A 72,089-nucleotide genomic window follows, 5' to 3' on the forward strand; every position below is an offset into this window, starting at 1 on the left:
TTGTATTCCCCCCTGAAAACATTAAAAACACGGAAAATGTAGGGGTATGAACTCACTGTTTGGCGTAGGATTCGAGCATATAATCGGTGTGGATGCTGAGTGTCAACTGGTGTTTCGTGCGCAAGTGGATCCTATTAACATACGGTAACACATATGTATGTTAGAATTTGGGTGTTTCATGACTAAACATGTCGGGAAACCACCCTAAAGACTTGGAAATGCTTGTTAGGACCCTATATGATCAAACGAGGGAGGTGTACGGCCAAAAGAGTGTGTGTGCGACCAGGGTGTGCGGTCAGCATGTGTGTGCGGTTGCACACAGGAGTGTGCGGCCGTACAGAGGGCATGTGCGGTCGTACAAGGGAGTGTGCGGCCGTACATAGGGGTGTGCGGTCGTACACTCTTCATTCATGCTCAAAATGTCGATTTTCGGGTGTTTTAAATCCAATACCAAGTCCAACTAGCAAAATGGAGGCCAAACTCTCACTTTGGAGAGTTTTTAAGGTGTGTACGGCCACATTATGAAGGTGTGCGGCCGTACACCTTCATATGATGAAGAACATGATGAAACTTGGATGATTAAGGGCTTAGATTAATGGGTCCTTCATGTATGTTAAGCTAGGTGATGGAGAACTCACGTTTTTGAGGCCTTGAGAGGATTTGCGGTTGAAGAATCTTGAGAGAAAGGTGATGTGTGCTGCCAAGGTGTTAAAAGAATGAAAGGAAAGGGGTCTACCCTTTATATAGGGTGGGTGTGCTGCCCAAGAGTGAGTGTGCTGCCAAAGGAGTGGGTGTGCGGCCTCACACCCATGTGTACGGCCGTACACTCCTCCAAGAGGTGTGTATGGCCCGATTTTTTCACTATGTAACACTCCGACTCATTCCTAATCTCATCCTTGGTCAAATTCAAGCTTAGAACACTTAAATGAAACCTTAAATAGCACCAGAAATCGACAAAACAAGTTGATTATTGATTGAATTGACTAAGTGTACAAGATAGATGTTCCGGGTTGTCACATATTCCAACCCGATGGTTGATTGGACCCATACTATGTTGGCATTCCACACCCGATGGTTGATGTAACACCCGGCCTCAGGTACGCATTTAAATTCAAGCTAAATTTCATATTTTTACTCTTGGACTCGGCGAGTTGGAAGCCCAACTCGTCGAGTAGGATCGACTCCGGGTCGGGGAATTAAGTGATCCTACTCGACGAGTCGGAGGACCGACTCGGCGAGTAGGAGCTGTTGAGTGAAACCCTAATATTTAGGGTTTGCACCCTATTTAAGCAACATTATGGGCCTCTATTCCAGCCTCCATCACCTCCAGAGCATAAATCCCGAAACCCTAATCCTCCATAAGTGAACTTGAGCTTTCTTGGTTATTTTGAGTGTCATTTGGTGTGTCTTGAAGCTAGTGGAAGAAGTGGAAGATAGAAGACTCAAGGGAGAAGGAGTAGATCCAGGAACTACACCCCATTTGCCATCTTTTCTGGTAATCAAGCTTCCAACTTGATCTTCTTTCTCTTAGATCTATTTGCCCCCATATTAAGAAGGTTTTGGCTCAAAAACCTTGGTCCTTGGTGTTGGGACGTCCCAAGTGGTTCATAAAGGTGCAACATTATGACCATAAGAACCCCCGTGCATCTTGTAGACCTCATTTTTGGGTCTTTTGAGCTTAAGGACCCATGCATGGACGTAAAGTTCATGACTTTACGTGTTATATCGACATTAGGAGCCCAGATCTACCTTTTGGATGAGTTTTGCACAACAGAAATCGAGTTATGGACTTGGACATAAGTCGACGCGACGAGTCTCTCATGGGACTCGGTGAATCAGGGGTTTGGTCTCCCCAACCTTTTCTGATTCGAAGGGATCTAGATGAGTCTGAAGGGGGGGGGGGAGACTCAACAAAGTAGATGTAGTTATGGACCTGGAAACCATGGGACTCAGCGAGTGTATGAACACACTCGGTGAGTCCAATGCAATCTCCCAACCTATGAAGACGGACTCGACGATTTGTTCATACAACTCGGCGAGTCACTGACTTGTCACACTCATATGATGAAGATGGAGTCGACGAGTTCAAGGACGAACTCGGCGAGCCATATGAAGATAGTTATGATGTTATGTTTGAAGGGGAACTCGTCGAGTTCTTGCTAGACTCAACGAGTAGAGTCGGGGTTGGGAACAGAAGGAAGAATAGGGACTCGACGAGTTGATGAACCAACTCGGCGAGTCAGGTCAACTAGGTGTTGACGTTGACCAGGATGTTGACTTTAGCCAGGGGTAAAATGGTCATTTTACCCCAAGAGTAGTTATCAGTTTTTTACTAAGTACCTTTATGGGAATTTATAGTCGGAGAGGTGCAGGAGAGGGATCAGGCTCAGGCTCTAGATCCGGGCAGTTAGATGAGCAGACCAGGGAGTTCATCTCCTCGGAGGTCACACGCAGCATACTAGATCAGACTCCTGTGATTTTTGGATCGGTCAAGGAGGGTATCTTAGAGCTTCTGGATGAGAAGCTGAGCGCGGTCCGTACTGAGATAGCGGTCATGATGGGATCGCGCACATTGACTTTCAGGGAGTTCAGAGCTTGTGGAGCTCCCGACTACCATGGGGCTCGGGACCCCATTACGAGTACCAGATGGTTGGTAGATGTCGCCAACGCGTTCCGTACCAGCAAATGTCCCGAGGGGGACAAGGTCATATTAGCATCCTGTCTTCTGAAGGACAGGGCACGCGATTGGTGGGAGGAGGTCGGGAGAGCCATTGGAGATGACACTGTGGTGGATGCTATGACCTATAGTGATTTCACGACCAGGTTCAGAGCCGAGTTCGCACTTGTTATTGAGGTGCAACAGCTTGCTAGGGAGTTTCAGGACCTCCAGCAGACGACGGAGACTGTGGCGGAGATTACCGCCAAGTTTAGGGAGAGGGCCCTTCTTGTTCCGCAGTATGTGGCGAACGAGGAGATGAAAAAGGCCCGATATCATGAGATGTTGCGGAGTGATATCTGCCTGTTTGTGAGCCAATCCAGCTGTAAGACGCTGGAGGATATGATAGCGAGGGCTCGAGAGAGAGAGAGTTGGATTTAGAGATGGAGAGGAAGAGGAAGCCAGAGAGGGTTCAGTCAGGAGGTTCGGGCAAGAAGCCCAAGGTATCAGATCACAGATCTCGGAGCTAGCAGAGCCACGGTCGTTGTGGCAAATGCGGCAGGATGCACGAGGGGGCGTGCAAGGTTGGGAGTTCGGGCTGTTACAAGTGCGGCCGAACGGGTCACATGAGCCGAGATTGTACAGCTACTACCACCACCACACCGGCATCAAACCTGATTTGCTTTCAGTGCAATCAGAGGGGACACAAGCGATCCCAGTGCCCGAGCTTAGCAACAGCAGGGAAGGTGGCAGCACCTTCTCCTGCCACCTTGAGGATTACAGATGGTCGTCAGGGTCGGGCTGAGGCACCTACAACGCGGAGCAGGGCTTTTCAGCTTACTGCAGAGGAGGCACGAGCAGCTCCTGACGTGGTGATGGGTATGTATTTTCCTCTTATCTCTGTTTTTGATATTGTTTGTTTCTCATATTTATGCATTTGTGTTTAGGGTCGTTCTTAGTGAACGACATTTCAGCTATGGTATCGTTTGATTCGGGGGCCACCCGATCATTTGTGTCGCTCGCTCTTAGAAAGCGATTTAGCAGAGCTCTGGGGGAGCTGGATTGCCCACTCGACATTGAGATAGTTGATAACAGGACCGTCAGGGTCACGAGAGTTCATAGAGGATGTACACTGCGGTTATTTGATGAGCGGTTCTTAATGGATTTGGTTCCTATTCCCCTGCGAGGGAATAAGGTTATAGTAGGCATGGATTGGTTGAGCCCCAATGGGGTGGTGATAGATTGTGAGCAGCAGCTAGTGAGGGTTCGTACTCCTAGTGGGGGAGAGCTAGTGATTCAGGGTGAGAGACCGCAACGCGGACCGATTCTTTGTTCAGCAGCGAGAGCGAGACGTTACTTTCAGCAGGGTTGCGCAGGATATGTTGCTTACGTCATGGGTGCCTGGGATAAGTGTAAGATGACAGTCGATGATGTACCAGTGGTACGAGAGTATCCGGACGTATTCCCGGAGGATTTGCCTGGGATACCTCCGAAGATACAGGTTGAGTTCTGGATTGACCTGGTCCCTGGTGCGGCTCCGATAGCCAAGGCACCATATCGATTGGCTCCTCCCGAGATGCAGGAGTTGTCTACGCAGCTGCAAGAGCTACTAGACAAGAGTTTTATCAGGCTGAGCAGTTCATCATGGGGAGCCCCGATCCTGTTCGTGAAAAAGAAGGACGGGTCGCACCATATGTGCATAGACTACCGGGAGGTGAACAAGGTAACGGTGAAGAACCGTTACCCACTCCCGAGGATAAATGATTTGTTCGACCAGCTTCAGGGAGCATCTTGGTTTTCCAAGATTGATCTACGGTCCGGATATCACCAGATGCGGGTCAGAGATGATGATGTGCAGAAGACCGCTTTTAGGACCCGCTATGGTCATTATGAGTTTGTGGTGATGCCGTTTGGGCTCACCAATGCTCCAGCCGCATTCATGGACCTCATGAACCGCGTGTGCAGGCTGATGATGGATCGGTATGTGATAATATTCATTGACGACATCTTGGTTTTTTCCAAGAGTCAGGAGCAGCATGAGGAGCACCTGAGAGAGGTGCTAGAGACCTTGAGGAGGGAGAGACTTTTCGTAAAGTTCTCCAAGTGCGAGTTCTGGTTGCGCGAGACGCAGTTTCTGGGACACCTTGTCAACCAGAAGGGTATATTAGTCGATCCGGCCGACCGTGATGCAGTGGGAGGTCCCGAAGTCTCCATCCGAGATTCGGAGCTTCCTGGGTTTAGCAGGGTATTACAGGAGATTCATCCAAGATTTCTCCAAGATAGCAGTTCCGCTGACCCGACTAACCAAGAAGTCGGTGGTGTTTCGCTGGGGTCCTGAGCAACAGACAGCCTTTGAGACGCTCAGGCAGCGACTGTGCGAGGCGCTGATTCTTACCCTGCCGGAGGGAGTAGATGACTTTGTAGTTTACTGTGACGCTTCGATCACAGGTATGGGAGCAGTGTTGATGCAGCGGGGGCATGTGATAGCTTATGCCTCGAGATAGTTGAAGCCTCATGGGGCTAACTACCCGACTCATGATTTGGAGCTGGGGGCGATGGTGTTCGCCCTCAAGATTTGGCGGCGTTACCTCTACGGGGTCCGGTGTACTATCTACACGGATCACAAGAGTTTGAGGTACCTCATGGATCAGCCGAATCTGAACATGAGGCAGCGTCGGTGGTTAGATGTGGTAAAGGATTACGACTGTGAGATCATTTATCACCTGGGCAAGGACAACGTAGTGGCCGACGCCCTGAGCCGCAAGGCGGTGGCGGCTCTGATCCGAGACATCTGTTTGAGGATGACAGTGATGACTCCACTGCTGGAGCAGATTAGAGAGGCGCAGGTTGAGGGCCTGAAGGAGGAGCGCCAGAAGTGCGAGAGGATTGTGGGCCGAGTAGCTTCGTTTGATTACAATAGCCAAGGATTGTTGACCCTGCATGGGAGGGTCTGGGTACCGTACTGGGGCGGAGTACGGCATGTGTTGATGGATGAGGTCCACAAGCCTCGGTTCTCCATCCATCCAGGGGCGACGATTACTGGTGGCCCTGCATGAAGCGGGACATAGCTTGGTATGTGGAGAGATGCCTAACCTGCAGAAAGGTTAAGGCAGAGCACCAGAGGCCCCACGACAAGATGCAGCCGTTAGACATTCCCGTGTGGAAATGGGAGGATATCACTATGGACTTCATTACTAAGCTTCCCAGGACCGCACGTGGGGTCGATTCGATATGGGTCATCGTGGATCGGTTGACCAAGAGTGCTCATTTCATACCGATCCAGGAGAGCATATCGGCCGAGAAGCTGGCCGAGATTTATGTGCGAGAGGTAGTGGCACGTCATGGAGTGCCTGTCTCGGTGGTGTCAGACCGAGATGTCCGGTTTACTTCCAGGTTTTGGAAGCAGTTTCACGACGAGATGGGTACTCGTCTCCACTTCAGTACCACTTTCCACCCTCATAAGGACGGACAGAGCGAGAGGACGATTTAGACTCTCGAGGACATGCTTCGGGCATGTGTGCTAGACTTCGGTGGCAGTTGGGATACGTATCTTCCGATAGCGGAATTTTCGTATAACAACAGCTATCACTCCAGTATAGATCGGCCTCCCTTCGAGATGCTTTACGGGAGGAAGTGTAGGACCCCAATCTGTTGGGGTGAGGTCGGTCAGAGAGTCATGTGGAGTACGAAGGTAGTACTCAAGACCACGGAGCGGATTCAGCAAGTCCAGAGCAGGCTTCAGACTGCTCAGAGTCGGCAGAAGAGTTACGCTGACAAGCGGCCTTCGGACTTGGAGTTTCAGGTGGGCGATATGGTCCTCCTGAAAGTGTCACCCTGGAAGGGTGTTATCAGGTTTCGGAAGCGGGGCAAGCTAGGCCCCATGTTCATTGGTCCATTTAGGGTTTTGGCCCGGGTGGGTCGGGTTGCCTATCGGTTAGATCTTCCAGCAGAGCTCAGCCAGATCCACAACACGTTCCATGTTTCTCAGTTGCGGAAGTGCTTAGTGGATGATTCAGCAGTGGTACCCCTGGAGGACATTCAGGTTGACGATAGCCTGAACTACATCGAGAGACTCGTGACGATTTTAGACCGCAAGACGAAGGAGCTAAGGAACAAGAGGGTAGAGTTAGTGAAGGTGCAGTGGCAGTACCGGAAGGGTTCAGAGTGGACATGGGAGACCGAGGAGGAAATGAGGGAGCACTACCCAGAGTTGTTTTCAGAGACAACAGACTTCGAGGACGAAGTCTAAGACAAGTGGGGGAGATTTGTAACACCCAGCCTCAGGTACACATTTAAATTCAAGCTGAATTTCATATTTTTACTCTTGGACTTGGCGAGTTGAAAGCCCAACTCGTCGAGTAGGATCGACTCCGGGTCGGGGAATTAAGTGACCTACTCGACGAGTCGGAGGACCGACTCAGCGAGTAGGCGCTGTTGAGTGAAACCCTAATATTTAGGGTTTGCACCCTATTTAAGCAACATTATGGGCCTCTATTCCAGCCTCCATCACCTCCAGAGCATAAATCCCGAAACCCTAATCCTCCATAAGTGAACTTGAGCTTTCTTGGTTATTTTGAGTGTCATTTGGTGTGTCTTGAAGCTAGTGGAAGAAGTGGAAGATAGAAGACTCAAGGGAGAAGGAGTAGATCCAGGAACTACACCCCATTTGCCATCTTTTTTGGTAATCAAGCTTCCAACTTGATCTTCTTTCTCTTAGATCTATTTGCCCCCATATTAAGAAGGTTTTGGCTCAAAAACCTTGGTCCTTGGTGTTGGGACGTCCCAAGTGGTTCATATCTCAGATCTAGGTCCTAGGAGGGGTTACATGGCATAAAGGTGCAACATTATGACCATAAGAACCCCCGTGCATCTTGTAGACCTCCTTTTTGGGTCTTTTGAGCTTAAGGACCCATGCATAGACGTAAAGTTCATGACTTTACGTGTTATATCGGCATTAGGAGCCCAGATCTACCTTTTGGATGAGTTTTGCACAACAGAAATAAAGTTATGGACTTGGACATAAGTCGACGCGACGAGTCTCTCATGGGACTCGGCGAGTCAGGGGTTTGGTCTCCCCAATCTTTTCTGATTCGAAGGGATCAAGATGAGTCCGGGGGGGACTCAACAAAATAGATGTAGTTATGGACCTGGAAACCATGGGACTCGGCGAGTGTATGAACACACTCGGCGAGTCCAAGGCAATCTCCCAACCTATGAAGACGGACTCGACGAGTCACAGACTTGTCACACTCATATGATGAAGATGGACTCGACGAGTTCAAGGACAAACTCGGCGAGCCATATGAAGATAGTCATGATGTTACGTTTGAAGGGGAACTCGTCGAGTTCTTGCTAGACTCGACGAGTAGAGTCGGGGTTGGGAACAGAAGGAAGAATAAGGACTCGACGAGTTGATGAACCAACTCGGCGAGTCAGGTCAACTAGGTGTTGACGTTGACCAGGATGTTGACTTTAGCCAGGGGTAAAATGGTCATTTTACCCTAAGAGTAATTATCAGTTTTTGACTAAGTACCTTTATGGGAATTTATAGCCGGAGAGTCGCCGGAGCAGCAGATAGAGATTCCTCACCCAATTTTTCACCAGTCAGTCATACGAGGTGAGTTTTTCCTCCAGTAGGAACGGGTCTAAGGCACCAATGCCGGCCCGTTTAAGTAGTAGAGTATGTCGGGGTGAGCCCGATGTCGGGGTTAGCCCGATGCAGTTTATATGTTTCCGGACTTCGGTCCGATGCGGGGGCGGTCCCGAGAAGTAGTTATGTATGCTTGATGTCTTTGTGATTCATGCATGTTTATATGTTATGTGTTATGTGTTCCGGGGTAAGCCCGATGCCGGGGCAAGCCCGATGTATGTTAATTATTATGCAATGTATTATATGTTCCGGGGCAAGCCTGATGTATGCTAGTTTATATGTTATGATTATGTGTTCCGGGCTTCGGTTCGATGTCGGGGCAAGCCCGATGCAGATTATGTGTTTATGATATATGTCATGATGTGTATGTGCCGGGGTAAGCCCGATGTCGGGGCAAGCCCGATACCGGGGTGAGCCCGATGCCCGATGCGGTCGGATGCCGGGGTGAGCCCGATGCCGGGCAGGAGTCCGATGCCGGGATTCGTTCCGATGCAGTTGGGAGTAGTCCCACAGTTATGTTATTTGTTATATGTGCTTGTATGGTATGTGGTAGTTTGGGGGAGCTCACTAAGCTTCGTGCTTACAGTTTCAGTTTTGGTTTCAGGTACTTCCGGTAGCAAAGGGAAGAGCTCGGGATGATCACATGGCACACACCACAGTCTTCAGCCTGGGAGTCTTGCTCTGATATCTAGATATGACATTTGACATAAGATTTGATATATGATAGTTATTGTGAGATTTTGAAACACATGGTTTATGATTTTATTACTTTGGCAAAGAAATTATGGTTTTAATAATGCTTTAAAAACAAAATTTTTGGGTTGTATGCTTGGGATGTTTTAGTTGAGGGTCTGGGGTATTGCAACCCGATGGTTTATTGGACCCATTGTATGTGGGCATTCCAACCCGATGGTTGAGGGCCAGGGGTATTCCAACTCGATGGTTGATTTGAACCATAGTATGCTGTCATTCTAACCCGATGGTTGAGGGGCATGGGATATTCCAACCCGATGGTTGATTGGACCCATAATATGTTGTTTGTTGTATATGTTATCTCTTGTGTGTTTGTACATTGGGGGAAACTCACTAAATTATGTGCTTACAGTTTTTGGTCTATGGTTTTAGGTGTTTCAGATATTCGTGGTAAGGCGAAGGCGTGACCGTACACATCCTGATTTTATGTCATTGATCTTGGGAGGCACTGATTTTCAAATAAAGTTTTGAGAACACTATTTTTGTAAACATTTTATTAGTAATAGGACCGTTTTTGAAAAGTTTAAAATTGTTGAAATTTTTGGGATGTTACATTGGGTCTATAACAACCCCGGGTCTGTATCAACTACGAGTCCATGGCATGACACCAGTCAAATTTAGGTCAAAAATAAATTGATCAATAATCGTAATTAGGATGAACAAAGTGGTAGAAATTGTAACAAGGTTTCCAAAAATATAAAGAACACTGAAATCCGAGTTATAACAAAAAAGTTATGACCAATCGAAGATCCGCGACAAAACTAACAAAACACTGTTCAGTGTAAAAAGTGAATTTTCGATAAAAGGCTTTTTAGCCTTAACAATCTAAATGAAAGTTGTAGAATATGTTAAACCAAGAACGTTCATAAAAAGAACGTAAAAATCTGACTTCGTATGAGGAAGTTATGATTTTTCTAAATTTCGGTTTACCAGTAGACAGCTAAAAATTCGAAATATAAATCGATTGATATTTAGCCGACACAACTTAAACGAGAGTCAAAGGTCTCGTCAAAAGTAGTACAACGGTAAAAAGACAGACGAAAACGGACGTCGGATGAAGAAGTTATGAATTTTTAACGGATTTCCTGTCCCGGTCTGTTAAAAATAATAATATTAAAAATAAATTCAAAATTAGCCGACGAAGTCTAAACGAAAGTCGTATAGTATAATTTTACCTATGCGTGCATATAAAGAACACCAAAAACGGAGCTCGTATGCGAAAGTTATGAATTTCGCAAGTTTTTGGCACGAAAATCGAAAAATCTAGAAAACCGGGAAATTTCGCATGGACCCTCTTCGGCCACGTCACCTCGCATGCGAGGCCTCCACCTGTCACCTTCTGATTGGACCGCAGTTCACCATGTCATATTCTGATTGGACCGCAGCCGAGGTCCAATAGGCAGCCGACACCCTCGCAGGAGACACCCCTCGGACCCTCGTGGCACCTCCTGATTGGACCGAAGTTCGGTCCTCTCCTGATCCGACACGCATCCGAGACCGCCTCCAGCTTCGCATCTCCTTCTGACGCGTGGCTGCTGACTCGCCTTCGCCCTCGCCACCTGTCCGAACCGAAGCCCATCCCCTCGCCACCTGTCCGAGACACGCGTCTCATCCCCCTTGCTTCGGATCCGAGGCTTCAGACTATAAATAGCCCGCGAGACTCTCCGGATTTTTACACTTTTTCACCCCATTTTTGGTCCTTTTTCACCCCTTTCACTTCCATAACCTCACAAACAACCCCCAAGGCCCCGGTATCATATCTAAAACCCCAAGCAAGCCCCGAAACCCCAGAATTCTCGAGAAGCTAACCTCTTTCCAGTCGAAGTGCTGCCCGCATAAAGCCTGGTTTTTACTCAAAAACTCACGGTTTCTTCGAGAAAGATCATCTATAGAAACGAAACGCTGCCCAAATCACCACTTATCAGGTGAGTTCATACCCCTATAATCCACCTTTTTAATGGTTTTTAAATGCTTTTAGGGGGGAATACAAGTTTAACACAATATAAATTGTGTTAATAATTGTATGTGATAATAATCACACAAAGGGTTTCCTTATGTTTTTAAGGATTATCAAATACTTCCAAAATGACTTAAAGCCATGTTAAATCTTTAAAGTCATGTAAACTCCGTTAAATTCTTTGAAAAAGGTTTTATAAACTATTTCAAATTATAATTGCCAAAATCATGTTTATATATGTATAAATATATAAATAAGATTTAAAGGGCTTAGGACTAATGAATTATCTTATTTCCTTTTCCTTGTTTGGATGTGGAATTAAGGTGGTGTTATTTGTCCGAAGGTCATTTCCTTCTTAATTATATATATAAATTATACATATATGAATATAAAAGGTTACTTCATTCGGTATCATTACCTTTGTATCATGCTGATCAAAGGTGTTCATCCATGAGAAATCATGCTAATCAAATAGAACATATAAATTATAATAGGTATAATTTATGATTCAAAACTAAATATACAAGTATGATTCACATTCCAAGGAAAGTACCAACAATTCATTTACCTATATCAGGATATGTATAATACTTTTAGTATATGGATAATATATTAAAGAAGTAACAATACATCATACCAGGTTTTCATTAACAAGGGTACAATACAGAGTACCAGGGTTAGCAATCACGGGGTAATAATACATCATACCGGGTTTGCATTAACAAGGGTACAATACAGAGTACCAGGGTTAGCAATCTCGGGGTAATAATACATCGTAAATCTCGTTGAAACAATAAATTTGTGAGACTCTTCATGGTGTACTTATCTAAGTACGACCTTAAGTCCTGACTTATTAACCAGAATCTCATGTAGGGAGGGCGTGAATTTGTGTATAGATCTATATGGGACTGACAATCCCGCACCTTTGTTGTTCGCTATAGTTTGGCTGGCAGGCCTAGGGTGTCAAATGTCATATCGTTTCCGACGCCTGAAGAACGTCGCATCAGGCACATCAGTCATATTAATATGGTTAATAGAACTCACATGGATAAAACAACGAGTAAATTACTTAGTAATATACTTCTCTTAAAACAGTAAGAAAAGATAATTACATCCTGACCAAATATACCTTCTGTTAGTTTTTGCTTACAGTAAAAACTACGTATCATGAAATCAAGTATGGCAAATATACTTGTACTTCTGGTTTTGGAACATTTAAAGCACAAAACAGTATTATGGATAATATAATATTTTCCAGGATTAATACTAATGTTTTACTGTAGAACGGATATAACTAAGAATACGTTTACAAATGAAACGGTTTATGGAATTAAACTACTTTTACAAATGAAACGGTTTATGGGATTAAACCACTTTTACAAATGAAACGGTTTATGGGATTAAACCACTTTTACAAATGAAACGGTTTATGGAATTAAACTACTTTTACAAATGAAACGGTTTATGGGATTAAACCACTTTTACAAATGAAACGGTTTATGGAATTAAACTACTTTAAACAATTGGAACTTAGTTATTTACTCTCTGTAAACTAGTATAACATAAAGGACCTTTAGTGGTTAATTCTATAATCAATTAGTTTTTACATCAGGGTTATACATAAGTAATATCCGATTGACAGTGAAATGTGTGACTTCCGGCTTACTTCCTGGTCCTTGTTTGGTTGTGGGCTTAGGGCAGATACACCCATTTAACTGTCCATTCGATATTAGGTTATATATAATCAGTATAAACTAAGTAATTGCAGAGGGAACTATTGAGGTTATCCGTTTATCACCTCAGGAAATATAGGATTTTCTGGAGGGACCAACGAACTTTTCCAAAGAACTTAGAGTATACTTAATAGAACTAAAATACTTATGAACTCACCAGCTTAAATGCTGATCTACTCTTTCAAAATAACTTGTATTCTCAGGAATCCAGTAGACAGATACACTCCTGAAGCTTTTGAGAAGACTACCTAGTACCGTACCGCGACTCTTGTCTTCTACTGTACCTACTTTGGTGTTTGAATATGTAATGTTTAAACACTTATGTAAAACTTGTACTTATTAATGCAATGGTTGTTTGTACTTTGATTACTATGTTGCATGTGTTGTGATACTTACCTGAAGTCCTCCGCCCCCGAACGTTTCCGCCGTTCTGGTTTGGGGGTGTGACACATAGTGACTCTGATCCTAGATTGGCTCCATCCGATCTGCATCAACCCTGAGTTCGTAATGACTCCAAGCCCAGATCGGCTCCATGCATACAACATAGAAGCACATCAACAAGAATCACAAAGACCGCATGCACAATCGACACCTAGTTTCCTATAGTATAGTAAGAAGACTCACCTTACAGGTAGTAGCTAGAACATAATAGCTCTCACACGATGAAGACTAGTACATAAAACACCTAACAACAATAAAGAAGTACCAACTCAGTCTCCACCCTAAAACCTCTAAATTGACCAAAAGTCAAATATGATCAAAAAGTCAATGGTCAAAGTCAATTTTGACAGATCTCCACGTTGTGACCACCAAAGGGCACGTCGTGGGCAATAGGAGACAAAATAGCCGGCACTCTCCCCAATTGCCAAGTCGTGGTCACCTAAACGCCACGTTGTGGGAACTGGGTTCCAGCAGCTTAACATGTTTAGTTCTTAATTTGTTAAGCCATTCATTCAAATTTTCCAGAACCCTTTCTAAGGCCTAATACTTCATAAAGATCGGTGCTTTTCAGTCTTGCATGTCTATTGCAAGTCTAACACTAAAACTTAGGTCAAAATGAAGAAATACCACCAAAGGTCACATGCATGTAGTCCAAACTAGCAACAAACTTAAAATCTTGAACAGATGTCCACTAAGGGACCTCAACAATCCATAAAGTTTCTAACTTTTTGGATTACAAGAATTCTACCCAATCCAACATAGAGAAAATATGGACTAAAACCTAGCATGCTCTTAACATAAAGCTTGAGTCTTGGATACTTACAATGGTCCAGAAAGTAACCAAGAAGATGATGATGAGACTTGTAAGCTAAATCAATGCTCCCACAATAATTCATTCTCCTTCAAACACCAAAGGTGGACACACAAGCTCAAGATCTTCTACAATGGGGTTAGGGTTTAGAAGGGGTGATTTCTTAGAGGATGGAGGCTGCCAAATGAGGCAACCCTAGGAGTTAGTGCCCTTAAATAGGGCACCAGCCGCGCAAACTAGGGTTTTGGCACAATACAGTCCCCACGCCGTGGCAAGCATAACGCCACGTCGTGGGAGACTTAATGAATTCGCGTTCAATCCGGTTCTTGCCACGTCGTTGTGGTGCTTCCACTACGTCGCGATCTTCCAATTCACAAAACATTAAATAAAAATTATACCTTGGAGACTTGGATGTGACAGTCAGAACTCCAATTACACAATGGATTGAATATGACAATCAAAAGGTTAATCTTGATGTTTGGTCCAGAGTAACAATCTGTAATGCGTTGTCATATGATATGTAACACACTTTTTACAAAACGAGGTGTGAATATTTCCTCTGTCTATACCCATTTGTTGCTATTCTATTTAATTATCTTTTAGCCTCTTGCATTTTTACAGCTAAAGTTTAAGCCTCGGTCCATTCATGGTGCGGGCTCAGAGTTGTTGTCAATAACTCAATTCCATTCATAATTGCTTTCTTTGATTTTGACAACAAATCATCTCTTTATCGGAACTCTTGTATGTAATCATCTTTAACTTGATTAGGATAATTTGGAAATCACTGAATGATAAGGTGTTTAACAATTGCCTAATTACAAAGTTGTCATTTTGGAAAAAGCTAAGATGTCTACTTACATTCAGATTAAACATAGGGCAAAAAAATCTTGTATGGATCGGAAATCTTGGTGTTCATCCCCTTTACTAGATCTATCTATGTAATTGTAAGTTTTATATTATAGTGCATCGCTAACTTTTAAAATCTTATGTCACTTTAAGAAAAAAATGAAACAATCATTTTTAAATATTTATTACACAATAATCATTCATTTATATATATATATATATATATATATATATATATATATATATATATATATATATATATATATATATATATATATATATATATATATATATATATATATATATATATATATATATATATATATATAACGCCCTGTTCCGAATCAATTCCTAATTCGAGACTATGGCCCGAAGAGCGGTCATCATAAGGATTAGGGCCTTTGAAAAGGTAAGATTTAGGCCCATTTGGATATGGGTAATGTAGATATGGGACCCAATAGTTTGGTTTACACTTTGGAGTCAAAGGGGTAAAATGGGAATGTAGTCTTTCAGACTTCTTTTATGAATTATGGATTTTAGATCGATGTGTTTTAAGTCAAAAGTAGTTAGATAAGGTTATAGAGCTCCTCAATACCTTTCCGTATAAAGAATGTAGAAAACGGAGTTAGAACGAAGAAGTTATGACCGTTTGAAGTTTGGGTGGTTTTAGGCCAAGCTGAGTACGCTGGGCGTACAAAAAGGTGTACGTTCGGCGTACTAATGGAATCCTGAGTACGCTGGGCGTACCAGGAGTACGCTGGGTGTACGAAATCAATGCCCAAACCCTATTTTCATGGTTTAATCCCTATTTAAGCTCCTTAACTCCCCCAAACCCAATCCATTCTCAGCCTCCGCCCCTCCAATACCCCTTTCATGAAACTCTAACCTTAGATGAGCCTTGTGAGCTAAAAGAAGGTAATTTTGAGTGCTTTGGAGTATGCATGGTGCACCTTGGAGAAGAAGGAACTTCTTGTGGAAGTGTTGGTTGCATTGGAGCTTGTAGATCTGGACTTTGTTCACCTTGATCTATTTTCTAGAGGTATAAAGTTTGAATCTTGATGATGCATTTGTTAAATCTAGCTAGTTTTGGATGTTATGAGCTTTTGGTCTTTTTAGTGCATAAAGTTTATATCTTGAAAGTTTGTGACCTTCCTATGGATAAAGTTGGAAACTTTATCCATCTAAGCATCATTGTGATTCATATCTGAAGGTTGGAGACTTGGACTTAATGGATTAAGTTGAAATAGATGCACTTTTGGTCCCATTTGATGCTTAAAGGCTAGATCTTGATGGTTTGGACCATTCTAATGTATAAAGTTGGAAGCTTTATCCATTATGGAGCTTTTAGGATCCATAAAAATGTAATCTTGATCCTTCTATACCTTCCATGAGAGTATCATGATCTCTTAATGGATTAATAAGTTAAGGTTTTAGCTTTTGGACCTTTTCTAGACATGGAAAGTCATAAAGGTGGAAACTTTATGACTTAGAATGATGTTGTGGGACTAGATCTGAGTGTTGGATGAAAGGATTTAAGAGATTAAGCACTTAATGGAAAAGTGCCATTTGGCCGGGTACGCCTAGCGAACCTTCGAGTACGCTGCACGTACTCGTATGGGGTCCCGATTCTGGTTGGTAAGTACGCCATGCGTACGAGCTGAGTAGGCTAGGCGTACTCAACCTAAAGTTTGATTTGTTGACTTTGACTTCCGTTGACCGTTGACTTTTAACCAAGTTTAACCTTGGGCCAAACTTGAGGGTTTTGGCCTATTAACTAAGATTTTATCAGGTTCTGGTATTGATAACTCGGAAAGCCGACAGGGCAACAACTAAGGATTTCTTTCAGGGAGCTTATGCATTCGAGGTGAGTCTCCTCATTGTTTGTATGGGTCAAAGGCACCAATACCGACCTATTTGGTTTATGTGCTGTAGGAAGACCCGGGGGCTAGCCCTAGGCATTATGTATGAAAGACCAGGAGGCGCCTCCTGGCACACTGTATGCTATTATGTATGATAGGAAGACCCGGGGGTTAGCCCTAGGCATTATGTATGAAAGATCAGGAGGCGGCTCCTAGCACACGGTATGCTATTATGTATGATAGGAAGACCTGGGGGTTAGCCTTAGGCATTATGTATGAAAGACCAAGAGGTGGCTCCTGGCACACTGTATGCTAATTAGCTAAGTAGAGTAGTATGTACGCTAGTTGTCTTTGTGATGCTTGCATGGAAGAACATGAGGTGGCTCTTGGCACTTATCAGTAAGACCCAGGGGGTGGCCCCCGACTTGGCAATAAAGACCACGTGGCGGCCCGTGGCATAATGGCAAGACTATGTATCGGTACATAGCACCTTTATTGATTATGTTATTTGTATGATATGTATGGCTCATGGTTATGTATGACAATATGTGATTTATGTGCTTATATGCTAGACAATATCTGGTTGAAAGAGACCGAAAGGGTAGGCCAACACCCAGATATGCTAGGCAGTATGTTAATATGTATGGTATGTGGTATTTGGGGAACTCACTAAGCTTCGTGCTTACGGTTTTCAGGTACCTCCAGTTTTCAAATAAAGGAGCTCGGGACGGTCGCAACGCATGCATTCACCTATGTTTTCCGCAATATGTGATTTCTGGGAATGAACTTTGATAAATGTTTTATTTGAAATGCTTTTCAATGTGTGAACCAAGTTACAAATGTGTTTTAGTTATATTAAAAATGAAATTTTTGCTCATGAATTTTGGGATGTTACACGTTGGTATCAGAGCCTTGGTTTGAGGGATTCATACATACTTTCGGGTGTGTCTGAGCTGAAACTGAGGACTTGGTATGAAAATTTTCAAAAGAAAATATTTTTTATAAAAAGAATTTCTAAGAAAAGAAAGGGGTTTGATGCGTGTAATCGACCGAGCTCAAGTAGGTGGTTCCCAAAACACCTATACATGTTTGTTGTATGATATGATATGCCTTTGTATACTTACATGAGCTTGTAGATTTGCATGTTAGAACTGATCAGCCAGTGGTAGGATGGCCTGTTTATGTTATGCCTGATTGTATGAGCCTTTGAATTGCATGCTAGTACAGATTCCTGATTAGAGGATAAAATTGTTTGATTGGAGTATGTTGGTTAGTTTTTCCATTGTCCGAATGCTGCTTGCCTTGTGCTTTGTGGGACTCTTAGAAATGTGAGTTAGCTACTAAGTGAATATGCTAAGTCACATGTGGCACAGGCTGGATAATCTCAGAGTGATGGATTTGACACTATTACGCAGCTCTCGTCTGAGTCTAACCCTTCTAGGGTTGAGTCTTTTACTCGAAGGATTATCTGATCTCTGTTGCATGTGGCAATATTCATGAGGTAGCTATTTGACATTAATGAGAATCCATCAGTAGCTGAGGATTGGGTGGGTTCAGGAACCTAGGAAAGCCTAGGATATGCTACAGTAGGTTAGTAGTATGGTTCAGTGAGTACTGGCATAGTGGTTTGAAGAAGTGACTTAGAGGATTCAAGAGGATTGTTGAGGAAAGTATGGATAGGTGTGGAAGGTAGTATTGGGCCTGTACTACTGAAAGCACAGGATCCGTACTCAAATCGGTGAGAGTCTTGGAGAATCTAAGAAGCTTATGAGGGGTGGATTCTTGGACGAGATCTGATTTTTGGCTTGATTGTATTTCAGTTTGGAGATGAGCTCTCAGGGAGATGGTTCAGGTTCGGGTTCCGTATCAGGTGCAGGTGCTGAGCCGATTAGCGAGCAATTGCGGGAGTTTATTTCATCAGAGATCTCTCGCTGTGTTTCAGAGATAGTGGACGAGCGCTTGGACGCATTCCGTGTGGAGATTATGGCTATCATTGGAGCTCGCACACTGACTTTCTGGGAGTTCCGTGCTTGTGGAGCTCCTGCGTTCCATGGGGAGGGGGACCCCATTGTCAGTAGGAGGTGGTTAGCAGATATGGCTAACGCATTCAGAATGAGTTTCTGCCCCGAGGAGGCGAAGGTCAGATATGCTTCCTGCCTGTTGAAGGATCAGGCACGTGATTAGTGGGAGGATATTGGTAGTGATTTGGGTGATGATGTGGTCGATGCTATGTCATGGGATGACTTCTCGACCAGGTTCCGATCTGAGTTTGCACCGACGATTGAGGTGCAGCAGTTGGCGCGAGAGTTCCTGGCTCTCCGCCAGACTACTAAGACGGTGGCAGAGATCACTGCCAAGTTCCAGGAGAGGGTTTTATTGGTACCACGGTATGTAGCAGATGAGGAGATGAAGAAAGTGAGGTATCACAATATGTTGCGGGATGACATTAGGAAATTCGTGAGTATTTCAGGGTGCGAGACCCTGAATGATATGATCTCTACAGCCCGAGAGCGGGAGATTGATTTGGAGCACATTGTGAAGAGGAGGTCAGATCAGGTGCATACTTTGGAGGGTCCCGGGAAGAGACCCAAGACTTCCGATCAGCTTTTGAGAGGCCAACAAGATCGGAGTCAGTGCAGCACGTGCGGGAAACTGCACGACGGGGCTTGTCGTTCCAGGGGTTTGGGCTGCTACAAGTATGGCAGGGTCGGTCACGTCAGCAGGGATTTCCCTCAGGGGGCAAGCCCATTATGTTTTCACTATGATCGGGTGGGCCACAAGAAGACCGACTATCCGACGTTGAGGGGAGGAGTAGTGAGCGCGCCTGCTCCGGCTTCTTTGAGGATCACCGATGGACGAGAAGGTAGGACAGGAGCCCCAGCAGAGAGGAGTTGAGTTCTGCATTTATGTATCTTTTGCCTTCTTTCAGGTTATTTATATCCATGTTTATGGTTGTTATCTTGCATCAGTTTGGGTAAAGCATATATCTGATTCGTTTCCTTGCTCATGTATGAGTTATATCTTCAAGTAGTGCCATATGCCATTTGCATGCCTTGAATTGTTAGGGGTTAGTGTAAGTTCGTTTCTCTTTTGCTGGTTCAGAGTGTTCAGCGTTATCTCGACTCGTAATCGAGATCGGTTCAGGGGCATTATGTGGAAGGTCTGCGGTCAGGGTTCAGCGGGGTGGTTATCACCCTCGTCAGGATTCGGAGGGTTCAGTCATTGTGCTCAGATTACCTCATGGGGCCGCCAAGGGAAGTGGTCTACTACCAAAGTTTTGCTCTGAGCATCGGTTAATTGGACTTCAAGATCTGAGTACGGTATCATTTCAAGTAGGGGTGGCAAATCGGGCCATCGTGTCGTATTTTTGTCTGACACAACACGACACGACAATGTTTTATGTAACACGAACACGACACGACACGACACGATGTCGTGTTTTTTTTAACTAACACGAAAACGAACCGATTAAAAAACGACAAACACGACACGACACGAAAAAGATAACATAATAAAAAATTAGTTTATTTAATTAATATTTAATCATACATAACACGAAAAACACGAAAAATAAATGCTAAATCGTGTCAATTTCGTGTCGAATTTTAAACACGAACACGACACGACACGACATCGTGTTTTTTACACTTAACACGAACACGACACGAACACAAATTCCAATTTCAGTTTCGTTCCAATTTCGTTTCGTGTCGTGTATTTTTGTCGTGTCGTGTCAACAGTTGCCACCCTTAATTTCAAGGCATCTGGAGTTATCAGTATTGCTGGGATTCAAAAAGTGTTCATCTAGTCTTCAGAGGTTGTATGGTCTTTTAAGTTCGGCTAGTAATGGATCGCTAGCATTAGTAAGCGCCGGTTGTCATCAGATCGATCATTGCAAGGTAGGAAGGATCGGAAATCCTTCCATTCCTCGTATGTCGTGGAGACTTAGACGGATCGAAGTAGGGGAGAACCGTTCAGTTACCCAGGACAGAAGCAAGCATGAAAATGGGATGAGCTCGTATACCCATCAGGAAAGGAAAGGTGGCCCAAGTGGTTACCTGTATGGAGGATAATGCGAATTGGAAGTTCGGGAAGCTTCCCGAATTTGGGACCACATCTGATTGATGTGTAGCAGACTATGGGGAACCAGGTTGGGGATCCCAGTCAGGTCATGAGTTCAGTGTGGGATGTTAGACCATGTTTGTGCTCGACTTTGGATGTGTTCGGATTGGTAATCAACGGTAAGACCATGGTCAGCGGTTGAGTTAGCGTGGGAAGTGATGTAAGACTGCGGGATAGCCGTAGCATTCACCAACAACCAGATAGCTTGGAAGGTTTTGTAAGACTGCGGGATAGTCGTAGCATTCACCAGCAGCCAGATAGCATAAAATGTGTTGTAAGACTGCGAGATAGCCGTAGCATTCACTAGCAGCCAGATAACATGGAAGGTGTTGTAAGACTGCGGGATAGCCGTAACATTCACCAGCAGCCAGATAGCTTGGGGGAATGTGGTAAGACTGCGGGGTGGCCCATAGCATTCACTAGTTAGCATGTAGTGTAGAAGTATTGTAAGACTGCGGTGTGACCCGTAGCATTCACTAGTTAGCAGATAGAGTAGAGCTGTTGTAAGACTGCGGGGTGGCCCGTAGCATTCACTAGTTGGCAGATAGAGTAGAAACGTTGTAAGACTGCGGGGGTGTCCCGTAGCATTCGTTTGTTATCCGTTGGTATAGTGGTATAGTAAGACTGCGGGGGTGGCCCGTAGCATTCACTAGTGGTCAGTTAGTATGGGAGTGTTGTAAGACTGTGGGGTGGCCCGTAACATTCACTAGTGGTCAGTTAGTATGGGAGTGTTGTAAGACTGCGGGGTGGCCAGTAGCATTCACTGGTCACTATTCGATACTGAGAATGTGACAGATTTGTGATTCACTCACGGATTCCTTCAGATGATTTAGGTCAGGGCGGGTCAGCCGCACGAATGTGAGTAGGCCACAGTATGATCGGATTCGGGTAACGGTAGGTCGAAGGAGACCGGGCATGATGTAAGACTACAATTATTCTAGTAGCATTCACCTTTTTGCGTCAGATTCAGTGGCGACAGGTTGTTAGCCTATCATGATCGGATGGATCAAGGGGATTGAAGGAGCCATGAGTGGCGGTATAGATAGGGCAGTTATTGTTAGACGAGGTTTCCTTCAGAGGTCGCATGGGGCGAATGCAAGGTTGCTTGTTGGCTCAGAAACCGGGCAGGAATCCGATATTTCGGATAGTGGCAGGCAAGATTGGGATCCAGGGAAGTCATGGTTGATATGGAAAGCAGCTAGACGGCGGTATGGTATTCCGAGTAGCGGCAGTGATTTGGGATCCTTATGTGGAGTAGTCGTTGACCGGGAGATGCTAAGCAACTTGCAGTGGGATTAAAGAATCTCAGAGTAATCGATTTGACTCTGCTACGCAGCTCTCGTCTGAGTCTAACCGTTGCAGAGATGGATCCTCTACTCGAAGGATTATTTGGACTATCTGTTAAGACGGGCGTTTGGCATCTGGATATGGTAAGTGAATTCATTCGGTTGGTAACACCGAGATAATCAGGACTGGAAGTGGCTGTTCGATCAGTTATTCGATAAGGAATTGGCATGGTAACGGTTCAACGAGGGCGGTCTGTCGAGGAGTCAGACCAATGCAGATTTCAGGTCTCGGAAGGGTAGATGTGGTCCTCTGTAAGGGATTAAGGATCCGTTCTCTTTGGGTTTGGAGAGTTCTGTTAGGGTTGGTTTTGGTTGCCTTGGGAAGGCTGTGGTACTCACGGGATTGTGGTTGTGCTGCTCAGGTTGCCTGGTATGCCGGGGATGGTAGTGAATGATTTAGAGGATGAAATCTAATTTAAGTGGGGGAGAGTTGTAACGTCCTGTTCCGAATCAATTCCTAATTCGAGGCTGTGGCCCAAAGAGCAGACATCATAAGGATTAGGGCCTTTTAAAAGGTAAGATTTAGGCCCATTTGGATGTGGGTAATGTAGATATATGACCCAATAGTTTGGTTTGCACTTTGGAGTCAAAGGGGTAAAATGGGAATGTAGTGTTTCAGACTTCTTTTATGAATTATGAATTTTAGTTCGATGTGTTTTAAGTCAAAAGTAATTAGATAAGGTTGTAGAGCTCCTCAATACCTTTCCATGGATATAAAGAACGTCGAAAACCGAGTTAGAACGAAGAAGTTATGCCAATTTGAAGTTTGGGTGGTTTTGGGCCAAGCTGAGTATGTTGGGCGTACAAAAAGGTGTACGTTGGGCGTACGCAATCAGTGCCCAAACCCTATTTTCGTGGTTTAATCCCTATTTAAGCTCCTTAACTCCCCCAAACCCACTCCATTCTCAGCCTCCGCCCCTCCAACACCCCTTTCATGAAACCCTAACCCTAGATGAGCCTTGTGAGCTAAAAGAAGGTAATTTTGAGTGCTTTGGAGTATGCATGGTGCACCTTGGAGAAGAAGGAACTTCTTGTAGAAGTGTTGGTTGCATTGGAGCTTGTAGATATGGACTTTGTTCACCTTGATCTATCTTCTAGAGGTATAAAGTTTGAATCTTGATGATGCATTTGTTAGATCTAGCTAGTTTTGGATGTTATGAGCTTTTGGTCATTTTAGTAAAGTTTAGATCTTGAAAGTTTGTGACCTTGTTATGGATAAAGTTGGAAACTTTATCCATCTAAACATCATTGTGATTCATATCTGAAGGTTGGAGACTTAGACTTAATGGATTAAGTTGAAAAAGATGCAATTTTGGTCCCATTTGATGCTTAAAGGCTAGATCTTGGTTGTTTGGACCATTCTAATGGATAAAGTTGGAAACTTTATCCATTATGGAGCTTTTAGGATCCATAAAAATGTAATCTTGATCCTTCTATACCTTCCATGAGAATATCATGATGTCTGAATGGATTAATAAGTTAAGGTTTTAGCTTTTGGACCTTTTCTAGACATGGAAAGTCATAAAGGTGGAAACTTTATGACTTAGAATGATGTTGTGGGACTAGATCTGAGTGTTGGATGAAAGGACTTAAGAGATTAAGTACTTAATGGAAAAGTGTCATTTGGCCGGGTACGCCGGGCGTACCTTCGAGTACGCTGCGCGTACTCGTATGGGGTCCCGATTATGTTTGGTAAGTACGCTAGGCGTACTCAGCCTGAAGTTTGATTTGTTGACTTTGACTTGCGTTGACCGTTGACTTTTGACCAAGTTTGACCTTGGGCCAAACTTGAGGGTTTTGGCCTATTAACTAAGATTTTATCTGGTTCAGGTATTGATAGCTCGGAAAGCCAGCGGGGCAGTAACTAAGGATTTCTTTCGGGGAGCTTCTACATTCGAGGTGAGTCTCCTCACTGTTTGTATGGGTCGAAGGCACCAATGCCGGCCCATTTGGTTTATGTGTTGTAGGAAGACCCGAGGGTTAGCCCTAGGCATTATGTATGAAAGACCAGGAGGCGGCTCCTGGCACACTGTATGCTATTATGTATGATAGGAAGACCCGAGGGTTAGCCCTAGGCATTATGTATGAAAGACTAGGAGGCGGATCCTAGCACACTGTATGTTATTATGTATGATAGAAAGACCTGAGGGTTAGCCTTAGACATTATGTATGAAAGACCAAGAGGTGGCTCCTGGCACACTGTATGCTAATTAGCTAAGTAGAGTAATATGTATGCTAGTTGTCTTTTTGATGCTTGCATGGAAGAACAGGAGGTGGCTCTTGGCACTTGTCAGTAAGACCCAGGGGGTGGCCCCGACTTGGCAAGAAAGACTACGTGGCGGCCCGTGGCATAATGGCAAGACTATGTATCGACACATAACATCTTTATTGATTATGATATTTGTATGATATGTATGGCTCATGGTTATGTATGACAGTCTGTGATTTATGTGCTTATATGCTAGATAGTATCTGGTTGAAAGAGACCGAAGGGGTAGGCCAGCACCCAAATATGCTAGGCAGTATGTTGATATGTATGGTATGTGGTATTTGGGGAACTCACTAAGCTTTGTGCTTACGGTTTTCAGGTAACTCCAGTTTTCAAATAAATGAGCTCGGGACGGTCGCAACGCATCCACCTATGTTTTCCGCAATATGTGATTTCTAGAATGAACTCTGATAAATTTTTTATTTGAAATGTTTTTCAATGTGTGAACCAAGTTACAAATGTGTTTTAGTTATATTAAAAATGAAATTTGGTCATGAATTTTGGGATGTTACAAAATATATATATATATATATATATATATATATATATATATATATATATATATATATATATATATATAAACACGTAAAAAGCTTTTGTGAGAAATGAATAAAATTTTTGTAGTAAATATGAAAAGGAGTAAATTACACGAATGGTTCCTATGGTTTTGAGTAATTTGTATGTTTGGTCCCTAACTTACTTTTTAACTCGTAAGGTCCCATACTGTTTGTTTTTGTTACATGTTTGGTCTCTGTTTTACCTAAAAAGATTATTTTGTCATTGATTTTTAAATTTATTTAAATAAACACATCACCAACCCCACTTCTAACTCACCTTACATTACCTTCACTACCTTACGTTATTTAATTATATTAAAAAATTAATAGCAAAATAGTCTTTTTAGGTAATACAAAGACCAAATGCACAACAAAAAACAAACTATAGGGACCTTCCGAGTTAAAAAATAAGTTAGGGACCAAACGTGCAAATTATCCCAAACCATAGGGACCATTCGTGTAATTTTACTCTATGAAAAAAATTGTCGATCTTTCTATTTTGTAATTATTCCTATTTCTTCCGTGACAAAAAAAATTAAAAATTAAAAATTAAAAGTTAAACATCATTTAACACATAATTTATAGTAGTATCCAACATGATACAAATTTCTTTGTATTTTTTTTTTATCTTTTGACTTGCATCCGTTTTGATAAAGCAATATCCTTTTTAAACTATTATAAGCATTTAGATTTGGCATTATTATATATATATATATATATATATATATATATATATATATATATATATAATGGTTAATAATGATTATTATCGTTCTTAATTTGATAATTATAAGTCAGTTTTCCAACGACCTTCGAGTCGATATCCATTATTGTCCCGTATTAAGATCAAATATACATCATGTAACTAGGTGGCTAACATAAGGGTCCATTGTCCATAAGAAGCTCAATCTCCATTGAAATTAAAACTCCATTGTTGCGGTTTCTAATTCTCGAACACCGACATTTTTTTTACAAATATGCCACCTTGACACCAACTGAGTTATATTTTGATTATTGAGAAAAAAAACTTTGTTATGGGTTGATTTGGACGATGAAGGTTGTGTAGAAGGATGAAGGAATGGTTTGTTTTTGTTTTCATAGCAAAAAAAGAGAGTTGGAGTTGGTGAGATGAAGCAAAGCATGAGTATGAGTAAAGACATAACAATTTAGCAGTGAAGTTTGGTTTGAATATATCTTCCACTACTCTCATTTGGTATGTTTGGTAAAGAAATTAAACCTCCCAAGAAACCAAACAAAACCCTTTTAAGATTTATCCCATAATAACACCATCTCAATGTGTCTTCATCATCACAACTCTCCCTAAAATGGAACATCTCATTCGCACTAGAGATCTTCTCAAAACCACCTTACACCAATCCACCCAACTAGACCTCCAAATCCACCAAACCACCACCAATCTCTCCCGTATCAATTCTTCCAAATCCCACATCACAAACATCCCCTCTCTCTCCACCCTCCACCACCACCTCCACCGTGCACTTCCACCCGTTTCCGCCGTCTTCCAGGTCTACCAAGTGGTGGAGGAGCTCGGGGGTTTACTCTCAGACCACCACCCATCTCCCGACCTCCACCACCACCTCTCTCTCCTCAAAAGATTCAGCCAAGCACTCACTCTTCTCACCAACACATGCAACTTAGCCATCCTATGGGTGGAAGACATCAACACAACCATTGTTGACAACCTCTACCACTCCAATGTCTCTAAAACTCTCCATATACTTAAAGAGTTGCAAAGGTTTGAAGAACGTTCTCTTCTCAAACATGGAATTCTAAATGTTGCTTTTGAGAATTTAAAACATGAATTCACAACTCTTTTAATCGAAAACAGTTTCCCTCTTCAAGTTCCTTTGTCTCTTTTCTCATCTGGTGATGATGAAAGTGATGTATTTGATCCAATACCAGAAGCTTTACCTTTCCCCATTGTCAAAAACCTACAAGATATCGTTGCATGCTTTTCATGCAACAATCTTGTGGACCAATGCATTCATGTTTATATAAAGATCAGGGGCACAATTGTCCATAGAAGTTTAGAAGGTCTTGATTTGGATTATTTGGAGATTACATTAACAGAATTTCATAGCGTGCAAGAAGTAGAAGGTTATATAGACGAATGGGGGAGACATTTGGAGTTTGTAGTTAAGCATCTTCTTGAACTTGAGTACACACTCTGTGAACACGTGTTTAGTAAGAGCATTGAAGTCAACGTGTGGAAATATTGCTTTTCCAAAATCGCCCTCCAATCGGGAATACAGAGTTTTATCAAATTCGGGAACACAATTACAAAGTGTAAGAAAGAAGCAATCAAACTTTTCAAGCTCCTAGACATCTTTACCACTCTCAACAATCTCAGACAAGATTTCAACAGAATTTTTGGTGGAAAAGGAAAACCATGTTCAGAAATTCAAAGTCAAACTAGGGGATTACTCAAGAATGTGGTCAATGGGGCATGTGAAATTTTTCAAGACCTTAAAGCACAAGTTGAGCTACAAAGACTAAACGACCCTCCACCAGATGGGACAATTCCAAAATTGGTTATCTTTGTAACAGAATATGCTAACGAGTTGTTAGATGATGAATACAAACATGAACTTGAACAAGTTCTAAAGATCCACTCCAGTTGGCATAATGAAAGTAAGTTCACAAAGGGAATTGTTTCAGTTGAAATTAAAAACATAGTGAAATCACTAGAACTTAACTTGGACACATGGGCAAAAAGATATGAAGATGCTTCTTTATCTTATATTTTCTTGATGAACACCAGTTGCTACTTGAGCAAACATCTAAAGGGTACAAAGCTTGGGGATCTAATGGGGGAATCTTGGATAAAACGACATGAAGTTCATATAGAATACTACACATCACTTTATTTGAAAGAAAGTTGGGGGAGAATTCCAGCTTTATTAAGCAACAATGACAGAAACAAAATGAAAGGATTCAATGATGTATTTGATCAAGTGTTTAGAAAACAATCTGAATGGGTGTTGTGTGATAGAGATTTGAGATGGAAAACTTGCCAGATGATTATGGAAGTTGTAGTCCCTGTTTACAAGACCTTAGTGGAAAGTGGAGCTACTCATAGTCCTAATAGTAATAAGTATTTAAAATATAGTGATGAGAAAATAGAGAATATGTTGACTTCCATGTTTAGGTCAAAGTTGGATAAGTATGGTTCTAGTGCCAAGTGTACAAGCTTGATGGGGAAGATCAAGAATGTTGTTACAGGTCATTTCTCACCAGCAAATGTTGCAGCTTGATCTTCCATGGCTTCTTTCCTAACATAATCATGTACATATTTGCTATTTGTGTATATGTATATAAAACAGACTGTATTTTCCTTATTGATTAATCAAAATATAACTCATCTTACAAAATGGTATGCTCAAAATCAGGAAACTTGTAATCATTGTACCTTGGAGGCTATTTTCTTCAATTGTTTTACTTTCTCAAATTCTAGGGTATGGTAGTTTTTTTCTACTTCCCATGCTGTCTGGGACATACCATTAAAAGACGATTTTGCCCCTTTCTCATCTGTAACTTCTCTAGGGAAAGGAATCCGGATCTCAAAGACATCATTTTGGGGAGAATACAGATGTATGTCAAACCCTAATCGATCAACCCACACCATCTTTGCTTCTGACACCTGAACAACCAAAAGATATATGCATTCAGAGCATATCATAAAGAAGAGATTAATTTTATGACATATTCTGACACCTGTACATCTGAATCCACAAAGACATTGCAAAACCGGAGAACATCTTCCATGTTATTTGTGTTTATCTCATGAACTAGACGCTCAGCAGAATCTTTAAGTGGATCAGCATTTGCAAGTCCATAATCTGAAGAAGAAACCCATACACCATCCTGCATTTGTTGTCTTTGAATATCAGATTATCATGAAATTAAGTAATTTATATGCACAAGTTACCAAATTACACACCTCCATGAAGTTGTCCATTTGCAGTACACGTTGCACATCAAGAATATGGATGAACTCATTGTCCGCTTTTTCTCCAAATCTCTTTGCCCATAGTGACTTAATCTTCTGTCAAAAAAATAGAAGCTTGAAATGTCGATGAGAATCTTAAGATTCGTAAATAGAATTGCACACAGAAGTGTGATATTAATGGAGCCTAATACAAGAAGTACCTTCAAGAGAATTTCATCGTCAGGTCTGTGAAGGCTACCTTGGATGGTGCACTGTGTTGTTCGCAGACCAGATTGCTCTAACTTATTAAGCAGAAGTACATAATCAGTCATAGAAAACATAAATCGTGCGACAAGAAGCAAAATGGATGTAGGTTGAAAAACAATCAAAGATTTTCGCAAATACCTGAACATTAAGGGAGGACCTTTTGTCGTTAGCGAAATGGTGATGAGAAGCACTTAAGCAAACAATTGGTGTGCCTTCTGGGTCAACGGCGAAGCGAACACCAACAGCAAGAGGCCAATTGTCTTGGGCCGTAGTTGAAAAGGTGCCAACAGAGGATAACTCCATGATTGTTCTTGAAATTTCAGCTGGGGAGGGTTTATTACTCTTGGTGGTGGCATTTGATTGTAAATGGGTTTGTTCGGGCGCCAGAGAAACCGAACATCTCAAAGGCTGGAGAAGTAAGGACTTGGGAGGATCGAAGCGAGGTTTGTAGTTAAAGATGGGTTTGGAATGAGAAATTGGAAGTTTTGGGGAGAAGATAGATGGGAGAGGTGAAGTCATAGATTGGGTATGTGGAAGCATTTTGAATTTTGATCGAATGAATGAATGAATTGGGTATTTTCAGAAGATCGACAGGGGTGGGGTGACTGTGATAAGAAAGAATTCTGGATGATGATGTTGATAACGAGTCGGAATTGGAACGAAAATCCTTGATGTTGTCCTGGTCCAGGTCACCAAAAGCCAAAAGGTAAAAGGCAGCATCTACACGACAAACAAAGAAAATTATAAAGTAAATTAAAGTTTCATGTAATTTATACGTTCAGTTCTTAATATTTTTTTAACTCGGGATACCTTACATTTTATTTTGTTGTATATTGGTCCCTACCATACATAAAAATACAATTTTACCCTTATTTATTTCTTTTTAATATTTTTAACATTTATTTTTGTTATTGTAATTATATAAAGTAAATGGGACCACCACCATTGTTACAAACGATACCATCCCCCTCGGCGTCGTCGTCATCATCATCGTCATCTCCGAAAGACATGACAACTATTGTATCCAGCAACCACCATAAAATCTTTTTAACCATGGTGATTGCTTCTTCAATTTACACAGGAATATAGGATAAACCTAATGAACCTAAGATTCGAATGACCGACTCGAACCCGAGTCAAAAAGCACAAGAGCAAGCAAAGAATTCATTAAGAAAGTATCTATCAGAAATACAAGCATAAGCATACATGAAACAACTTAACATAAAATAAATGAATACATACCAGTAACGACGTCAGACGCTGCCCTGGCCTCCTCTGTTGTGAGCTGGAAAGCTTGACCCCTAGCCTTTGGGGTCTCAGCTCTCTCCTGACGTCCATCAGTAATCCTCAAAGTAGTCGATGTTGGTGCATGCACTGGTCTGGCGGCGAGCAAGAGATAGTTGACCTTTACATGGTCAACCCGATCACAGTGGTAACAAATCCTGGTACTCGATAACGGAGACTGCTGACGACAATCCCTTGCGAAATGCGCATTCTTGCCAGATTTGTGGCACCCAGTAGCTGATCGGCATGTTCCCTCATGCATCTTCCCGCACTTGCCACAAGTGCAACCCCTCTGTCCTCCGGATCATGAATCAGCGGGGTTAAACCGCTTCGTTGTTGGTTGTGACTGAACGGGGGTCAACCACTTCTCTCTCGTTTGGGTCTCAATCTCAATCTCCCTCCTCCAAGCGAGGGACTGCAACTTGGAGATGGAACCATACCATTGGGTTGACATAAACTCATGGATCTCCATCTTGAGCATGCTCAAGTAACGAGACATCTAAACCTGCTCTAAAACAACATACTTAGGGCATAAAAGGCTCTTTATGTAAACATCTTGGTGATCTCTGTTATCGACTCTATTGTCTTCTTCAGCGACAAAAACTCATGGGCTAACCTCTCCCTCTCCACCAGTGGAACATACTCAGTACGAAACATCTCCATAAACTGCTCACATGTCAGTGCGGCCTTCTCCGCATGAGAATAAGCACTGGTCACCAGTTTCCACCAGTCCTTCGCCCCCAAACGAAGAAGGTTCAAGGAAAACTTGACCTTCTGGTCCTATGTACACGAGCAGGTGAAGAAACAATCCTCCACATTAGATAGCCACAATGATCGGATCCTTGACCCCGTCGAACTCCAGGGGCTTCGTATTGCTAAAGTCTCGGTACTACACTGTCCCTCTCCCCTGGAGTCCCGCAGCAACAACAACTGTAGTGGCTACGACAACAACAACCTCTATGACGGCAGTATAATGATCGTTAAACATATTGGTCATGGCAGTCTTAATAGACCCAAATACATTCGAGATCGCCTCCTTAACAACCATGGTCACATGGGTGGTGATTATCTCGCGAATCTCATCATCAGACAAACTTGGCCTCTTTGTGCCGCCAACTCCTGATCCAAAACCTCTAATGATCACCATACTGAAAAACAAACCAAAATACATCAGAAAATCCACATTCATACTATTTCATCATTAAGGGTGAGGGAAAACGCAGGTTACAACGATAATGCTCTAAGCGGAAAAACATTTAACAATTAAATGATTAGGGCACATGCAACCTAAAGGGATCTATGTCTTTTACATAAAGGCAACATACTATGAATTATCAATCTACAATAACCCTAATGAAATCAGAATTCATAACGGAAGATTACATAGCTTTTGATTTATTATAGTAAACAAATCTAAAACCCTTCTTCAAAGCTTTTGGAAGCAAGCACCAGAAATCTCGTGCCTATGATGGTTCACACCCAACTCTAGCAACTAGGAGACTTGAAGAGAGAGAGAGAGAGAGAGAGAGAGAGAGAGGATAGGGAAAATCAAATTTTTGGCCTTTTCTTATGAGAATGGAGTGACCGAAAATTGTAGCTCATAGGGTCTAGTTATACTATAATTAGGAAACCCTAGATAGCCTTAATTTGAACAAAAATAATATTATTTCAAAGTGGTAATTATCCAGCTTCCTATTTATCTGCAAGGAATATTCCAGATGCCTTGTAATACCCTAGAAACCATCCACCCCTTCCAAGGAAGGTTCTGGAACCTCTTGCTCAACTATTGTACCATAAAAAATAGACCCATGCACTTTTAATTAATCCAATTAATCCCAAAATTAATTTAATTAATTTCTGATTAATTCTTAATTAAATATTACTATTTCTAATTAATATATTATTTTCATAACATATTAATAAATTCATTTATTTCTATTAATTAATCATATAATAAATCAATAAATCAGTCTCTCTCTCTAAAATTCATCTTATTCAATTACTAGGTTTGAGGGCAACCCAAAAGGACCTTGCTAATAATTCAAGATTATACTAATTTAGTTATTGGCTTAGACACCTAATCCAACAGTCTCCCACTTGGATAAGTCTAAAACTAAATTACTGGTATAACCTCTAAATTAAACAGCAAAGAGTGATTCCATAGCAATTGCCGAACTCTGAACTAAACAGACATTTGTCCAAAGATAAGTGATCAAATATTCCTCCGTTATTCTAGATATCATATGGACATGAGACATGGATTAGAATCAATCTCATTGTCCAAAATTATGTTTCCCAATTTCCTGATTTGTGATGATGTCATAAGACTTCTAATTAAACACATCAATTTAGTCATGGCTAGGCCCAACTCTATAAGTCAACACCAAATCATCGAGGGGCCTACAAATATCGATTTTTCCGTTAAGGCAAAAGGAACAAATAAACTTTTACTCATATGTTTGTATCTTTCACTCACAAAATCGCACATGACACTAAATTTTATAACATCATGTTATTGATGCGTTTTTGCAATATCACTGCACAACCGACTTGTAAATTACAACTCATATATCTTCTCTTGTCATCATCTCTTCTCTTGTTTGGACCATTGTAAGTATCAAGACTCAAGCTTTATTCCATTTCATGGCTAGATCTAGGTTTTTGGTCCCATTTCCTTATGTTATAGCTTATTGGAGTGAAGAAGATCCATAAATTTAGCAACTTTATGGATTCAATTGGCCTTTTGAGTCTTATATCATTCAGATCTGGAAGTTGGTAGAGTATTGGAAGCTTGCGTGAGAACTTGAGGCCATATTTCTAATTTTAACCTTAAATGGTGTAGGGACATGCATGATGCATGCATATCCATAAAGCAAGCATTTTTGTGTACCTTTAGGGTCCCCTTAAGCTTCTGTAAGAATTGAAATTGAAGGCATAATGGATTAAGAACATTGAATCTTTGATTTGGACTTCAGACCGTTCTCACGATGTGAGACATGAGGTCTCACGATGTGATCATGCAAAACCTTTCCCTTGCTGAGTTGTCTGCGTCAGGAGCGAGTCTTTGGAATCAGAACGAGTGACTCTCACGACGTGACCATGGATTTGGTCACGACGTGAGACGCGGTGATTGGGTTTTTGGGCCTTGCTGGGCCACTAGTTTTCTAACTTTGGGCACCTATGGTACTTTTGAGTACGGATTGATTTTGAATTTTACCAGGGTTTGACCAAGTTTGACCCAAGGGTATTTTAGGTAATTTGAGTGGTATTTGAGTTTGGTCATTATTTGGTGTTTAGGTGACCAGTCGAGCTGTCATTTGGAGCTGTTTTCTGCCAGAGATCTTTTTGGACTGAGAGGTGAGTCTTCCTCACTGTACTTGTGGGTCGAAGGTACCAAGGCTGGCCCAATGGATTGATATCATGTTAGATACCGATTGATGTTATGTTGAGTATGCGATAGGCATGTATGTTTATCTTATAGTTGTTGATATGCGTTATATCGGTAGGTCTGTAGGACTACCTGTGATTACCGTTGGATAATTATATGTCTGTTGAATGTGTATATTATCTGTAATATGTCGACATGTCATGTTGGGGTTGAGACTACTACTTTGTGTTGTCAGTCAATAGACTGGGGCAATCCAACCGGGAGGTTGTGGACCCAGTACATGGTATGCATGGTAATCCAACCGGGAGGTTGTGGACCCAGTACATGAATGCAAGTTAATCCAATCGGGAGGTTGTGGACCCAGTATGTGGTATGCAGGGCAATCCAACCGGGAGGTTGTGGACCCAACATGCTAATCTATGTATTTTATATGTTATGTGATGATATTTTGAGGGAACTCACTAAGCTTTGGCTTACAGTTTCAGTTTATTGTTTTAGGTACTTCTGATTGAAAGGTCTAGTATGCTCAAGAGTCATATTAAAGTGATATTGCTAATTAACATATGATACTAATGGGTTACACTAACAACAACTTGATACAATTGATTATTTATTAAAAATTGGTTTTAATAAATATTCAATAAACTCTTAAAATTAAAATGGAAATTATTTATTTCTAGGAAATAATAATTTTCATTAGCAAGTAACATTATATATAATTCATATGGTATGAATTAATAAGTTACGTACAACTTTATGGACTAGTTGAAACTCTTTTGTCTTTTACTCAAAAGACAAAGTTTATATTTTATAAAACTTGAGTTTATAAATTTTAAACAACTCTTCTCTTTTGTATATAACTTTCGAAAATCAGAGAAGAAGAAAAGAGTTATGTGCTTTTGATTATTTGAATGAGAGAATGGTTCTTTGAATATTTAAATAAGAGTATGGCCTTTTGATTATTTAAATGAGAGAATGGTTCTTTGATTATTTAAATAAGGGGATGGTCTGTTGATTAGTTTATTCAAAAAGTAGGAATTGTTTCTACTATAAATACAAGACTTAAAGCTTTCATTTGAGGCTTGATTCATACTCTCAAAACTGTAACCTCCTTAGATGAGGTTACTCTCACTCTCTTTTCTTCATCTTTTCTTGAAGTTACTTGCATCTTCACGCTCTCTTTAAGTTTATATTGGTTATGAGCTTAAAACTTAAGAGTTTAAGAGTTTATGGACTAGCATCTACATTAAGTTGAGTCATTGTTGGTGTCTCAAAGGTTCCACATTCTTCATCAACTTCCAAGCCTCCCAAGAGGACCCAAAGAACTACAAAGGTTGTCATTTCTTCACCTCTTCTTTGGTTGGTGTGTAAATCTTTCTACAACTTGCAAGAAGATCCTTGGTGGGTATAAAATGTTTATGTTATTTCAAAATTTTAAGTCTTCCGTTGCCATATTTTTCTAGTTTATGAAACTATTTTTGAACAAAAACCCAATAATTGGTATCAGAACCACCTCACAAGTTTGGTTAGATTTTTTTTTGATTTTTGGAAATCTTAGTTTTTGGAGAATATGGATAACTTGTTTTAGTATAAAAATAAGCTCATACATATTTTCTATGACAACTTTATATTTGTTATTTTATGTGACAAAAGTTCCATGCATCTTTTGTCATTTAAAGTTTTCTTAGAAAAACAAAAGTTGTTTTATGTGTATGTTGATGTGTATGATGTGCATAAACTAGCCAAAAACCATTGTGTTTGTTGTGTTGTTGTGTTGGTTGTTTTATAAAAATGGTTGTAATAATTTATTTATTCATATATTATGTAATAAATTAAATAGATTAGTTTTCTTGTTTATTATTGTAAAGAAATAGATTAGTTTTTAGAAATAATTTATTTGTACAAAAATGTAACAAGAAATGAAGTTGGAACCATTTTTTGAAGATAAAACAACAATTTTCGAGTCTAAAAGGTGTGCATGATTTTCAGTGACATTTTCTGAAAAGTATCACTAATGTTGTTTACAAAGGGTTGTTGGACTTTTAGCGACAGTTGTTGAATTTTAGCCTTCAAGAAGTTTTTCCAATCTTTTGCAAGCAATTGGTGTTTACTCAAGTGGGAGCTTCTACAACAACATTACAAAGGTTTTTTGGTCACCGTAAATGTCCCTTTAGGAATGGACTTGACAACTTTTGTGTTGGCTCACAAAAATGTCATTACTTGGTTATGTTTATGCACATATCTTTTTATGCATGTTTGTGTTGTTTATTTTATGCAATTATTATGTGTGGTTGATAAATTAGTTTTTCACATGCTAAAATAATTTTGGACAAAATAAACATCACATTGAGTTTGGGTTTTCAAAATTAGACATAAGATGTAACAAGTTATTATTTTAAAATAAAACCCGGTTTTATAAAATCGTAAATAACGACAAATTTTAAAATACTCCATTATAAGTTTTAAAATGTTGATTTGTAACACGCATAAAATCATTCCAAATTTGAACTTTTAAAAACATTTCAAAACCATTAAATCATTACAATCTTGTTTTCAAAATGTATAATATCAGAGTTTTCCCAGAAACATAAACAAAACATGAGGAGCTGTACGATCACGCCTTTGCCTTGCCGCGATCCCCTGATATACCTGAAACAATAAACTGAAACTGTAAGCCCGAAAGCTTAGTGAGTCCCCCCCAAAATACCCATACCACAACAATATACATATAATCATAAACATCATACTATGGGTCCAGTCAACCATCAGGTTGGAATACCCCAGGCCTACCACCAACAGGTTGGAATGCCAACATACTATGGGTCCAATCATCCTCGGGATGGAATACCCCAGGCGCACAACCAACAGGTTGGAATGCCCACATACTATGAGTCCAATCATCCTCGAGATGGAATACTCACGGCCCACAACCAACAGGTTGGAATGCCCAGGTCTATTGGCCTCCGCACAAAGCAGATAAGCCTCAACCGCCAAACAAACATGTGCACATATAACAGATAATCACATGACAGTCTACAGACCATAATGATCTAACAGATTATACCGCATAGCACATAATACCATCCTATCTACCAGGATACCGATCTAACAGATCATAACACATACCATATAATATTATCCTACCCTTTAGGATACCAATCTAACAGATCATACCACACACAATATAATCTTATCCTACCCTCTAGGATACCGATCTAACAGCTCATACTAGCATAACATAACCGGATAACAATACAAAGGGCCGGCCTTGGTGCCTTAGACCCTTGAGTATAGTGAGGATAACTCACCTCGCAAGCAGCTCGGAAGGTAGTGTCAAACTCCTCCAGATGTAGCTCTAACTCCAACACCTATATTCACCAATGTCCTTTGCTATCAATATTCAATTTACCAAAATACCCTCAGAAGTCAACTGGTCAACCCTTGGTCAAAGTCAAAGTCAACTGTCACAGTCAACAGTCCATGTTGACCTCAACTCGTCGAGTACCCTTAGCTACTCGCCGAGTTCTTCGCATAACTTGCCAACTCGCCGAGTCACTCGTCTGACACGCCGAGCCTACGACAATCTTCGTCGGACTCGCCGAGTCACCCTACTGACTCGCCGAGTCTACGACAATCTTCATCAGACTCGCCGAGTCGTTCAAACACTCGCCGAGTCCCTTCAGTCCTTCATCCATACAGATGCTTTTTAAGCCATGCTAAGGCTCCATATTGTAGATCCAAGCTCCTAGGGCATGTTTATCACGTAAAGTTGCAAACTTTACGTGCATGCAAGGTGTTAATGACTTAAATCAAGCTAAAGAAGAGGTTCTAGGCAAAAGAGCTTCACCAACATGCTAAGGACTGAAACTTTATGATGATAAGAGCCAAGATGAGCCTAGATCTGAAGTTGCAACTTCAGATCTTGGTTCATCACTCGAAATGCAACACCAAATGCCCAAAATGGTCCCAAAACTCAAATATAAAAAGGGATCTAGCTAGAAGAAGCTCAAGGTGATGACTTGATACCTTCAAATGATGATAAACTGAGGTAGACTTCAGATCCCCAACTGTTCCTTGCTCAAAACTTCTTGATCTTCAAGCCTTTCCTCACCAATATCCACCTTTCAAGCTCAAACACACAAGTATGGAGAGAAAATGGAGATTTAGGGTTTCTGGACTCACAGGGGCTGTAAGGGAGGCTAAGGGGGCAAAGGATCCTTTACATAGGATGCAAAACCCCAGAAATTAGGGTTTCACCCTCCAACTCCAACTCGGCGAGTCACTCTTCTGACTCGGCGAGTTGGTCACTTAAGCACGTGGCCCCAAACCCGCTGCTACTCGACGAGTCAGGGCATCCAACTCGTCGAGTAGACCATGAAATTTGAAAATTAAAGCCATGATATTAATACCTGAGAATCAGGGCGTTACAGTTCTCCCCCACTTGAACTAGACTTCGTCCTCGAAGTCCGATGCGGTGAACAACTCCGGATAGTGCTCCCGCATCTCAGCCTCCGGCTCCCAAGTCCACTCGGAACCCTTCTGATGCTCCCACTGTACCTTCACCAAAGGTATCTCTTTGTTCCGTAGAATCTTCACCTTTCTTTCTAGTATGGCCACTGGCCTCTCCACATAGTTCAGGCGCTCATCGACCTGAATGTCATCCAAGGATACCACCGCCTCCTGGTCCATAACACACTTTCGCAATTGCGAAACGTGGAAAGTGCTGTGAATCTGACTAAGTTCCTCCGGAAGCTCTAGCATGTATGCCACCTTGCCAATCCTGGAAACAATCCTGAATGGCCCAATATATTAGGGACTCAATTTTCCCCTCTTCCTGAAGAGGGTCACACCCTTCCAGGGCGAGACCTTCAGGAGTACCATATCACCGACCTGAAACTCTAACTCGGATTGGCGCCGGTCGGCATAATTCTTCTGCCGACTCTGAGAGGTCTGCAGCTGCTGCCTAATCTGCTTAATCTTCTCGGTAGTCTGCAAGACTACCTCCGTCCGACCCATCACCCTGTGTCCGACCTCACCCCAACAAACCGGGGTGCGACATCTCCGCCCATACAACAGCTCGAAAGGCGGAGCGCCAATGCTGGAATGATAGTTGTTGTTGTAAGCGAACTCTGAAAGGGGTAGGTGGGAATCCCAGCTCCTACCAAAGTCAATAACACACGCCCTCAACATGTCCTCAAGGGTCTGAATGGTCCGCTCACTCTGACCGTCGGTCTACGGGTGAAATGTTGTGCTAAAATGCAACCGTGTGCCCAGTTCCTCGTGGAACTTCTGCCAGAAGCGGGAGGTAAATCTAACATCTCGATCATAGACAATGGAGACTGGGACTCCGTGGCGAGCAACAATCTCGCGGACATACACGTCGGCCAACTTCTCGCCCGATGAACTCTCCCGTATGGCCAAGAAATGGGCACTCTTGGTCTATCGATCCACAATGACCCATATAGCATCAAACCCCTTTGCCGTTCTCGGCAACTTGGTAACAAAATCCATCGTGGTCTGTTCCCATTTCCACATGGGAATCTCCAGGGGCTGCAACTTGCCATGCGGCCTCTGATGCTCGGCTTTGACCATCCTACATGTCAAGCACCTCTCGACGTACCAAGCAATTTCTCACTTCATACATGGCCACCAGTAACTCAAACTCAGGTCTCTATACATCTTGGTGGCCGTCGGGTGAATAGAAAAATGAGACTTGTGAGCCTCCTCCATGACTGTCTGTCTTACCCCACCGGACATCGGAACCCAAACCCGACCGCATCGGGTCAATAATCCCCGACTGTGCTGCTCAAACCGGGTGTTCTCACCCCTAATCCTTTCCAGTTTCCAGTTCTCTGGTTGCATGCCCTCCACCTGAGCATCCCTGATCAAACTCACAAGCGGAGAATCCACCGCTATCCTCATACATACCACTGGGGTGGAAGACCCAGCTGACTTGCGGCTCAAAGCGTCCGCAACCACATTTGCTTTACCGGGGTGGTAAAGGATCTCGCAATCGTAGTCTTTGACTACATCCAGCCACCTGCGTTGCCTCATGTTCAGGTTCGGCTGATCCATGATATGCCTCAAACTTTTGTGATCCGTGTATATAGTACAACGGACCCCATATAGGTAATGCCTCCATATCTTGAGAGCGAACACCACCGCTCCCAACTCTAAATCGTGAGTAGGATATCTTGTCTCATGCGGCTTCAGCTTCCGCGACGCGTAGGCTATCACCCGTCCTCTATGCATGAGGACCGCCCCCAAACCTGTGATGGATGCATCACAGAACACCACAAAATCCTCCACTCCCTCCGGGAGTGTCAAGACTGGAGCCTCGCACAAATGCTGACGGAGGGTCTCAAACGCCCTCTGCTGCTCAGGACCCCACCAGAAATCCACCCCTTTCCTTGTTAGACGAGTGAGGGGTACTGCTATCTTTGAGAAATCTCGAATAAATGTCTGGTAGTACCCTGCTAATCCCAGAAAACTCCTGATGTCCGAAGGAGATCTCGGTACCTCCCACTGCATGACTGCCTCGATTTTGGCCGGGTCGACCAAAATCCCCTTCTGGTTAACGAGATGTCCGAGGAACTGGACCTCTCGTAACCAAAACTCGCACTTCGAGAACTTGGCATACAACCGTTCTCGTCTCAGGACTCCTAACAACTCCCTGAGGTGCTCCTCATGCTGCTCTCGGGTCTTGGAATATACCAAGATATCATCAATAAATACGATAACCGAGCGATCAAGCATCGGTCTGCAGACCCGATTCATCAGATCCATAAATACTGCCGGCGCGTTGGTGAGCCTAAACGGCATCACCACGAACTCGTAATGACCATAACGAGTCCGAAACGCATTCTTCTCCACGTCCTCCTCTCTGACCCGGACCTGATGATACCCCGACCTCAAGTCTATCTTGGAGAACCAAGATGCTGTTGGATTAATGTCTAAGTCCATAACTATAATTGGTAAGACTTGACCCGACCCGGCATGGTCCATTTGGGTTGCATGGCATCATGCATTTGGATAGACTATAATGAGAGAAATAACATTTAAGGTTGGTTAATATATTATAAGTTCTAATATATTAATAAGGTTATTTAATTAGTATTGATCAAGAATTAATTTGGAATTAATTAAGTGATCAAAAGGAGACTAATTAAATATATGGGTTGATTGTGTAAATCATTCATTCTATTATATGTGGGCTTGTGATCCAAGATTCCTTATGTTGGACTAAGTCCATGGGGTGACCCATGGATACTCCATGGAGGTTAAAATCCATGGAGCATAAGGAATGGGTAAAGTTATGAGTTACATGGTGTAACCCTAATAGCCACCATATAAAAGAATCCCATGGCTCAAGAAATCGTGCACTAATGTGTGAGTGTGAGGGCTAGACGATTTCAATGAGTGTTCAAGTTTCTCTCAAGTTATTCCAAGTGTATTTGGTGTTGTGTGAACCATTTGAGGTGTCACACTTGGGGCGCTAGGCACTCAAGCTTCATGAAGACATTCTACATCAAAGAGATATGTATTCTATCTTGTTATATTTATTATTTTGTATGCTAGATTAGGATAATACCTTGGATGTTCATAATTGTATGTATAATAGAGAAAACATAGATCCAAGGTATTTAGGGTTGCATGTACACTTAGGAGTGTTAGAATGCTCATAACCCAACAGTGGTATCAGAGCCTAGGCTTGTTTTCTTGTTATACTTGCAAAAGTAGCTGAAAAATCGAGTTGGATGCATATATTCGATTGTTTTGGCTGGAATTGGGCTAGGAACATTACCCTAAGATGTTTTTGGACTTATAAACTAGTTTTTGATGTGATAATGTTCATGCTAATCCAATTTCTAAGATAATTGTCATAATTTCAAGATTTGTATTAGTTTGTATGTTCATGCTAATTTCTTGAAGATTGATGATTTGAATTATCTTGTTCTTATGAGGTTCTTAGATTAATAGAAAAGTTGTGTGAAATAGTTGTTTTCAATCCATTTTAATCTAAGAGTTGATTCCAAAGTGTGTTTTTGTAACTTGTCCTCAAGTTATATGAAAAGTCACATTTAAGAATCATAAAACTCATAAAAGTTGGCAAAGGTTACAAAATGAAGAGTCTAGTTCTAATTAAATGGTTTTATGACTCCATAACTTGTCCTCAAGTTATGGAGATTCAAGAGTCTCTTCATTAAATTAAAAAAAAAAGTGTAACCTTAATTAGTTCCATAAGTTACAATAAAAAAAAGTTATTTTTTTTATTAATTAGTTTAAATTCTTCCATAACTTGTCCTCAAGTTATGGAACTTGAAGAGTTTTTTTTTAATTAAAACTACTTTAAACTCATAAGTTATGGAATTAATTAGTTTTGAATAGTTTCAAAACTTGCCCTCAAGTTTTGGAATTTGAAAAGTTTTCACTTATGAATACTTTAATTCCAAGTTAGCCCTTAGAATTTTAAAAGTTAAAATTCAACCCTTATACTTTATAATATTATAAGTTAATAATATTTATATATATGTATAAGAGTAAAGTCAGTCTTACCGTTAGTAGGCCTCATTCACGAAGCCGGTCTATAAAGGGGGTATAAGGTTACTGCCTATAAAATGGCAGTTTAATGGGTGTCCACTCTCACCCACCGCTTCCTTGACTGGTGGAGGGTCGTTAGCCGAACGGGTAGGACAAGGACTATAATTCTCCTTTCATTAAAAGTATTAATGATAAATACTAAGTAACTAAACTCTTATTAATACCCAATCTTAGTTACTTAGGAAAATGTGAATTTGGTGCTAACCCATGAAATTACACTTTGCACTTTGCTTAAGTCGTTAGTGGAGCGTGTGTGGTTAACCGGCACACTAACCTGGACTTAACAAGGTAGGCAAAGGGTAACTTAATATTTATCATAGTATCGGTGGAGCGTGTGTGGTTAACCGGCACACTGATTAAGGGGTAAATATTAAGGGTACCAAGTATATTTGCATGGTTATTCACACCTTGTTTTGTGATCCTCGGCATCCCAGTCACAAAACTTGAAGGGCACACTCGAGATTGAAACATGCCTTTGAATAGTTCAATGAATCTCAAAGATCTAGGACTTTCAAATCCAATTAAAACCTAATAAATTATTTCGTTTTTCATGGTGGAAATTGGTGAATCGTCATTCACCTACCTTCAAATATTTTATAGCTTGGATTACGACATCCCTCTTCTAAGTTATAAAATAGTTTGTTGGGTCCTAGCCTTAATATTTCATATTGGGTGTCATATTAAGGACTTTAAATCAACTATCTTGAATATCTCCCAAAAACATGTCTGGTCTAGACATTTATGATCTTCCCAAATCTCTTGAAACAAGCTTTCCTAAATGAAGATGATGTCCCATGGATATCATACTTCTTTCACCTCCTCCAATTATTCTCCCTAACCCACAAGTTCCTAAAAAGTTTAAGGTCACTCAAGCCCTATTGGCAAGGCAAGGTCTAGGTGTGATCATATCTTGGAGATGTAGTCACATATTGACAAGCCGGGAGAGTTGGGTGTCAAAGTCTTGAGAAAGTTGGTGGCTCAACTACTTTCTAAGTCACATAGTGAGTTCTTTTGGGAATCCTATGAAACAGACTAAGCAAGACCCTTAATGATCTTATCTATTTGCTAAGATCAACTTCCTAAAACGCTATGGACATTGACAATGATGACATTGGATATCCAGTAAAGCTCTCTCTTCCTAATGGAAAGGGATCAGCCATAGTCAACTCGGTTGACCCAATGGTAAAGAGAGAGGCGAAGTCTGAGATAGTCCCATTATCAAGGGTCCATAGGTAACTATTGCCAAAGGAAGGGGCATTGGTTATGAAGCTGCCAAATTTACCCAAGGATGTTAAAGTCAATAAGTTTGGCTCTACTTCAGGTAAAGTCCATTGTCTAACTCTATTAAGTACATGCTGATTCTGATCGCGAAGATGGATTTCAATCGCATGGTTCGGTGATCATAATTTTGGGCTATTACTTAAGAGTTATGATATTTATATTGCTTACGAATAGATAACAACAAGGTTTTCATATGGATTGTAAGGATAAGTTTTTCCGCAAAGTTTTAAAATAAAAGAAAAAGGTTTTGATTTTATTTATCCTTACAATGGCATTTGTGAAAAGTTGTTGCTTATAAGATTCCATTGATAGCAATATTGGAAAAATGGATTTGATTCTTTCGGTTGTGGTAGTGTCTAATATTACCAAATAAGGAAAGATTCTCATCACCCAAGGTTCAATTGGACCGAAACTTGGAATCATGCAAGTTGTATAGTATGATGAATGAGAACTTTCAGCTTGGAAAATTAAGACTAATTCCTTATGTGAATAAGGAAAGGACTAAGGGATCGAGTACACATTCTTGTGCACTGGTCAAGTCCACCACAAAAGATCAAGAAGACTATTCGTCATTATTTACTTAAGTTCAGTAAATATGGTTATACTTATAAGTTTAAGTATAAGTCTGTAGCATTGGAGAAGTTTCAATGTGAGACAGAACGAATAAGAAGAATCAAAGTATGGCAGAAAGATAAAAGTTTCTCAAATCTGAAAAGATGGGAGAGTACTTTAGTATCATGTTTATGATCATCTTAATGATTAAGATACCATATCATAATTGGTCCTCTAAAGTCATCTTAGTGCATTCTTATGACTAAGAAGAGGAGTCATGAATTGTTGAAATGGTTAAATCAAAAAGATGAGTCATACTTCGTTCCAAAACAATTCTTAGAGTCATACTCCAAGATTGTAACTTGAGTGACATATCTTAAAGAGGGTTTGTTAACACTAGTCAAATGTAAGAGTAAAAGGTTATCTACTCTTGTACATTTGAAATTGGTAAGTTGTGATGTTTTGGATAAAACAGAGACCAACTTAGGCAAATTGTGTAAAGTGTTAGTCTTGATAAAGAATCCGCACTATCTCTTGAATATTTGACAAGGGAGTCTTATATGTCAAGAGGACAGTGGGAGTCTTAAAGCTCTTGAAAGTTTCAAGACTTAATCAAGAATAAAACCTAAAGTCCTTCACTAGCACACGACTTGAGGTTTATAACCTATCGTGTTGAAATTTTTGTGCCTATTCAAGTTGGCTTTGCATAGGAGTTCTGAGAGTTCTCAATTGGTTGCACAACTACTTGGAAGCAATGGAAGGCACCTGAGCTGCCAAATGGCAAGAATTTAAGATTGCACAAGTTTAATCAATATGAGTTTGGATTTGTCACTAACCTTGTCTTGTGATTATGGTTTTGACAAATTCACATGGATAAGAACACATACACTATTAAATCTAAGTGTCATAAGGTTTCTCTCCGATTCATGAAAATGATGGTGAGGAAACACTTTCACTAAGTAGATTTTAGCTAGATAGCAATTGTGATATTTGCATTCTCAAAGTCGTTAGTGGAGCGTGTGTGGTTTACCGGCACACTAACATGGACTTGTGAGAAGTGGCAAAGGTCTAAACAATTGAGACTATGATTACGGCATCCCTTTTTCATAGTTCTAAAATTGTTTAGACACACATGTGAGCTATCTAAGAGAGGTGTATGATTTTGATAAAGTTTTATCAAAACAATCTAGTATCAGAAATCTGAACTTTGGTAAGAAAGTCAGCTGATTTCTGAGTACATGTCAAAGCTAGTGGGAGCATAAGTGTTATGCTAATAATCATCATGTTAGTGGGAGCATGATAATTATGACAAAGGTTGCAAGTTAGCAATGTTAATTATAGAAAACAAAAGTTTCAATTCGTGAGGTTGCAGGGGTTGAAAAAGTTGTTTTGCTATAATTAAGGGAGATGAAATTATACTTCATTTCAATTCTAAAAGCTTAGATTGAGATTTTAATCGTATTTAATCAAGGATATATATATGAATTTTAATGTTGGAATGGCTCAACATAAGGAAATTCTATATATGGGTCCATTATTTGCGTTCTAAAATTCGATTATGATTACGACATCCCTTTTCATAATCTGAATTTTGAGAACTTGGCAAATTGAAATGGAAATATTATAGCAAAAGACTGGTTTAGTCTTTATGTGAGACATCATGAATCGTGTCCCATATGCTTCGGATATAGGATCGATTACATGTGCTATATTCATCCTTTCTAAAATTTTCCAAATGCCTGGGGCATTATGAAGGGAAAAGGTCTAGAATTGGATATGACTAAAATAATTAAGCAATTGTCGAGGACAATCTAAGGTTTACCAAAGATTGGTTGCTCAAGGACAGTTGGAAGCATAATGTTAATTCTGGAAGGACCATATTGACATAATCTGTAAGGAGGCAACTCTTGTTCAGAAGTGATAGTCAAAATAGAATATGGAAATGTTTCAAAGTTAGAAATTATTCAATCTGTGTAAGATTAGGAAACTTAATGAAAGAAGGATGTTTCCAAGGAGCTGATCTCCTTTGGAATGCTCTGTAATGATTGTTGTCAAGTCTTTTTGACTTTGTGCATAATCATTAAGAGGATCAATGCATATAAGTTTAGAATCTAACAGATTTCAGTAAATGGCATGAATTTGGAATTCTTGCATTTGCAGTAAGGATTTGGGACTGTGAAAAGAGGATCATTGGAGTGATGTTCAATTGATCTATTTTACAAAGTAAAGATCATAGACAAACATAGTATGCATACTTGGTGTATGGCATGACTAGTGTTTAGAAAACATAGTGTACATGCTTGGAGCATGGGACAACTATTGTTTTAAATTCAAGTATAAAGTTGATAAAACCGAAACAATGAATAATTAGTAATCAGTATGGTGATAAATAAAAGTGTTTATTTATATTCATAGGGTTTGATACCATATTTGATTCATTTATTCTTGTGTTTCACTTTGCATGTTTTGACTTCCATAATAACTAGGTTATTCTTCCGGAATGACTAAGTTATTCAAACCATCCACAGTCGGTCATATGTTGGAAGTAGATATGAATCAAGACTGTCATGGGGTGGTTTGTAGAGGTCCAAGTTGGTGGACAAAGTGGTGCTAAAACACTCATGAGTGCTCATAAGTTCTGAGTATTGGATTCAACCCGCGCTCATTTGAATCACTTCATGGATTTTATCACGAGTGATCATGAGACGATAATATCTTATATTCTTCAAACCTAGAGATATGAGTTGTTACTATGAGTTGGTTATACATTGATTGCACGAAAACGCATTGGTAACTCGATGTTATAAAACGTGCCTTTGTGTATGATTCAACAAGTAGTAGAACAAGCCATATGAGTCGAAGTTTATCCATTCCTTTTACCTTCGGGATAAAAGCGATATATGTGGGCCCCTCGATGATTTAAAGATGATACATGTGAGTGCTTGGCCAAGCCAGGACTGATTTGATTTGTACAATCAGTCAGTCATCATGAATCGGAAATCGGGAAACAACAAATGGACAGAGAGAATGATTGATAATCCATGTCTCAGTCCATATGATATCTAGAATGGAGGAATATATGATCCCTTATCTAATGGATAAGTCATTGACAAAGGTCAGAGTTCATCGACAAGGTCAGAGTTCGACAGAAGCTTTTGAGAGCTACGATTGCTGATCGGTTCCTGAAGTCATACGCAATAATAGTTTTAGACTTATCCAAGTGGGAGACTGTTGGATTAATGTCTAAGTCCATAACTATAATTGGTAAGACTTGACCCGACCCGACATGGTCCATTTGGGTTGCATGGCATCATGCATTTGGATAGACTATAATGAGAGAAATAACACTTAAGGTTGGTTAATATATTATAAGTTCTAATATATTAATAAGGTTATTTAATTAGTATTGATCAAGAATTAATTTGGAATTAATTAAGTGATCAAAAGGAGACTAATTAAATATATGGGTTGATTGTGTAAATCATTCATTCTTATATATGTGGGCTTGTGATCCAAGATTCCTTATGTTGGACTAAGTCCATGGGGTGACCCATGGATACTCCATGGAGGTTAAAATCCATGGAGCATAAGGAATGGGTAAAGTTATGAGTTACATGGTGTAACCCTAATAGCCACCATATAAAAGAATCCCATGGCTCAAGAAATCGTGCACTAATGTGTGAGTGTGAGGGCTAGACGATTTCAAGGAGTGTTCAAGTTTCTCTCAAGTTATTCCAAGTGTATTTGGTGTTGTGTGAACCATTTGAGGTGTCACACTTGGGGCACTAGGCACTCAAGCTTCATGAAGACATTCTACATCAAAGAGGTATGTATTCTATCTTGTTATATTTATTATTTTGTATGCTAGATTAGGATAATACCTTGGATGTTCATAATTGTATGTATAATAGAGAAAACATAGATCCAAGGTATTTAGGGTTGCATGTACACTTAGGAGTGTTAGAATGCTCATAACCCAATAGATGCACCCTGTAACAGATCAAAGAGATCATCTATCCTAGGGAGTGGATAACGGTTCTTCACCGTTAATTTGTTCAACTCCCTATAATCAACGCACATCCGGTGCGAACCGTCTTTCTTCCTGACGAAGAGAATCGGTGCTCCCCATGGAGAACTGCTAGGTCGAATGAACTGCTTGCCCAGCAGTTCCTGCAGCTGTGATGACAACTCCTGCATCTCGAGTGGCGCCAACCGGTACGACGCCTTGGCGATAGGAGCCGCACCTGGCACCAGGTCGATCTGGAACTCGACCTGCCTCTCCGTAGGTATCCCTGGCAACTCCTCCGGGAACACATCACTAAGCTCTCTAACCACCGGAACCTCTGAAACTGGAGTCTGGTCCCTGACCCGCGTATCTACCACATACGCTAAATAACCCGCACACCCGTGCTGGATATACTGCCGAGCCCTGGCAGCTGAACAAAACCCTGATCCCACTCTGGTGCCCTCGCCATATACAACCAGTTCTCCCCCGCTTGGGGTTCGAACCACTACCCGCTGACCCTCGCAATCAATCATGGCACCGAATCGACTGAGCCAGTCCATCCCCACAATCACGCACACATCCCTCATGGGAATCGGAATCAAGTCTATCGGAAAAGATACCCCGAAGATATCCATCTCACATCCTCGATAGACTGAAGAAGCAGAAACCCCGTGCTCGTTGGCGATAGAGACTCGCAACGGACACTCTAGCTCGCTAACTGGCATACTGAACCCCCTACTAAATGTCTGTGATACAAAAGACCGAATCGCCCCCGAGTCAAATAAAACCAATGCAGGAAAGGAGTTCACTACAAACGTACCTAATCATAGGTACAACAGATAAGCATAATTCAAATAAACAAATGAGATAAAGAATAGAAACATATCAGCAACCACATCCGGTGCTGCCTTGGCATCCTCGGCCGTAAACTGAAAAGCACGCCCCTGAGTCTTCGGAGGCTCCGCCCTAACTGGCCTCCCATCCGTAATCCTCAATATATCCGGCGCTGGAGCCTGCGCCGGCTTGGCGGCTAATAAAGCACACTGGGCCTTCGTATGGCCCACCTGCTCACAATGATAACAAAGTCTGACCCCGGAAGTCGGAGTCTGCTGCCTGCAATCCCTGGCCAGATGGCCGTGCTTGCCACAACGGTGGCACCCACTCCCTGCTTGGCACGTCCCTAAATGAGCCTTCCCGCACTTTCCACAAGTGCGGCCTGGCTGTCCCCCAGTCCTGGTATCAGCGGTCTTAGACCGCTTCGGCGCCGGCTGCGACTGTGCCGGTGCATGTCGCTGCTCTCTCAACTGCAGCTCAATCTCCAACTCACGCCGCCTCGCGGCCTCCTGTAGATCCAGCAAAGTATCGCATCGTTGTGTGGCAACAAACTGACGAATGTCAGTCTTGAGCATGCTCAGATAACGTGTCATCTGAGCCTGCTCCGAGGCAAACTCCGGGCAAAACATCGCCCTCTCAATAAACATACGGGTGATCTCCGTCACCGACTCAGTACCCTGTCTCAGCTCTAAGAACTCCTGTGACAACCGCTCGCGCTCGACCCGAGGAATGTAGCGAGCGCGGAACATATCCCTGAACTGCTCCCAAGTAACAGCAGCTCTCTGGTCATCCGAATATGACCCAGTAACCAATCTCCACCAGTCCTTTGCCCCGGTCCTCAACAAGTTCAGGGCACACCTGATCATCTGGTCAGTAGGACACGAGCACGTGAATAAACATCCCTCCACGTCAGACAGCCACCTCATGGCTACGATAAGATCCTGAACACCATCAAAAGTCGGGGGCTTCGTGTTATCGAAGTCCTGGTACTGGAAGCCCCAACTGGCTCCTCCCCCTCCTGCGGCTATTACAGCTGCGGTAGCTGCAGCGACAGCCGTCTCAGCAAGGGTTGCATATCTGTCATCAAAGTACTCCATCATAGCGGACTTAATAGTCCCAAACAACTCCGGAATCTGACCCCAGACAATCTCGACCACTTCCTCGCGGATGATCTCCCTGACCCGATCTTCTGTCAACACTGGCCCCTCCTGGCTGATAACCTCAGGTGCCGCTGGGGCCTCCTGATCACCCTGTCCTGATCCCGATCTGGATCCAGTCGTGAAACGCCTCATAACCACCATACTGAAATATAACAGGAAGATATCAGACAATCTGCATAAATAACCGGGAACCAACTTCCCTACTAAACCCTAGGGGTTGTGACTTTCTTGATACGCGTATGGGTCCTGTGCTTTCAGTAGTACAGACCCATACTACCTTCCACACCTACCCATATTTATCTCAAGTATCACCACAACACCCTAACAATATACATAACATAATGAGCGCTCAACCCTCACTTCTAGAGGAATGCTAAATATCTCATAACTGGCCTCCCGACCTCACACGACCCACCTATCCATGAAACTTCCACCAACCCTGTAGCACTAGTGTATGCTAGTCATACATAACGCTGGACCCTATAGACTTTCGAATACTTGATCCTACCCTAAGCCTTTCATCAAACAAGAACAGGAAATAAGGCCAAACCAAACATTCTCAGGCTATAGATCTTAGTTATGTACGACCCTGATGCATACACTAAGCAACTACAATAATGATGTCAGTCTCATATAAGGAAAACTCTAGGCTACCAGGCATCATTTAATCAGGCAATTCTATCATGCACTTCCTGAAGATCCCTAGCCTAGCACTATCATGCTGTTCTAACATATCACATAATCAAATAACTGTATGGTATTTTGGGGTCTACTTACTGGCTTCGGCTGATCGTACACCCTGCATCCTCCTTTACTTATTTTGAAAACCATTTTAGAAAGCATTTTGAAAAACCTTTCCTTGATTTGAGACTGGAGTTACACGAGTGTTCCTCCAATTCACTCAAACCAAGGCTCTGATACCAACTTGTAACACCCATAAAATCATTCCAAATTTGAACTTTTAAGAACATTTCAAAACCATTAAATCATTACAATCTTGTTTTCAAAATGTATAATCTCAGAGTTTTCCCAGAAACATTAACAAAACATGAGGAGCTGTACGATCACGCCTTTGCCTTGCCGCGATCCCCTGATGTAGCTGAAACAATAAACTGAAACGGTAAGCCCGAAAGCTTAGTGAGTCCCCCCCAAAATACTCATACCACAACAATACACATATAATCATAAACATCATACTATGGGTCCAGTCAACCATCAGGTTGGAATACCCCAGGCCTACCACCAACAGGTTGGAATGCCAACATACTATGAGTCCAATCATCCTCGGGATGGAATACCCCAGGCCCACAACCAACATATTGGAATGCCCACATACTATGAGTCCAATCATTCTCGGGATGGAATACTCACGGTCCACAACCAACAGGTTGGAATGCCCAGGTCTATTGGCCTCCGCACAAAGCAGATAAGCCTCAACCGCCAAATAAACGTGTGCACATATAACAGATAATCACATGACAGTCTACATACCATACTGATCTAATAGATCATACCGCATAGCACATAATACCATCCTATCTACCAGGATACCGATCTAACAGATCATAACACATACCATATAATATTATCCTACCCTCTAGGATACCAATCTAACATATCATACCACACACCATATAATATTATCCTACCCTCTAGGATACCGATCTAACAACTCATACTAGCATAACATAATCGGATAATAGTACAATGGGTCGGCCTTGGTGCCTTAGACCCTTGAGTATAGTGAGGATAACTCACCTCGCAAGCAGCTCAGAAGGTAGTGTCAAACTCCTCCAGATGTAGCTCCAACTCCAACACCTATATTCACCAATGTCCTTTGCTATCAATATTCAATTTACCAAAATATCCTCAGAAGTTAACTGGTCAACCCTTGGTCAAAGTCAAAGTTACCTGTCACAGTCAACAGTCCATTTTGACCTCAACTCGTCGAGTACCCTTAGCTACTTGTCGAGTTCCTTGCATAACTTGCCAACTCACCGAGTCACTCGTCTGACACGCCGAGCCTAAGGCAATCTTCGTCGGACTCGCCGAGTCACCCTACTGACTCGCCGAGTCTACGACAATCTTCATCAGACTCGCCGAGTCGTTCAAACACTCGCCAAGTCCCTTCAGTCCTTCATCCATACAGATGCTTTTTAATCCATGCTAAGGCTCCATACTGCAGATCCAATCTCCTAGGGCATGTTTATCACGTAAAGTTGCAAAATTTACGTGCATTCAAGGTGTTAATGACTTAAATCAAGCTAAAGAAGAGGTTCTAGGCAAAAGAGCTTCACCAACATGCTAAGGACTGAAACTTTATGATGATAAGAGCCAAGATGAGCCTAGATCTGAAGTTACAACTTCAGATCTTGGTTCATCACTCGAAATGCAACACCAAATGCCCAAAATGGTCCTAAAACTCAAATATAAAAGGGATCTAGCTAGAAGAAGCTTAAGGTGATGACTTGATACCTTCAAATGATGATAAACTGAGGTAGACTTCAGATCCCCAACTGTTCCTTGCTCAAAGCTTCTTGATCTTCAAGCCTTTCCTCACCAAGATCCACCTTTCAAGCTCAAACACACAAGTATGGAGAGAAAATGGAGATTTAGGGTTTTTGGACTCACAGGGGCTGTAAGGGAGGCTAAGGGGGCAAAGGATCCTTTAAATAGGATGAAAAACCCCGAAAATTAGGGTTTCACCCTCCAGCTCCAACTCGTCGAGTCAGTCTTCCGACTCGGCGAGTTGGTCACTTAAACACGTGGCACCAAACCCGCTGCTACTCGACGAGTCAGGGCATCCAACTCGTCGAGTAGACCTTGAAATTTGAAAATTAAATCCATAATATTAATACATAAGAATCGGGGCGTTACATGATTTTTGTAACTTATATAAACTCCAAATATATAAGTAATAAAAATGAAGTTTTAGTAAAGATATAAAAAAGGTTCAAATGCACTCAAACTTAATAGCAGTTATTAAAATTGAATTGCGTCAAATTATATAAAAAAAACTTGGTTTTTATATAGAACCTTTAAAAGTGACTTTCTTTTGAAAGTTGATACCATGGTTTATTATATGCATGTAATAATCATGATATCATATGTTTTTAAACTAGAATTATAAAACATATAAAGACCCTTTTTACAAACCTCAAATCTATGCAATCCTTTTGAAAAACACTCGTACATCTCTTGTATGCACTAGTGGAATAAATGATATCTAACCACTTAGTGTTATCTTTTGATGGTCGGGGTGTCTTCGTGATTTCTATAACCAAGTTATAGGCCGATTACACAAGTTTTTCAAATTGGACAATTTGATCGGAAATCTTTTGTGATAAAGGATACCTAAGCAAGAGAGTTCCGAGGTATAGATGGAATCAAACATTTCTAATTAAATTTGTTATTAGCGATCCCATAAATCTAGGAATTATATAGTAAGATATAATTGATATTCGATATCTACCGGGTTGAATTCAAATGGATGGGATAAAGGATACCTAACCATTGATTTGTGTTGCAACTTGGATCCTAAACTTTGATAATTAATGTTTTTGGAAACTAAAAGGGTATTAAGTATTAAAGATTAAATATTGAAAATACTAAATGAATTTTGTTAAAAATTTTGTAGTTATATAATCCATTCTCATTATCATGAATTGTCATTTTCTTTAATGACTTAATGAAACAATGACATTCACTAGATACAACTTCAATGAATGGGTTCATGTCTTAAGAGACAATCTCGTGAGAGATATGAAATTGTATACACTTAAAGGTCCTAGTCCTAAACTATTTGCTTTGAGCAATAAACCTGAAAATGATACCTAGTGAAGGCATCATCGTGATGCTAAAGATGCTTCTAACATCAAGCTAGGAGTAGTTATTTATGACTTCTAGGAAGTCTTGGATAATTGAAACATATATCTGATGATATAACATGCCAACCAATATTCCAATAAATACAGTGATATTTTATTTAAAGCTAGTTTAAACATTGGTATAATGCAAGGCTAAAAGAGTCACCTAGTGTGATCTAAGAGGCCCACGTTTTATGGATTGAACACCTTTAAGCCCAAGAAATCTACTAAAGCCCACATAGATGGATCTTGTTTCTTTTGTGAAGAAATTGGACACCGGAAGAGGATTTACTCCTCTTATTTGGAAAGAAAGTTTGGAAGAGACTAGTACTTCTAGTATCTACTAGATACAACTCATACTATTAATATAACACTTAGGTACTTGGTACTTAAATGTTAATCTAACATTTGTAAATGGCTTGCAGATATTTATTGAAGAGTAACCAGCTGAGCACAACCAAGTTGGAACTACACTCTCAGAGTTTAGTTTATTATTTATGCTTAGAACATAAAGTACTTGTAATGTAAAACAATAATTGTTTTGGAACAATGTATGTTTTAATTTAGCATGTCTAAATTTACGTCTTAGTTATTTTATTCAAATGTTTGATAATTTACTCAATCGTTTTTCATAACGATAATATTCATATTCTGAAATGATTAACTTCTATTTATGAGACTAGATCTCTTAATAGAATTGTGAAGTAAATATCAACGTTCTTATAAATAAAATTAAGTTCTATATGCAAACACTTTTTGACTTAAACTTGTTTTAAGTCAAACTCATCTTTGACATTGTTATCTTTATTATATAAATGACATTCACATATTCCAACTTCAAGAAAGGGATCTTTGAAGGCAAATAATGTAGTTTATTTGACATATGTGAACCTTATATGTAAAGGATTCCTAATGATATTTTCACTAAGGTGTAGAGAAAATAATTAAGGAACTATAAACGTTGGTGTATGATTTCCTTTCTAATGAATGTCTGAGATTAAGAACAAGATACCAAATCAACTTTATTAACAACTATAGTAGTTTTAATTATATTTTACGTGGTAAAGCATAATTGTGAAATCTTTGTTGAAGGTTTCAAAAGTTGAGATACAAACCGGTAAGAACCATCTAAGGCCCTAATGATAATAAAGGATGAATTAAATCTTATTTGGTATGATTTAGTTTCTAATCGGTAGAAATATATCCTCCTTTAATCTTTTTGGGATAATACTTTAATCACTATTAATTGTATCTTGAATACAAATACCAACTAACAAGTAGATTAAACACTTTATAAGATTTAGTATGGAAATGCTCCATCCTCATCTTACTTAATGTTTGTGGATTTGAAGCCGATGTTGGACTAAAGCTTCTAAACCCAAAATCTACTAAATACATATTTGTATAATACTCTAAATGTGGCTTAGATTATTATATGTAAACTCGCCAAGAATAAGTCCTCTTATTCTCGTGAAAGCTAAGTTAGTAGAAAGCAAGCTTCTAATGACAAAGTAAGTAGGAGGTACATAGAACTTGAAGCAGCTCAAGAACCATAACCTTATGTAGTAATAGTTGGCACTAGTTTTAAAAAGGATTGTTAAAATTGAATAATAGCTATTCACAAACACAAATTGTTTGCATTAATGGTAGAAATAACCTATGACTTGAGAAATGTGGAATCTATCATTGATGAGCTTTTATTGATGGTTTCTGGAAAATCCATCAAATACCAGGATGCTATATCAGATCTCGAATCTGATAAACGACTTAGAGTCATAAACATGAGATGTAATCCATATATGAGAATCAAGTATGAGCTTGATTAAAATTTATCTCTATAGCAAGGCTAGAAGGAGTAAATAATTTTTCTAGAAAGAATAAATTACATGAATAACCATACACATTTAAAGCAAGACTTGTTATAAAAGGATTTTATCATACTCATGACATTGACTGTGATCAAACCTTTTTCTCAAGTAGTTATGACTAGATCAATAAGGATATTGTTTACTATAAATTCATATTCTTAATATGAGATATAGTAAATAGATTTCAATAAAGATCATTTTTTCTTAATAGACATCTACTAGAAGATATCTATATAGATTATCCTGGAGGTTTTCTTAATCCATGTTATCCTAGAAAAATGTGTAGAGCTTGAGATCCACTTGTGGATATAAAGAAAACATCTCAATATTGCAATCATCATTTTAATGTAAAACCACAAGGTATATTTTTATATCAAAATGAATAGAACATGTGTGTTTACTAAGAACTAGTGGGGGCATAGTGAAATTTCTAATCTTGTATGAATGAGACATACTTAATCATTTGAAATCACATTCTGACTAAGCAAGTTCGTTTTCACATTGACTCGGAAAGTGTTTCTAAAATGAAAGACTTAGGAAGGAGAAGATACATTCTTGGAATGTAAAATCTATAAGGGATAGATAAAATGAATGTTAAAGGTTTCATGTCCTTATACATATAATGGAAATATCTTGAAAGGGATCAAGACACAAGATTCTTTTGAAGAATTCATGGCATTGTCATATGGCACCTTTTGAGCTAGCCTCAAAATTACATAGCTCATAGGTTTGAACTAGATGAAATGATTTATATTCTATTTGTTTGTCAAATGAATTCATCATTTGCGCCATATTATACATAGGACATGGTATTTGATCATGTTGTAAGCATGTTATAGGATACCAATTGAATACATGGTTAGGTCACTGGATGACTAAGAGAGCATTCTAAGAGTACTTTAGAAGAACTAAGAGAGTGCATATGATACAATAAGTTTAGAAAGGATCTTTATGGAAAGATCTACATAAGATGTTAATTTCTAAACACACACACACACACACACACACATATATATATATATATATATATATATATATATATATATATATATATATATATATATATATATATATATATATAATTATGAATTATAATTGGATTTTGACATCATTATGGAATGAAGGGTAAGTTTTGTTGGAATGAGGGAAGTTGAATTCAAATATGATTGTATGAATGGGATCATTGAAAAACTATGTTGATTTCTGCCATTCAAGGATCACATAGAAATCTTTGTGACTTCGAGAGTATACTTAATCTAGCTAAGAGACTCTATGTCACGAAAGAACACCAATCATATTCTCCAAGATATTTAACTATACTTAGAGTAAAGTTAAGTATGGAGATGATAGTATTCACAAAATTCAAACAAATTAAATTTTGTCAGATCCATTGATAAAGTCATTCTTTTGAGCTAAGTATGAATGGTCACACTTCAGCTGTAAGACTTTATTATTCTAGAAATGAGTTTTTAATTTGGATTTAGTATTTGGATATTGGAACATTATAACAACAACTATTAGATAATGTTATGATATATTGGGATATAGTCATCACATTAATACTCGTTGTGTTCTGTATTAACATGTTTAATCCATGAATAATGTTATTATTCTAAAAGTTCATAGTCGGTTATAATTATGGGAGCAATTATGAAGTAAGACTAATATGAATTGGATTGGTTGACTCTCAGTAGATGAAAGTTGGCAAGTGGTTGTAACCAAGTTTCATAGGTACTTGTCATAGAACTAGTATTGAGTTGACCTGCATCAAGATCATCTCATGGATCGCTATCATGAATGATACTTGATTAAAAAGGTACTATTTTTGTATTAACACCTGAGATACATAGTGGGACTTGAGTGTAGGGAGTACTATGCTTTGATATGGTCAAATGTTGTTCCTTAACCGGGCAGTTATGAAAGCCATTTTCAGGTATGGTGTGAACTATGCAAGAGGCTTATGTAGTCAAGATGGGATTTGTTCATCTTATGTGTTGAGAGTTAAACATCTAAGGCCCCATTACCAAACGTTGAACAAGTAATGAGATTGATTGCGATCCGTATCTCATGTTCAACATGATGTATGTAGCAAAAGGATAACTGATAAACTTACCTTATACACCAATTGTAGCTTTGAGATTTTTGGGAATTAGGCGTTGATAGAATGGCACAAAGTCGTATGTTGTTAGGGGCAGTGAAATGTTGCTAGACGTTCACCACTGTCTATATCAGTCTAATATGAATCTTTCTAACTTTGGGCCCCTATGGGACTTTTGAGTATGGATTGATTTTGAATTTGACCAGCGGTTGACCAAGTTTGACCCAAGGGTATTTTAGGTAATTTGAGTGATATTTGAGTTTGGTCATTATTTGGTGTTTAGGTGACCAGTCGAGCTGTCATTTGGAGCTGTTTTCTGCCAGAGATCTTTTTGGACTGAGAGGTGAGTCTTCCTCACTGTACTTGTGGGTTGAAGGTACCAAGGTTGGCCCAATGGATTGATATCATGTTAGATACCGATTGATGATATGTTGAGTATGCAATATGCATGTATGATTATCTTATAGTTGTTGATATTCGTTATACTGGTAGGTCTTTAGGACTACATGTGATTATCGCTGTATAATTATATGTCTGTTGAATGTGTATATTATTTGTTATATGTCAACATGTCATGTTGGGGTTGAGACTACTGTTTTGTGCTGTCAGTCAACAGACTGGGGCAATCTAACCGGGAGGTTGTGGGTCGGGGCATTCCAACCGGGAGGTTGTGGACCCAGTACATGATATGCAGGTTAATCCAACCGGGAGGTTGTGGACCCAGTATGTGGTATGCAGGTGTGACAACCCGAAATTTCTATCTTGTACATTTATTCAATTCAATCAAAAGTCAGACTCGTTTCTGCTATCTTTTAGCCTTGTTTAGAGTCCGTTTGAGTGTTCCAAGTCTTGTACATTCAAGGTTAGGGTATAGGATTGAGTTCTCAAATTTCATAGTATCAAAATCGAGCCAAACACTCCAACATGAGGAGTGTACGGCCGTACACATGGGTGTACGGCCGTACACCCATCCATGGTCGTACACTCCCCTCTATAAAGATGATACTTGGCCTTCATTCAACTCTTTTCACACTCCTAAGCCAAGAACTCAGATTTCTCTCTTAACTATCTTCAACTTCCATCATCTAGATCTTCAAAAATGTAAGAACTCCTTCCATTTCTTTGTGATTATCCTTCTTGATCTTGAATCACCCTTGATTTCATCCATGAAATTACTTCTTTTGGTTAGATCTTCAAGTATCCACCAAGAACACACTAGCTCTTGGACCTTAAACACCCCTAAAGGCTTCTAATTCGTAAGTACCTCTTCCTATGCTTGTCATACTCTAGAATCACTTGATATTCACCTTAAAATATCATCTAAATGCATGAACACAAAGAGTGTATGGCCGTACACCCTTCATATGGCCGTACACCCCTTGTTTAGTGCATGTTTGGCCTCAAACTCATGTTGTATTCCAACACAAGATCATGGACACTTAGAGGATGCTAGATAGAGCCTTAGACCACCTTTTTGGGCATGTTCTTCAAGGAGTGTACGACCGTACAATCCATGACCGTACACACATGTGGCCGTACACACAAGTGGCCGTACACCACTTGGCCATATACACACTAGTGTGGCCGTACACCCATTTTATGCAATCCTTTGTACTTGTAACACTTCAATCTAAGTGTTTCCTAAGTCCTAAGGTGTTTTCCTTACATGATTAGTTGTATAAACACTAATTATATACATATATGTGTCATTATATGCTTATTAGGATCCGTTGTGCTCGAGTCTTCACTTGACACTTAGCATCCTACAACCGACCTTTCATTCGTATCACTCACTGCAGGTGAGTTCATACCCCTTAACTTACCTTTTAAATGATTTTAAATGCTTTTATGGGGGGATACAAGTAGAAACATTATAGTTATTATATCAATCACATGTGATTAATAACTATCAAACAGATGGATTTCTTATACTTCAAACTGTGTTTTGTTAATAATCATGTCTATATAGATATAGTTATATAAGTAGGATTGAAAGGGCTTAGGACTGATAACTCGCCTTATTTCCTGTTCCTTGTTTGGTTGTGGACTTAGGGTATCAGTTGTTTGTCCGAAGGTCGTTTGAATCTTAGTTATATATTATGTGTATGTATATAGATATAAAAGTTCTTCATTCAGTTCAATACCTTTGAGTAGCAAAGGTGTACAAACATGTTCATTCATACAAACAACATTACTAGTAAACTATAATAGGTATAGTTTAGGAAGTCACTACTTACTAATTCTAGAACAATAAAACATACAAGAGTCGGTTCATACACGAGCCAGTTCAAACATACTATAACGAGAAACAGTACATACTATAACGAGAAACAATACTCACTATAAAGAGAAACAGATAGAACATACTACACACTAGACAGAGAGAACATACACTACACTATATCATACTATACAAATACAAGAATACTATAACATTAATGTGCGATACTACTTCATGGCGCGGCAATATACTGATGTGTCACGTTTTGTACCCAGAGTCTCCTGGAGGGAGAGCGTGAATTTGTGTATAGATCTATACGGGATTGAACTGTGACAACCGTCAAATTTCGATCAAGTCAAAGTCAAACAAAGTCAACAAGTCAAACCGGTCAACTCCATTAACCCTTGTATGTTAGGGTTTACATTATACAATTCGTTATTTCAATGAGAAAACATCATTTGAAAAATTCATGTGTTTGATTTTCCTTAGCCTTAACAGTGCTAAACAACGAACCAAAGCGATAAAACACTATTGCACAATCATCGGGATTGTGTAAGACACTAAATCATGGCTTAACGGGGTTTATGGACCTTTCGTTGCGAAGCCGGACACTCAAAAAGATCACAAACGAAACCTCTCACAATCTCTTTCACTCAACCTCTCTCTATTAAAATCTCTCCCGAATCTCTCCCAAATCTCTCTCAAAAGTTCCTTTAAATTTTTGTAATCATTCGGGCCATCCCGACCCTTAACTGGGTCAAAAACCACTTGAAACGGGGTAAAAACGGGTAAAATAGGCTTAAGGACCCAAAACTGAAGCTTCAGGACCGAAGTCCCTGTCATAAAGGAAGACGACACACATTTGTCTGTCGTAACCTTACGACGCGCGTGTTGATGACACGCAATGAGTATCAAGGAAGCCCCTGTCATAAAAGAAGACGACATGCATTTTTGCGTGTCATAAGTTTTCCGGTTTTTCGACTACGACTTCGTTTTAGGCCCGTTTTTCATCATTTTAACGCGGGATTTTCACCAAAAACTTTATTTTTACAGTTAGAACTCTATATTTCAGTAATCCCCACGTTTTTAGGGCCATTCATACCAATAATTAGTGGGGGAGGTGCTTGAGGTGGAAAGATGACTTTACTTTACTTTATGACACATGCCACCACTCACACCCACTACATGGCCAACTCTTTCCCACTACATGACCAGCTCTTACCCATTACATGACCAACTCATACCCACTACATGACCAGCCCCACTCCTTGTCTAAGTATAAAAACCCATCCCCTCTCTTCATACTTCTATCATTCTCTCATTTTCCTCCAAGGATCACACTCCAAATTCTCTCACCATTCTCTCTCAATTCCAAGACTTCCAAGGCTGATTATCAAGCTTTCTTCCACTCTTGGTAAGTATAATTCATTCTTCTTATGATTATTACACATCCTTCTACTCAAAATCATAAGAATCTTACACAAACATCGTCACCTTCATGTTAGGTTCTCGATTCGTCAAGACATCTTCTAAGTGTTCTTGGGTTGAACACTTCTCTTCTCCAACATCCATCCTCTAATAACACATAAGGTGAGTTCATACCCCTATATTTTCATGTTTTTCTTAAGTTTTAAGGGGGGGGGGGGGGAATACAAGTTAAAACACCAAAAACACAACTAAACTCATTTAACAGTCTTCAACAGAAACGTTTAACTCCATTCACGGACTGTTTTGGTCAACTTAAACATTTTAGTTTTCAAAACTGTTTCAGACGCATATATTTCAGGTTCATACCTTTAAAATGACTACTTGCACATCACCATATGATTTTTCTACGATTTATGGTGATTTTTACAAAACTGTCTATCATTTCAGAAACAAAACCGGACCAGTCTGTGAATATGAATATTTTCACACAAGTTGGAGATCACTAAAAATCATGAGAAAATTTATGAACAAACTAGACACACTTTATAAACTCTCAGAATTTGCGGTTTTTGATTTAGACCTTTGATGATTTTTTTATAAATTTTCTAAGAACAGTAACAGAAACGTTATTACTAAAAAAATACCATCAATTTCATTTACGCCTTGTAACTCGTTGAGCAAGGTGTATATCATTATGTAATCATATATTATTACATTATATGTCATTTTATCTTGGTAATTAGACATACATCAGAAAACAAATGGATTTTTACCTTCACAAGTATGGTAAATAATTAATTTTTATAAACAAAGTTTACATCCGTTATACACAAACATTTGGTAAACTATGACAATTATAGTTTATGAACACTACTACTACCCTTGTTGTGATAAACTATAATAGGTATAGTTTATGATACATTTACATAACAAACTATAATTTGTATTAATACTCTATTCTCGTTTAGCAGTTCCTAAACCAAAACTATTAATTATATTAGGTTCTACGCCATTTTGACCCGAACCGTCTATCGTACGACACACGCATTTCATTTTGGGACTAATGTGAGTAATCTACCCCATATTTTATAATTTTCAATACTTTTGGGGTGTATCATGTGGTTCTAATATGTTCCAACTTCATTTTATTGTTTTATCACAATTGAGACATTGTTGGGACATTTATACGTAAGTCATTAATTGTATAACTATTGTTTGTTTACGCTACATGTACTTGTAGTGCATTACCATTTTTAGTCTAATCTCCATGACTATGCCCGTATTCTTGAGGTACGTTATGGACAATAATAGCGCTATTGGGTTGACCACCCCGCCTTGGGACGCTAAGGTGATTGATCGCACGTGGTTGAGTGTGTTTGATGATTAGATGCTCCATCCTATATATATTTATATATATATATATATATATATATATATATATATATATATATATATATACATATGTATATATAGGGTGAGGACTTATTGTTGTTGTTATCATTTGTTAATCAATTTTGGATTTATAAACCGTTATCTCAAATACAATTGTTTGCCGACTTCAAAAGAAAACAAATTTCAAATTATAAATGTTTCAACTTCACAAATTTTCTCTACTAAAATTAGATTACTCACCAACTCTCGTAGTTGACCTGTTTTTACCCATGATGCAGATTTGAAGAATGAAGTTGATGAAAAATAGGTTGTGCCCTAGAAATCCACAAGACTATTTAAATTTGATGTAATAAATGTTGTTCGTATTTGGATTTGTATTTGTATGTTGTGGATCTTGTTTGCATACTTAGTACTTAATTGAATCTAATCATATTATAACATAGTTGTCATGAGACTTTGAATAATATATCACGCCTTGATCGATTCCGACAAGGATCGGGGTGTGACAGATTGGTATCAGAGCCCTTGACTATAGGGAATTAGGTTAATTGCCTTGACCTAGTCTATAGCCTCTAGGGTCCTCTCGTATGCTAGTTTATAAAATGCACACACAACTGCATGCAATTCACACTTAGAAAATCCTAGGAATACCTTTGTGTGTTAATTGCTCCCTTAAGTGCATACGTATTACTCCTGACGCTTATATGTGTGCATACACTGGTGAATATTCTCCTCTTTCTCTGAAAATCACACACATATTCAAGTGGTTTAAAAAAAATGTATATACATATATATTCCTTAGAGCTCATAGGAAATTCAAAGTCATCCACTCTAGTTGGGTAGGATCATAGTAATGGACGCGTAGTAACTGGAAGGGGGAGGTGTCGGTAGCCCGAAAGTCCTGACTAGGCAAGCATTCGTATACATCCCAATCAACTGAGGGACCAGTTTGCTTACCTGGGGACCAAAGGCGAGAGTTCCCAAACCTATAGGCCAAAGCGCGTCATTCACATTACTTTTGAGCCATCAAAATACTCGACCTTATCAAACGTATCCAAAAGGATACACTCCAAAATGGCCAACTCATTAGACTATTAAGTTCCCTAATGGGCCTAGAAGTGGGAAAGACATGTGAAAACTTAGTTTTGTGGGGGCCCACGCAAGTGCTACATGTTTCACATTTAGTAACCATGGAAAGCCCAAAAGGTGCCCAACACTCCTAACCATGGCCCAACAAGTGTTTTACAATTATTTTACCCAACAATGTCTAAAAACTTTATTTCCATAATCAATTTACAAATAACTCACAAGTCCATATGCGTGTTTCTTGTAGATGGCATTACGACCCCCATACGCTGCTCGCAACAACCGAAGGCTAGCTGCCCTTATCGCCAAGGAGGTAGCAAACGTCATCCCAACAATTGCAACCCAACTTCATTCTCTTCAGCCACAAGCTCCAGCAACCACTCCTCGTTGCTCGTTCAAGCACTTTCGTAACTGCAATCCGCCTTACTTCAAAGGCATCGAGGGTGCCACCGCACTCCTCACATGGATTGAAGAAATGGAGAGTACTTTCATCCATAGCGAGTGTCCTGAGGACCTGATGGTCCGTCATGCTACAGGGTGCCTCCAAGGTCATGCTCTCACATGGTGGAACCTAGAAAAAACGGGCAAAGGGAGAGGCTGTATGCCTTGGTATATGTGAATCAAGTCTGGGAAGGATATAGCCTGATCAACTATATATGTCCGAGGAGTGACTTGCATATACTGGGGGATAGTCATAATGGGAAACAAATCTAACAACCTAACTACATCCTACAGGGAATACTTTAAGAATCGAATCTAAACACCTAAAAATATTACAGGAGTATTTGGTGATACTATAACCAACTTATGTGAAAACTAAAGACCTCTATTAGTAGGCCTATGATAACTGAGTGCATACGCCAAAGGTTATACATAATTAAAGATATTATAGACTCAGAATCTATGACTATTGCTCTACTTCCTGTTCCTTGTTTGGTTGTGGACTTAGAGTAGAGTCATTTATTCGAAGGTCTATTCTATCTCAAATTATGTATAACTGGTATGCACTACGTGATTATAGACGTAACTAATAAGGATCACCCCCTATAAGTAATTATAGGATTAGGCGTCTATTAATTATCTCTTCTACCCCTATTCTCGCACGAACAACATGATGGGTAAATCTTAACGCCCGTACAAAACCTACTTCTACCCACTACCATAACTCCGTCTCCAAGACGTTAACAGAAACACCAAGAATAGTTCACTAAAGTGCGAAATTATACATGTGTATATAAATGGTAAGGATATTTACTAAAAGGTTCATCAATGAAATTGGCATGCATTTTATTTCATTGAATCTCACTACTTGGTATTACAAACAATTTACGACTGGTAACTCTAAGATTCTTTAGGTGTACCTCGAAGTTATGTGTAATTAAGAAATGATTGACCTAGAAATGGTGAGTTCGCCTTAGGACCTGTTCCTTGTTTGGTTGTGGACTTAGGGTAGACTCATTAGGATCAACAGTCTAATAAAATTTTAATTACACATAACTGGGGGCATGTTGAGTGAATCTTAGGAGTGGATCAGACATGGAACAAATCATAAGATTATAATCTAATTATTCCTACTAAATTCATAAGTCTATTTATAAAGACCTCTGGTATAGAGTCGTCGGCGTAGTCGTGTCGGCAATCTAGAATATAGTTAAATACATAATACAAACTATAATACCCAAATTATACAAAATTTTCTGCATTAAAAATCAATAGACAAACACAATGAAACTGAAAAGGGTATCAAACTATCAAGAGAAAAACACATACAATGTAGATTAAAATCCACTAATTATAACAAAATGGCTAAAAGAAAAGGTAAGGACTAAGGATTGTTAAGTCCTCTCTTCTTATAAATAGCTTTGAAGCAAGTTTGCCTAAGCTTCTTTGTTCCTTCTGTCAATTCCATATCTGGCAATTTCTCCATCATCTTCTTGTGCCCTTCTAACGTCTCTATCTCCTCCTTTAATCCCAACTCCTAGTTTTTTTTAAAGGTAGATGTAATATATTTTTTCGTGTGAGTTCACAAAAAAATTTACAATGAGTTAAGTTTATATAAATATAAATCAGGAAATCGTAGTAAATCAATTGATTTGATGTGGCATATGCCTAGGGCCTATGTTTATGTTATAAAGAAACTAATAATTAAAATTTTAGAAAATACCAAAACTACTTTGGTTACCAAGTGCATGCATACATGCATGAGTAATGTATAGAAGGTTATTATCGTAGTTTACCTTGGCATTTTGTATGAGGGATTGAAGGCTCTTAAGTTTTCTATGAGGCCATCTGTTTATGTTTAGCTCTCTGCATCTTTTCTTCAACACTGTTAACCCTATCCCTAGTTCCTTTGCTGCCATGATTATCGGCATCTCAAAGTACTTCTCTATCTCTTCAAACTCCAATGGTCTCAATCTCTTTGCCATCTTCCAGCACCGTGATCAGTGGTGGCAGCACTAGAACTACATGTAGCCTCACCACCATATTTACAGTCTTCACTGAAACTAACCAATGGTAAATTTGTTGGGTTTTGAGCATTCTAACACTTCCTAAGTGTACATGCAACCCTATTAAACCTTGGATCTATGTTTGTCTAAGATACATGCAAAATATTATTTTCCAAGGTTTATAACCTATCTAGCATGGCATGGGGTACTTTTAACCATAAAAGAACTAGATGAATTACATACCTTTTGTTGATTGTTGATTCCTTGGAGTTTGAGAGCCAAGCACCAATAATGTGAATGCCTCAAATGGAAATCACAAATCACCACAAACTTGGAAAAAAAATGTATGAGAGAGTATACTAACTCTTGATTTTGGCCACCACACTTACACACACATTAGAGTGTTTTTCATGCAACATAAGCTTGTTTATATAGTGTACATGGTTAGGGTGAAACCCTAATAACCCATGTCTTTTCCTCTTCCAAGGATCCATGGGTAAAAGCTCCATGGATCATCCATGGACTTCCATATAAGCTTAGCCCATTCCCAAATGAGTGTTAGCCTACACCATATAAATATAATAGCCCATGATTTAATTAGTCTTCCTTTTAATCACTAAATTAATTCATAATTAATTCAAGATTAAAACTAATTAAGTAACATGACTTTATACTAATATATTATAACTTATAATATATTAATAAATCGTAAGTATACAACTCTCATAAAATTATCCATAACTAGTTTGGGTGAAGTGCAACCCAAATGGACCATGCCGGGTCGGGTCAAGTATATACCAAATAAGTTATGGACTTAGACACCTTATCCAACAGACTCCCACTTGGATAAGTCTAATAACTGTATTTGCCTATATTACTTCAGGAACCAACCGGAAATCGTAGCTCTCGAAAACTCTTGTGAACTATGAAGCGCCATTTTAGATAAGTGATCATATAATCCTCTACTCTCATGATATCAGCCGGACAAATACATGGAACAATGTCTTACTTATTGTCTAGCAGTTGTTTCTCGATTTCCGATTTGTTTGACAAAGAACTTAACTGAACACATCAGTTTAGTTCTGACCGGGCCCGGTACATGGGTCAACACAAAATCATTGAGGGGCCCAGATATCGCTTCTATTTCTAGAAGGAACAGATCAACTTCGACTCATATGCTTGTTCTACTACTTATTGAATTGCACACAAAGACACGTTTTATAACATCAAGTTACTGATGCGTTTACGTGCAATCAATGCTCAACCAACTCATAGGTAACAACTCATATCTCTAGGTTTGAAGACTTATATGATATTACCGTCTCACGATCACTCGAGATAAATTCCATGAAGTGATACAAGTGAGCGTGGGTTTATTCCAATACTCATAACTTATGAGTACTCATGAATGTTGTAGCAACCATTGTTATGGCTAAACACCTTTAGTCATCTACAATCCGAATTCATGACAGTCTTGATTCATACCTACTTCCAACATATGACCGACTGTGGAGAGTTTGAATAAATTAATTATTCTGGAAGTCAAAACATGCAAAACTGAAACAATAGTAAATAATTGACAATGATAGCAACACTTTACTCATAAATAAATCACAAATTTTATTCATCATCAAACGTCGATTACATTTTACAAGTTTCAGAAAAGGCTATCTAATCTGTAAATTAATTAGTCCCTCAGCCCGATGCGCCTCGCATGTTGCAAATGCTTCACCCTCGTCAGTCCCTTCGTAAGGGGATCCACAGGGTTCTCATCTGACGATACCCTCTTTGCCACGAGGAGTCCCTCTTCTATCTTGTGTCTTATGAAGTGATATTTTCTGTCAATGTGTCGGGATCTGCCATGATCTCTTGGTTCCTTGGCTAAGGCAACCGCACTATTGCTGTCACAGAAAATCTCCATAGGCTCCTTAATAGCTGGTACAACTCCAAGGTCTCCGATGAAGTTCCTCAGCCATATCGCCTCCTTTGCCGCTTCACTCGCTGCTATGTACTCTGATTCACAAGTCGAATCAGCTACAGTCTCCTGTTTGGAACTCTTGCAAGTGATTGCCCCTCCATTTAAGGTAAAGACCCAGCCCGACTGAGAGCGGAAGTTATCCCTATCAGTCTGAAAGCTAACATCACTATACCCTACTACTCTCAAGTCATCACTCCCACCAAGGGTAAGGATCCAATCCTTAGTCCTCCGCAGGTACTTGAGAATATTCTTTACCGCAGTCCAATGAGCCTTGCCAGGGTTCCCCTGATATCTGCTGACCATGCTCAAAGCGAAGGCCACATCAGGACGGGTACAAGTCATAGCATACATGATCGAACCAACAGCGGAAGCATAAGGTAATCGACTCATCTCAGCTATCTCATCTTCTGTACTCGGGCTCTGAGCCTTGCTAAGTTTGGCATTGCTTTGGATCGGTAATTCTCCTTTCTTGGAATTCTGCATGTTGAACCTTTTCAACACCTTATCCAAGTAGATACTCTGACTAAGTCCAATTAGTCTTTTACTCCTTTCTCTTAATATCCTTATCCCTAGGATATAGGTAGCTTCTCCAAGGTCCTTCATAGCAAAGCACTTCCCAAGCCAGGACTTAACCTCCTGCAAGGTTGGGATGTCATTTCCTATGAGTAGTATGTCATCCACATACAGTACCAAAAAGCTAACTATACTCCCACTAGCTCTGACATACACGCATGACTCATCTTCACTTCTTGAGAAACCAAACTCTTTGACCTTCTCATCGAAACAAAGATTCCAACTTCGAGATGCTTGTTTCAATCCATAAATGGATTTCTCAAGCTTGCACACTCTATTGGGGTACTCTGCACTGACAAAACCTTCTGGCTAATTCATGTAAACATCCTCAGCCAACTTTCCGTTAAGGAAAGCGGTTTTGACATCCATTTGCCATATTTCATAATCATGAAATGCAGCAATGGCTAGCATAACCCTAATAGACTTAATCTTTGCTACTGGTGAAAAGGTTTCATCATAATCAATACCCTGAGTCTGAGTAAACCCCTTCGCAACCAGTCGAGCCTTATAAGTGTGCACCTTCCCATCCATGCCGGTCTTCTTCTTGAAGATCCATTTGCACCCGACTGTCTTACGGCCTGGTACATTGTCAACCAAGTTCCAAACTTGATTGTCATACATGGACTATATCTCGCTGTCCATAGCCTCCTTCCATTTAGCAGACTCTAGGCCTGCCATGGCTTCCTTAACACTGTTAGGTTCATCCAGATTTACCAGTGTACTGTCACTGATAAATGTATCACCTTCCATAGTAATATGAAATCCATAATAAAACTCAGGTGTGTTCCTAACCCTTGTGGAACGCCTCGGAAGTATAGACTCGTCAGCTGGATCAACAGGAATTTCCTCCTCAAGTTGATTGCTAGTGTCTGAGGTTTCTTCACCAATTGAGTCTTGAATTTCTTCAAGGTCAATTTGCCTCCCAATGTCTCCTTGGTTTATAAATTCTCTCTTTCGAAAGACCCCTCTCCTAGCCACAAAGACCACATTCTCACTGGGTCTGTAGAAGAGGTAACCAAAGGATTTTTGTGGGTAGCCGATGAAAATACACCTTTCACTTCGAGGTTCGAGCTTGTCATGAGTTTCGCGCCTCACGAAAGCCTCGCAACCCCAAATCTTGATATGGTCCAAATTGGGAACTTTCCCAGTCCACATTTCATGAGGTGTTTTGGCAACCTTCTTTGTAGGGACTAGAGTAAGGATGTGGGCGGCAGTCTCTAAGGCATACCCCCAAAAAGAGATTGGTAGCGAAGCTCGACTCATCATAGAGCGAACCATGTCCAACAAAGTTCGATTGCGCCTCTCAGCTACACCATTCAGCTGTGGTGTCCTGGGAGGTGTCAATTGTGAGACAATCCCACACTCCTTAAGATAGTCGAGGAACTCAGTACTAAGATACTCACCACCTCGATCGGATCGAAGCATCTTAATGTTCCTGCCCAATTGATTTTCTACTTCCTGTTTAAACTCTTTAAACCTTTCAAAAGTTTCTGACTTATGTTTGATTAAGTAGACATAACCATATCTACTAAAATCATCAATAAAAGTCACATAATAGCGATTAGCATCCCTTGTGGAGGTTTTGAATGGTCCACATACATCAGTATGTATAAGGTCCAACAAACCCTTACCCCTTGCACAAGTACCAGTGAAGGGTGATTTTGTCATTTTTCCAAGTAGACAAGACTCACAACTATCATCCGACTTGAGGTCGAACGACTCCAAGACTCCATCCTTTTGGAGCTGGCCTATGCGTTTCTTGCTTACATGTCCAAGACGACAATGCCACAAAGATGCTTTATCCAAGCTAGTAGAAGAATCAATACATAATACATTATTTCCTAAATTATCTACAACCGATACAGCTTCATACACACCATCACAAGGTAATGCTTTAAAATAAAGAACATTATTAAAGAAAGCATTAATACTACCAACTTCATTATCAAAAGAAAAGGTAAAACCTTGTTTGTACAAAGCATGAAAGGAAATAATATTCCTCGCCATTTCAGACGAGTACACACATTTATTCAAATCTAACTTTAACCCACTATCTAGCAACAAAGTATAAACTCCAATCTTGGTAACAGGTGCAACCTTCTTGTTCCCCATGATTAAGTTTATCTTTCCGTGCTCCACATTCTCACTTCTTCTTAGGCCCTGCAAGTCACAACAGATGTGAATACCACAACCTGTATCAAGAACCCAAGAATTAGAATATGGTGAGTTATTAGACAATATAGTGTAAATACCTGCATGGGATGGTTTCACTTTCCCATCCTTGACATCCTGCAAGTACTTTGGGCAGTTTCGCTTCCAGTGCCCCTTATTTTGACAGTAGAAGCATTCAACATCCTTAGGGATGGCAGAAGGAGTGATAGAACCACCTTTGGTTCCAGATGAGGAGCCTTCAAGGGACTTTCCCTTGGTACCCTTCGAAGGGTGCTTCCTCTTCTTCCCTTTGCCTTGCCCGATAGCCAAAACAGGGGTAGTAGTAGGAGTAGGAGTAGCAACCGACTTACTCTTAAGACCACTTTCGGCAGTCTTCAGAAGTCCTTGAAGCTTACTGAGTGTGACTTCCTCCTTGTTCATGTGGTATGTCATACGAAATTGATCATAACATGATGGCAAGGAGTGCAAAATGATATCAATTGCCAACTCCTCACGAAAGTTCACATTCAGTTTCATTAGACGGTCCACATACCTTTGCATTTTCTGCATGTGGCTCGTGATTGGTTCGCTATCCTTCATACGGGTAGTGATCATGGAGGATATTATTTCATACCGCTCTTGACGAGCACTCTGATGGT

The 72,089-nt window shown here is 40.2% G+C and overlaps 2 protein-coding genes and 1 long non-coding RNA gene across 4 annotated transcripts; 2 read left to right on the forward strand and 1 right to left on the reverse strand.

The window, feature by feature from the left end:
- Nucleotides 1-26,249: 26,249 nt before the first annotated feature.
- On the forward strand, nt 26,250-28,392 carry LOC145107892 (exocyst complex component EXO70I-like). Its single transcript, XM_079044850.1, has one exon. It carries the CDS (start codon nt 26,326-26,328, stop codon nt 28,273-28,275), a length of 1,950 nt encoding a protein of 649 aa, XP_078900976.1. The 5' UTR covers nt 26,250-26,325; the 3' UTR covers nt 28,276-28,392.
- PGR7 (proton gradient regulation 7) lies at nt 28,331-29,891 on the reverse strand. Of its 2 annotated transcripts, none has more exons than XM_079044852.1 (5): nt 29,355-29,891; nt 29,171-29,251; nt 28,962-29,063; nt 28,736-28,885; nt 28,331-28,661 (listed from the first exon to the last, which is right to left on the reverse strand). In XM_079044852.1, exons 1-5 carry the CDS (start codon nt 29,754-29,756, stop codon nt 28,422-28,424), a joined length of 975 nt encoding a protein of 324 aa, XP_078900978.1. In that variant the 5' UTR covers nt 29,757-29,891; the 3' UTR covers nt 28,331-28,421. The 2 variants fall into 2 exon arrangements, with proteins under 2 accessions (XP_078900978.1, XP_078900977.1); XM_079044851.1 differs by having other exon boundaries at nt 28,962-29,066; nt 29,355-29,889.
- Nucleotides 29,892-61,704: 31,813 nt separating this feature from the next.
- Nucleotides 61,705-62,861, forward strand: LOC145169076 (uncharacterized). Its single transcript, XR_013742281.1, has 3 exons — nt 61,705-61,789; nt 61,881-61,965; nt 62,805-62,861. It is a non-coding gene; the product is annotated as an uncharacterized LOC145169076 (long non-coding RNA).
- Nucleotides 62,862-72,089: the final 9,228 nt, after the last annotated feature.

This window comes from Lactuca virosa, chromosome 4 (genome assembly GCF_052849685.1).
Source record: "Lactuca virosa cultivar CGN04683 chromosome 4, Lactuca_virosa_CGN04683_v6, whole genome shotgun sequence".
NCBI lineage: Eukaryota > Viridiplantae > Streptophyta > Magnoliopsida > Asterales > Asteraceae > Lactuca > Lactuca virosa.

Bases quoted from the DNA above. Each gene is read 5' to 3' on its own strand.
- LOC145107892 (XM_079044850.1), top strand. From the start codon at position 26,326: ATGGAACATCTCATTCGCACTAGAGATCTTCTCAAAACCACCTTACAC.
- PGR7 (XM_079044851.1), bottom strand. From the start codon at position 29,756: ATGCTTCCACATACCCAATCTATGACTTCACCTCTCCCATCTATCTTC. The intron at 28,886-28,961 runs GTGTGTAATTTG...CAACAAATGCAG, and splicing joins AAATGGACAACTTCATGGAG to GATGGTGTATGGGTTTCTTC. The intron at 28,662-28,735 runs GTGTCAGAATAT...TTGGTTGTTCAG, and splicing joins TTGTGGATTCAGATGTACAG to GTGTCAGAAGCAAAGATGGT.